Source organism: Amblyomma maculatum, unplaced genomic scaffold (assembly GCF_055883805.1).
Source record: "Amblyomma maculatum isolate TAMU_Amacu unplaced genomic scaffold, ASM5588380v1 scaffold_24, whole genome shotgun sequence".
Lineage (NCBI taxonomy): Eukaryota > Metazoa > Arthropoda > Arachnida > Ixodida > Ixodidae > Amblyomma > Amblyomma maculatum.
The window spans coordinates 1462614-1534702 of record NW_028146749.1 but is presented as its reverse complement, the minus strand read 5'-3'; the positions used below and the strand labels follow the sequence as shown (position 1 = coordinate 1534702).

The following is a 72089-nucleotide window of genomic DNA, read 5'->3' as shown; positions in this document are numbered from 1 at the left end:
CTGTGGGGACTTGCATAATTAAAGGCAAGGACAGTACCACATCAAGGTAAAGCTCACTCATTGAAGAAATCTTTTTTTTTATTTGCAGTGTTGTTTATGTGAATTTCCTATCTCAAATGAAAAAAATTCACACTAAGACTTATGCGAGTTTCTACAAGATCAATATTTTTATTATAGATCGGTAGCCATCTCTTACATCATTTTCTTATTTCAGACTCAAAACAAAATAGTTTTTCTGTGTTTATTTCTTCATGAAATTGGACCAAGCAAACGATTTTTCAAGTAAATAATTTCAATGTAAAACAGTCTCATTGAGATCAAAGCCAGTAATAAACACACTATTATCAGCATACATGATGAGCTGAACACTGTTGTCAATATGAATTATGTCATTTATGTACAAATTCAGCAAAAGTGTGCCTAATACTCTTCATTGAGGTACTAAACAAAATATATAAAGGATGATTTGTTACGGTTCATCTGATTCCTTGAATGTGACTTGATTCAATTATTTCCAATACCTTTGCGAGTGCTGGGCCGGCTTGTACGATAAAGTCCGAGCTAAGTCCAGGCTTAAATGGTGTCTTTAGAAAGACCAAGCTTATTTAAGACGGCTCGTGTTCCAAACGTCGAACGCTTCGGGTTCATGTTCACCAGAGTGGCTTCCCAGAACGGCCTCAGCAACCACTTGGGGCATTTTTCCTCGTAACACAATCTTAAGCCGCAAAAAGCAATGGCACGGATTTTACACAACGCAGAATTGACGGAATGTGTACACCTTGCAGCAGGGACAGTGCCAGCGCATCCCTGTATTTCCCTAATTTCTCTACTTAGACACCGGGCGTCCTTGTGTCTTAACCAAGACAGCACTAGAGTCGTAATCATACAAGCGACTTATTCAAGTCAGGACTGAAGCCCAGTCTTGACTCCAGTCTTAAGCGGCCATGCTAGTGGCCTATTCTTTAGACTCCAGTGAAGTCTGGACTTAGCTAAGACAGTCTTAAGATTGTTTTGTGCAAGCGGGCCCTGGTAATTAAAAAAAATATCTCTACGAACGTGTGCTCCATGCTCTAGCAGATTTCATAGAGTTCCCCGATAGAATATTGAGCTTTTATATTAGCATTGCATGACATGTTAATTGGATGTGAAGCATGTTTGATGTTCACAAATGCATGCCATTTCCATAATTTCGACTCCCTTAACTGTACGAAATGTTGGCACAGAGCTGAAGTGTTGCCATTGAATTGGACTCCAAATTGTTGACTGGGGGCCAATATCCAAGTTGGAAATGGTCATTTCCGATTTTGATTTGGCCTCAACTGTTTTGTTAAACTTCGAACAAAGCCATTCTGCCGCGGTGCAATCCATCGCTACGTACGTGGTTCGGCTAGAGCAGCTCTTTAGACACAGAGAGCAATGACAATTTTTATTTAAGAAACAGCCAACAAAAGTGAACTGAAAACATGGCAACCGCTCACACCATACATGGTTACTATACAAAGGCACACTGCACTTGAACCTTGTCTAGGACGCCTAGCGCGTAGGATGCTTTCGTTAAAAAAAAAAAGAAAAACGGCGTTGTACATTGCATCGAATCCAGGTGCGTACACTTCTGGCTTTTCCCGTGCTCTCGAGTTAAGTGATCCTTGGATGGCGACTATAACCTTCGAAATGTGATGCATTTATAAAAAAAAAAATACACAGCGGCACAAAGCCGCGGTGTATATTGTAGCCTATCGCGAGGCCTATAGTTTGTCGTCACTGCAGCACTGGAGAGAACGACGCTGGCCACGTGCTAGCTGCAGCATCTGTGGAATGCACAAGGTAAGTGAGAATTAAGCAGTGCAGTACTTTATGAAGCAATATTCAAAACGATTATGCAGTTGTTATATAAAATGTCGATACTTCCATTAACATCGCTGAACAAAGCCGCACCACACTGAGAATACTCTAGCTGTTAACCCTGTTGTATGGGCTTAGCGTTCGTCGCGGCAGCAGAGTGACGCTTGCCACGTGTTCTGCAGCTGCTGCACGAAGTCTCGGAAGAATGCGTGAGGGAAGCAGGTAATAAGCACTGTAGCACTTTATTAAAACAAATTTGACACGATTATACATCCGTGTATGTGCGTATAGACAAGCGTCATGTTTGTAAACAAAGGTGGCGCTGCGATCGGCAGCGACATGGGGTGTAGGCAAAAGCGCGGCGTGCCTACACTGCGCAAAGCGACGCTGCCTTCGAAACCAGTTCGCGCGTGCGAATATATTGAAACGTAAGCTTCGCTTATACGTAGAAATAGCTTGGTTTATGCCTGGAGAGTATTTCCGCACATTATCAGCCGATTACAGCTAGAATTACTTGGCGAAGAGCGCTGCATTGGCTTCCTTCTCCGTGGCCTCAACAGCGCGCGGCTGCGGTACGTAGGCGACGGCCGTGAGTGATTAAGTTAAATAAAAACGAGAAAGCGCAATGTATAAGAAAGACTAATAGTCAACCCTGTTCAACTCCCAGGCCTATTCCTAGCGCATGCAAGGAGGACGACAATATGAATGAGTGGAAGTGTGTTTTTCATATGACGAATCTATTGACTGCCTTTCTGTTGCTTCAAGCACTCACTCTAAAGAACAATATTATCGGCAACTATATATACTAAACTAGAAATCACATTTCTAGCTCGCTTTACCGGCAACTTAAGTCATAGAATTTCGTATCTAAAAAGAAGAACTCAATCTTTTAGATCTTTTTAACATGCTGGCAAAGTGCACTGCCAACTTGTTTTCGCCTGCCCGATAAAAAAGACGTTGACGTCTATCTAATCTTACAGATGTAGCAAGGTCATTCACAGATTAATATGTACATGAATGCCAGTACGAAAGCTCTCATTTTGTTCTCTTTGCTCTATAGGAGATACGCATGAGTGCAGATGAAACGTTCTCCACGATCGCTTGCAGCGAAATTTGCGTGATCTGCTGAGCTTTTTTTAATATACATGGAAATTTTTTATTCAAATGCGCATCATCTTATTCTGCTTATTTTGCACCCCTCATAGTCGATTCCTCTTTGGGACATTGAACTCCATGTACCATATATACTTAAATATCCTGCTCGATCAGAGCTAGCTTGTACGTGGATATTTAATTCGTTTGTCAGGATCTTATAATGACCTCCAAAAATAAAATTTAGAAATGAGAAATAATGCTGCGGGACTGCCCGGATCATAACAATGTTTACTATAGAACCGGTGATGAAGAGACTGGTTGAAACTCGTGAAAGTACAAACAGAGAAAAGCTATACTTTACAGGTCCGGGCCTGTTATAGCCAGCAATATCGTACTGAAGTGACCGCGCTCAAAGTAATTACAATTATCTTCACAGCAGCGTTTGTGTCCTTTCTGTGTGAACATATGCACGGGCAGCACTGCAAGTGAATAGAACTCACAGTGCAGCTTCCCTGCGGGATTATACGCACACGGAATATATCGCGTCTGAACTTCTTACAACTTAATAGCATATCAAAATGGGCACGAGCTGCAGGCGTTTGTTCTTGCTCTATTCGTCGTGCCGCCGAAAAGCAATCATGGTAATAAAGGGTTGCAAACGAACTGATCTAGTTTCGGTGAAGAACTCCAACGCATATATATGTTAGCCGCGAAGGCAATCCGTCACCGAGAGTCTACTTGTCGCGCTCAATGCCGCTGCCCTTCGCTCTCATCTTTATTCTACCGCAAGAGACATGTTAAAACAAGTGCCATTTTGCTTTTCGTGCCTCGTGGCGCAATCAACCGCACCACAGCTCGTAGAAATATTGGGAATTATGCCCGAAAACACAGCAATCGTCGCGCATCCAATGCAGACGGCCCGCGCTTTTGCCTACACCACGAAAGTCACTGCTGTCGCCAGCGCCACCGCATCTCCGCTGACGTCACGGGCTGACGCTTGTCTATAGCCTGATAAAGAGGCCTAGCGCGCAAGTTATTTTGGTAGCCGCGGCGATTGATACGAAGCCACGTGCAACGTAGAGAGGGAAGAGGAGTACGGGAGGTGCGGTCTGCCAGGAAACATTGGGGCGGCCCTGAAAAGGGCCGTTTGGATGCGCAGCGACGTGACGGCGTGGCGAACACAACGCCCTGCACTTGTCGGCCCTTTGCCGTGCACCGTAAACAGTGGTGCACTACGTCGTACACAGTGCCTAGTTATATGCTGCCCTGGATGCTGTAGCGATGCTTCTACTGTAGACATTTACGAGGGTTGCGGCGATGATCTTGGAGAGCTGATCGATGCCGCGATCCCTGACATGGGCTGCTGCGTACAAAGAAAATCCTTGGCCTCTTCGCAGCATACAGGAAACGGCGCTGTAAATGAGTAGAAAAAGTTGCATTATGAACATAGCGATTTGATGAATGCGCAACATATTACAAAACCTTCGACAAAGAAATCTGCGTTCTTGTACCTCAATCAGGGTTGAGAATGCGCACGGCAGACGTGCGCCTCCGCATAGCAGTCAGGCAGCGGTTAGTTGCCGACGGCGGATGTTTTCGTGGAGGTCTCCATAGCCGTGGCCGATTTTTTTTCTTTTTTGAACGCGAGGAGCGTCCATGCCACGAGCTGCTGCTGCACGAGGTCCTGGAAGCACGTGGGGAGAGACAAGCGACACAGCACTTATAAATAAGCAAAATGCGAGACAATTTTGCGCAATTTATACTTACCTTGACGGTGTTTGCGATCTCCCGCAGGTCGTCGCCATTATCAACGTCATTCCGCCCAACGTACAGCACGGATCGGCGTGCCGAAAGCGCATTCACGTAAACGTGCAGGCCCGCCATCGTCGAGCACCTCGGTGACCGAACGCGCCGGTGCCATGCAGATGCAGCAGCGAGATCCACAAACCGAATGCCGGAATGCCGAAATCGCGCGCGTTGCCAGAGCGGGGGGCACCTAACGATTCCCTAGAGCGTCTAGGGACGAAAAAAAAAAACAAGCAAACCCAATTTTTGACTACGTCACGTCCGGTTAAGCATCGAGCCCGACGCAAAAAACGTCACGCCAGGCCGCGGCGTGTCCCCCAATCAGCGTTTCCAGCCGAGCTACACCTAAACGCTTCTATGTGAAACGGGGTAATTGGCATCTGGGTTTGCGGCTTATTTCCAGAAAAAAGCAAATACTAAAAGTTATTTGAAGTCACATCCGTCGAGAGAATCATTGCATCCTTTCCACTTTGGTTCTGGGCGCGCATGCGCAGTTCACGGAGCCGGCTCTCTGCAAGTTCAGGCATAGAGTTAATACAAAGACTCGAGACCCGAAATCGAGAAAAAACTGCTCTCTGTGGCGTGCACAATTTTCGCAGAAGAGAGTCGAAAAGCTGGTGATGATGATGAGTCTGAGGTCATTCCCTTCGTATCGGGAGATCAACGGGGTCCCCCGGATCAGACCAAAAAAAAATGTAAAAAAATAATAATAATAAAAACAACAAAACATTCACAACACGCATACACATTGTCGCCACACACACACACACACACACACACACACACACACACACACACACACACACACACACACACACACACACACACACACACACACACACACACACACACACACACACACACACACACACACACACACACACACACACACACACACACACACACACTGTGCTGTGGCAGTCACTGAGTGCGATGTTCAGTCGTTTGGCGGTCATCGCCGAGTTATTTGCCACCACTTTTCTAGCCTAGCCTTCGTCGTGGAAACACTTCGACTTGCGACAGCGTTCGTTTTGTCGCTTTTGTCGCCCGCCTTGAAGCCCAATGCGCACAAAAGGGTGGCGCCATCTGCAGGAGACAACCCGACTCGCAGTGGAGCACCAGGTGTTTTAGGAGCTCCTCATGTCTCCCGCAAGCTCTGCAGGTGGCGGCTTGTGCCTCGGCGGAATCATCGAAGCGCCGGCGGTACACGAGTGTGCGCAGAGCTCCGGCGCGCGCCTCGAAAAGAAGGGCACTACCCCCGCTGTTGTCGTACAGGAGTTCTGGTGCTTGTGCGTGCGGTACATCTGGAGCGTTGATTTGGTCTCCATAGCGGATTGCCAGCGGCCGGTCTCTGCTGCTTGCACCCGGGTCCGCACCGCGCGTCCGCTCTTGCGTTCAGTTAGCTCGTTCTCTTGGGTGGAATTTTCAGAGACTGTACTTGCAGCGCAACCGCTGTACCCGGGAGCACCATCGCGTTCTGGTCCCCTTAAAGTAGAGGTACCGATACACTCGTCGTGCCCATCGTGAGTCGGGTTATATGCGGAGCCGTTCCTAGAATGCAATTTTGCTGCTTGCCTCTCTAGCTTCGAACGACGACCAGCCGAGGCCACCCTGGATTGCCTCAATGGCAACTCGCCCGTGACACCCCAGGGCTACTCGGCCAACTTCGTGTTGTCCGCGCTCCAGCCAAGCAAGCGTAGAGGCCGATATGCACACCACAGCATTCGCGAATGTCAGGGCCGGAACGTGCACAGCCTTCCACAATTCGCGAACTATTACGTATCGGCTGCATCCCCACAGGCACCGTTTGCGCAAAATACAGCACACTCGCTGGGAGGAACGTCGCACGTGTTCTTCGTGTGCTGCATATACGTCTCCTTGGGCACTGATGTTAATGCCGAGGTACCTGTAGGTGGTGGTCTGGGGTATAGGCTCTCCGCCCAAGAGAGTGCTTCTCTGTCAGGGGAGATGTAATAGGCAGTAGCCACTTGCAGTGGCTAGTCTTGGATAGCCTGGGAGGCGCTGCTGTGCGCTCGCGGAAGCTAGCAGGACCTTCGGCACCCCGCCGGGGTGGCGCAGTGGTTACAGCGCTCGACTACTGTTCCCAAGGACGCGGGCTCGAATCCCGGAATCGGCGGCCGCTTTTCGATGGAGGCGAACAGCAAGGCGCCCGTGTGCTGTGCGATGTTAGTTCACGTTAAAGAACCCCAGGTGGTCTAAATTTCCGGAGCCCTCCACTACGGCGTCTCTCATAGCCGGAGTTGCTTGGAACGTTAAACCCCACAAACCAACCAGGAGCTTCGGCACGGCTCGTGCTGCGCCGTTAGGCTTACGCCGGGCTCTAATAAAGACTGTGTTTGTTAGCAGCTCTCGGGCTTCGTCGGCTACCGCTCAACAATCGCGCTATAGCGTGCTCGGATGATCCCCGGGTTCTTTTTGTCTTTCTTTACTCGATAACTTTAAACAGCTGCGTGCTGCGAGTCAGGCAGACAGTCAGATTTTTTTTTTCTTTTTTCGAAACGTTTTTTTGCAAGAACTTATTCCTAATTCATACTTTTATATAATACAGCCTAACTTCGGATCAAGTAAACATTTCTTGTGCCTGCACAAAACCCCGACCAATCCGTTCCTGTGGGTATGTGCTTGAGGAGAGAAGAGGTCAGATTCCAACGTTAGTGCTAATTTACAAACTTCGCTGTCTTTTTTCTTTTCCTTTTATTCAATTCTACGATCTTGAATCTATTTTTTCTTTAGCTGATAATTGATTTGTTACAGTAATCCAGTATATGCAGTGCATTCGGCTCTCCACACACAACCCTAGCTAATCCCCCTCGTGGGTATATGTGCCATTTGCCAAGGAAGAAGAAGTCAAAGAAGAAGAAGAGGAATGCGTCAGCGGCGGTGCATGTTGGTGTTCCTGCGTTTCCGCCTCGTCTGATGAGCGCCAGGGCTACGAAGAAGCTCCGGAACCAGCACATTCAAGCTTTTGTACGGTGGCGGCCCCTGAACACACTGAAGAAGAGCGGCTACACAAGGGCAGTCGAGGTTGTCGCGGACAAGAAAGAGATCCTTGTAAATGACCGCGTCATTCCGGAGCGTTCTCTCTGCAAGTCATCCACTTTTGACAAGATGTTTGGACCCGAAGCAAAGCAGATCGACATGTACCGGGCGGTCATGGGGCCCACCATAGCCCAGGTCATGATGGGCTACAACTGCACTGTGTTCGCGTATGGCCAAATGTGCACTGGCTACACCTTCACAAAGAGTCAACGATCAAATGCTCATCTGGGCTGGGTTAATGACCAGCTAGCCGGGATTATTCCCCGCACTATGCATCAGGTCTTTGAAGAACTCCAAGCACAAGACATCGAGTCCACTATCGAGGTGTCCTTCCTCGAGTTCTACAACGAGGAGGTGTTTGATCTGCTGAGTGCACACGAGGGCACATCGATACACAAGATCTACGAGGACTCTGCTGGAAAGGAATTCGTGATAATCCAGGCCCTCGAAGAAATCATGCGCAACCGTCAAGAGGTCTTCATTCTTGAGAAAGCTGCAGCTAAGCGCCAACCTGCGGCCACTCTGCTCAACGCAACCTCGTCACGCAGTCACGCCGTCTTTGCAGTCACTGTCCGCATCCGTGAATTGACTGATGATGGCGATGAGCTGGCCAAAACTGGACAGCTCGACCTGGTTGACCTTGTGGACATCGAGAACATAGGCTGCTTTGGCGCTATTGGCCGAGGAGCCCGTGAAGCAGGCCACGGCGACCAATCTCTTCTTACTTTGGGCCGTGTCATAACTGCTTTGGTGGACAATGCAGCATGTGTGCCTTACAGAGAAAGCAAAGTGACGCGGCTGCTGCAGAGCTCCTTGGGCAGCCGCTCCATGACTTCCATCGCTGCGACAATCTCACCAGACATGTGGAACCTTGAGGAGACCTCGAGCACCTTGGACTACGCCCACCGGGCCAAGAAAATAACCAAGCAGCCAGAGGTAAACCAAAAATTTACCAAGAAAGATCTTATTAAGGAGTACAGAGAGTATATAAGAGGATGCGGAGGGACGTCGCAGCAACCAGTGACAAGAATGGGATCCTTGTGGACCAGGAGAACTATACAGGAACATAGAATGCAGATCGAACGGCCAGTCACAGAAGATTCTGGAGAAGGAAGCTCAGACTGAGTCTCCGACAGAAAAGCTATCAGCAGTTAATCAGCTGTGTTATTAAAAATAAAAGCAGACAGTTTCAGAAACGACTATACAGCTCCTGCCACAATCCGGGAAATGAAGATGAGCTTGGATGCAACTGAGCAGGTGCTGTCTAAGACGTCGATTGAGAGAGACAGCAGACTGCCCTTGTTTGCGTCCGGAAGCTGCACTCACTGCAGCTGCTGAGGAGCTTGTGTGAGACGATCGACATTGACTTGCTGTATCATAAGCTTCACCGAACATCTGTCATCGGTCAGACCAACAAGGAAAGACAGTCTGGATTCGTGGAGAGCTCAAAGGACCGCTTCAGCCAGGTTGAGACTAACTCACATTTCAGTAATTATTGCACTGTATAATCTTTTTCATCGAATCCACGTATCTGTGCCTGTCCTGCCTATTAAACTGCATTGAAAAAGTCGCCACTCGGCGTCATTCCTTAGAGGCGTTGGAGGATCATTTGCAACACTCTGCAGCCGATTACAGGAACTGCTGTTGTGGCATACACTCCTAAAGCCAGGGAACTTGCTGATGAAGGTACTGCAGCCAACATGTCCACCCATTGCGGTAGTCCACAGTCGAGGCTCCGCAGCCTAGATTGTGGAGAATACCCCAGCATGTTTCGGACGCTATCGTGTGGTCGAATGTTCCCTGGTTTCAAATTTTGCCCAGTTTCGTTTTGGTCTTTTTCTTTCCTTGACAACTTTAAACAGCTGCGTGCTGCGTGCGAGTCAGGCGGCAAGAGTTGTAGGGCAGAGAAGATAGGCCGCTATCTCATTCGTGGAGGAGGAGGAGGAAAAACATTATGTAAACTTCCTTTTCTTCCTGAGTGGAGCCCTCAGTCCAGGGCTCCATGTGCCGCCTCAATCCTGCAGGCCCGCCAGAACAGCTGGCGCTGGTCTTGCGGTTTGGTGCTGATGAAGCGGTCTCAGAAAGAAATAAATACACATCAGTCCATAAGCCCATGGGCCACGGCAATCCTCTCGGCCCGCTCGTGGCCACATACGACTCTAAGGTTTTGTCTTTTTAGTGTCCTTGCCCATGTTACCTAATTCGTCTAGCAAGGTGATTATTTATTGTATAGGTGAATTTAACCCTGTGATTCCCAGCTTTGCATGAAATGTGGATAATATTCGTTTCTGCTCCTATAACTGTCTGCATTCTTCTTCTTCTTCTTCTTCCTTGATATTTGGCACATACCCACGAAGGGGGATTGGCCAGGGTTCAGTGTGGACTGCCAAATGTCCTACACAATTTGAATTAGTATAATGAAATAATTGACAACTAAACAAAAACAAAAGATTTAAGATCACAAAAGTTATTGAATGAAAAAATATGAAGCAAAAATTTGGAGTTTTGTAAATTTGGAATGCAATTAGCAAGGGAATCTGTCCGTGTGATGTAGTTATGTAAGTACTGACAAATTTGAGGCAACGCAAATCCTTTCGCACTCGCACCGAAGGAGAGTAGAAGCGGGACCGATAACGTAAATCCCAAGCGTGCAATTGGAGTTTCTAAATGCACCCTCTTCTGATGTGAAAACCATCGGCAAGCGAGAAGGAAGTGATCAATATTTTCAATTTCACCGCAAGCCTCACAAAGGTTTGTGGGGCTGATCCCGCATCTACATAAATAAAGATTTAAGCGAGGAATCCTGCATCTCAGGAGAGTCATCGTAACCTCACACTGCCGTGATTTACATGCTCGAACTTTCCATGAGTATATGAGGTGCTGGTATTCGGCTGTAGATAGCAAAGATTCATTGCATGTAGCGGCTAGGTATTGATATCGCTGGAAACGGGAGATTTTAAAAATGATGATATTAGGGATGGTACATGGAACAGGTGCCTCAAGAGCTGATTTAGCCAGGAAATCTGCCGCTTCGTTGTGGAAAATACTGCTGTGTCCGAGGACCCAGATGAAGCGTATTTCTTTCACCCACCCCGGTATGAAATACTTTAGTGAGCGGCTCAACAGAGCATCCCGTGCTGACTCCAGCGACAACAAAGCAGAAAGAGAGTCTGATAGAAAAATTATTTTTGATTGACTGCAGGGAACTTTTAGTAGCGCTAGCCCATTGCCATAAACTCTGCTAGAAATATCGGTGTGTAATCCGGGACACGCACCGAAAAACTCCAGGAAAGAGACTCCGAAAAAATTCCAATCGCAGCTTTGTGCGCAATCACAGACGCATCAGTGGCAATTACAGTGTGATCAGGGAACTTTTCAAGGTGTTCACATAGGAGACTGGATATTAGACTTGAGGGCAAGTGCTTCACATTAGATGGAAATATAGAATCATAATTTATATCCACAAAGGACGTTGCGCAACCAATAGGACATATAGAAGCAAGGTCCACACCAATGTTTGTTAAAATGCTGTGCGTATAAACAACTTGGGGCTTGCAGACCCTTGGCCACTGGTGAGTGAGAAAGAGTGCGGGGTTTGACACAAAAATAGGTATAGCCACACCGGGAGTAGTCTCAAATGATCGCAAAAATGATCTGACAGTTAGAAGGTGGAAACGGGAGTTAAGGTCCGGGATGCGGGCCTCCAAGTACAGAACAGTGGTAGAGACTGACTGTGGAAGCCCTAGGCAGAGGCGCAGCGCCCGTCTTTCCCTAAAGAAAGCGGCTTAAGTCTTCAGAATTCGTGGCGGGTTGGACTGCTTCGTTCTTTAAAGTGCACTCTTTTACGTCTCGCACTGAAATAACTACGGTGCAGAATCGACACTGCGCAGCAGATGTCGCCTGGCACTGTGGAGCTTTCTCGGAAGCATGGCGGATCGTCCCTGTTAGTCCTCGCGCAATCGCGTCAACTTCTAATGGCGCGTGGACTTTTGGTTCCTTTCGCGACTCCGATAGAATGTCAGCTCGCATGAGCGCATCGACTGCACGATAGCCCATTTGCATGAATTAGCTCCGATTTTTGGCGGCCGCTCTGAGCGTTCGTTTCGCTGCCCATCCGACGCACGCGCGCACAGTTGCCGGAGGAGGCGGAGGAATGGTGGTTGGGGTGATGTGACGTGCGCCCCTTTTGCGGGCCGCCGTGCACTGCGCGTGGTCGGACTTGGGGACGACGGATGTCACGGCCATATGCGCTGTTCGTTGGGCAGACTTTATATTCCGATCCCCTCGCCCTCCCCACAGTCCTCTGGCAGCGGCGGCACCCCACCCGCCGCGATGCGGATGAATGGGGCGGGCCAGTGGCAACGGCAGCAGCAGCAAAAGCGAGGACGGGGCGCGCACCCCCGCTGCCGCATGCGCGACCTTTGACAAGGCATCGGGGCGAGTCGAGACTTTTTTCTTGCTCCGTTCTAGCTTTGGAAAGCGTCTCGTTTTACTATGGTTAGAACGTAGACAAGTCCGGGGTGCGGTATCGTCGCGAGGAGGTTGGAGGTATCATGCTAACGAGATTAGCCGTCTATTGAATTGGGCAGCGGAGATAGTTAGCGCCGGCGATGTGATCAAACTGTCTCTGGCGAAACAAAGGAAAAAGAAACTGCAGATCCCGGCCGATCTCGAGTATACCTTTCGAATTTCGTTTTATGTTTGTGTCTTTTCTTCGTTTTCTTTTCCTTTTCTACAGGCTGATTTGCTTTATAGCTTTCTTCTTTTTGAGCACCGTGCTCCTCCTTCACATCTGCATTCTGTCGAGAGTGGAATGGTAATGACGAAACGCAGATAACTTGAAACAGTAAATTTCCTCATGTTCTTTTGCGGAACGCGCAGAAGGATGTACTCTAAGAGCTGAGAGCACATAATGTGGCCTTGAAGGAGCATGTAAATAAAAAGTAAATCTACTCTGACACGACGGCAGTTAAGAGAAGGAAGATTCAGTGGGGTACTCTTGGTGGAGCGAGAGGAGGAAATTGAGCAAGGAAAGCGATATCGAAATATCCGTAAATTTTTTTGCCGTACTCTGTCAACCTTGTTCCAGTTCGATTTACAGGTGTCACTCCAAACAACCGACGCGTACTCCAAAAGCGGCAAGCATATGGACAGGTACAGCTTTAGGAATGAAAGTGGAGTACGGAACTCTCTCGAAAGTCTGCAGACGAATCCGTGTGTCTGCATAACCCGCTGACCAATGCGTTTAGTATGAGAGGAGAAGCTGGAGGGTGCGGTCAAAAAGTACACCAAGGCCATTAATTTCATTAACCCTATCCAACAGCACAGAATTCACAGAATAATGGTAGAGAAAGCTGTGCCTTTTACGAGTAAATGAGACAACCCTAGTATTGGAAGAATTGAGGGTAAGTCGATTCTTCGCACACCAATCAGGAAAAGCAGATATGTCTGATTGCAACAACAAGCAATCTTGAAAAGAATGTATCACCTTGAATATTTTTATATCATCAGCATAAAGAAGAAACGGGGAGTTCTTGATGACGGAGGAAACGTCATTAATAGAAACGGAGAAGAGAAGCGGGCCTAATACAGAACCTTGAGGAACTCCGCTGGTTGCAGGATAAACGAAGGAAGTCTGTCCATTGACACTGACAAAGCAGGAGCGATCAACGAGATAGCTACGTATGAGGGCTACGAGTGAGACTTCGACACCAGAGAGTAGAAGCTTTTCAAGTAGTAATGAGTGAGTAACAACGTTGAAAGCTTTGCTCAACTCACAGTACACAGTGTCAACCTGCCCTTTCTGAAGGACTGCTGCAGAGCCATATGTCATAAACGTGACTAGGTTGGTTGAAGTAGAGCGACCCGACATGAAGCCATGTTGATTCGTTATGATGACATGTTTGAGATGGAAGGAAAGCACATTGTGCAAAGCTAATCCGAAAAGCTTAGAGGTTGCACATAGAAGAGAAATCGGACGATAATTAGAAACAGGAGATTTGTTTCCTGACTTGAAGACAGGAAACACGCGTGCTATTTTCCACACGCGAGGAAAGGCAGCATTTTTCAAACGGTTATTAAATATAGCAGTCAGTACTGGTATACAAAGATACAACTGAAGGCTTTTATTATGGAGGCTGGAATGCCATCAGGTCCAGGAGACAAAGATGGTCTCAGACGCTTAAGACTCGCAGTTAATATCTTCCCGTCAAAGAGAAAGGAATTAGATGGTGCACCAGATGGGAGGCATACGGAATCGCAGTGTGGAGGTTTGTATACGTAGGAAAATGTTCGCCAAAAGTGTCGGCAACATCCCGAATTTCCAACCCCTGAGAGTCAACTAAGTTGATGCTGGAATCCGATTTAATAGAACGCTTGCGAGCGTACCGCCAGAACTTACTAGGACGATTTGTGCCACTCCTCTCTAAAGACCCGCTTGCGTTTGGAAAGAGAACGCAAGCGGCGAAACTCATCTGCCCAATTGTCAAACCCGGGGCGTTTTGCTTTACGATGAGCCCGTTCCTTAAGTTTTAACGCCCGTTCTCAGTTCTCTGGAAAACCAGAAAGGAAACTTCCTACGAGTAGGAGTATGCAGAGGTATGTACTGATGCATACCATTAAGAACTATTTCAGTGAAGCGACTGACTTGTCCGTCGGCATCACTAATGTCATTTAAAAGGGACCAGTCGACAAAAGAGAAGAAATTGAAGAGACCGACATAGTCACCACGTGCATACGCGAAACGGGGCGAATTAATTCCCCGTCCGATCTGAATTAGTAGAGGGTGAGGCAGAGACAAAAGTAGTCACAAGAAGTGGAGGGTGAAATTTGTCACAGCGAGTTAGCTGTATGTCGGAACTCTAGACTCGAACACTTTCAAAATTCGATAGACTGATGTCAAGAATTACCACAGCAGTTTTCAAGGAAATTGTGCTGCTGCAAAGAGTTAAAGGCTATAAAATCAAGTAGAGTGTTACACTTGCTTAATATGTAATGATTATTGTGAGAAGAAGTAAATGAGTTCCATTTGATACCTGCAGTATTAAAATTGCCTAAAATGAGAAGTTTGTGTTTGCTATGACGAGTTATAACATGTTCGATTCAGAGCAGAACATCATCATAGGCTGGAGGAGGAAGACTCGGAGGAATGTAGAAAGCTGCAAGTAGAAGATTTTCATGTCGATTTAAAGTGAGCTCAAGCCACACACATTCTTGAAGTTTCCAGATTTGACCGTCGACCACACTGCAAAGAACTGTCAATAGCAATGAGCACTCCCCCTCCTCTTTGTTTTGGTCCTGTTTCAGGGCGGTCGCTTCTAAAAACAGAGTAATTATTAGGAAAGAAATCACTGGAAGGGATATCGCTTGACAGCCAGGTTTAGGTAACTACAACAGCGGTGTAACAACAGGCCAAAACGCTAGAAAAGAATTCAGATTCCTTAGTCCGAATACATCGGGTGTTTTGATAGTTCAGTTCAGTTCAGTCGTGTCCGACTCTTCGTGACCCTATGGACCATATCACGCCACGCTTTCCGGCCTCTCGCTATCTTCCTAACATCACATAACTTCATCTGCAGCGCCTCGAGGATGCTATCTAACCATCGCGCGATTTCAACCCTGCCCATGATGACTTACGGAGTGAAACACAAATGTGGTAAAAGAAAACAATTGCAGTTCCAGTTGGAGCCAGTAGGAATTCATCAGGGAACCAACTGGCATCAATCAACTGAGAATAGTTCCCTTAAATCAATTAGACGAGGTTAATTATCACCTGCGCCGTCGGAGTCGATGATTACTATATGTCTTGCGCATATGTCATACCATTTCAAAGAAAGAACGCGCGAAAATATCGTGTCTGCAGCCCGTGCCATTCGGAGCTAGAAGACGAAGTGCGAGAGGTGTGTTGAAGGCTGCGACGAAGAGAAAGAACAGGAACCAAACACGAGGAACCGTTCATTTTAAAGCGACCTGTACGATGTCGAAGGAGGAGACTTTTGGATTGGACCCTGCAATATGGGTTCAATCAGTCAGCGACGGCAGACGGCTGCCTGCCACAAGCACACTTTTTCTCTACGGTGAGCAACAGGGCGAAGCCAGCGTCGACAGCGGCCTCAACAGTGCGGGCGTCAACTCGGCCCACCCCACTGACGGTGAGCAAGTTCGTGCGTCAAATGACTGAACTCAACTGCTGCAAAGTTGGCGCTGAAGGGTGGTTGGGCTCCCCAGTTCGCCCAAAGCAAAAGGCGGAGGCGACATACAGTGCAAAACGAATAAAAACGAGCGAGGTTGGTAGTGTATGCTCAACCGCGTTCCTTTTCCCCGTGCGCGTTCTAACTGAACCATTTGTGTGTGAGACGCTCGTGCGGACATAAAAGTTTATTTTGCCTGTGCTCCGCGGTCGATCTTTCTTTTGTTTGTTTCTTAAAGAAACATAAACAAAGCCCCGATTACACTGCTTTCGATATGATTTCTCCGCGCATTTAGGACCATCACACAGTACCTTGACTTCAGATGATGCGCAAAAGCCGGCACTAGCTGTGGAATCAGCTGTTTTATAGTGCCTAGAATATACTGGCTAGTGTGACGAGCGCCCGCGCTTCCCTATGGGCGAGGATGGCGCTATTTGCAATGAAAGCCAATCGTTAGCGGCAGAGGGCGCTGCTTGTCAAGAGGGTGCCACCTGAGCAGACGACGCAGTTTTCTCTCTTCAGAATACGGCAATCTGTTGGTGTTGTGCGTGCGTGTTAAACCTGCTTCTGCGCCTCTTTTGCTTTCACGAAGGTGCAGTAGTTTATTTACGGAGTAGGTGTTTGCTCATGCGAGTCGTTCCGCACTTCTACCTGCTCGGCGACGATTGCATCGGTTTTTTTTTTTTCCTCGTTTTGTGCGCGCGTTCTGTGCTCGCCTGTATCCCTTCTTTTTTTACTGTGTCGCCAGTGGTGAAGCGCGGTTCCCGATTGTTGTTTCCCCAGTGCCTCTAACTAAACTGCAGAGAAAAATGCCAAAGAGAAAGCGGTGGTGCACAGAGAAGGTCTTTTTTGGCAAACGGGGCTACCGCTAGAACAAGGAGCGTACGTATTACTGCGCTATCTGATGCTACGTAAGTACGCATTCTGTACAATAGGAACGAAGCATCGATAGAAATGACTGAAGGTAAACGGCAACTGCTTTTGTTGGCGAGAAACATTTTTAGAGCATGCACTTATATTCACAAGGATGCAAACCTGGGCGAGTCGGTAACGGTGCTCCATGGCAGTGTGTAGCGCAAAGAGTGCGCTACAGACAGCACCTGTGTTGTGTACCTTTTCTGTGTCCCTCGATTGTCATTTTGCGCTACACATATGTCATATGGATGCAGTTATATATTAGGCGCATGTTTCACCGTAAGCGCGGCATTACCAACGAGCTTCATCGCGATTAACCGGCCGCGTCTCGTGCATATTGCGTATCTGAGAAAAAAAAAAAAAAAAAACTTCATCAGCTTCTTCATTCAAAAGATGGTGACTTCGGCAAAACCTTGTGCAATCGCAGGCCGCGATGTACCTTAATTAGCCGCTGTAAGTAAAGGTTCCTCGTTTGTGTTCTGCTGTTTTTTTTTTCTTTTTATTCAAATACCTCACGGGCTCCGATTGGAGTAATATGTGAGGGGGGTTACATAACTGGGGTGCGAAACAGAAGCATGTAGAAGATGGTTATTTTAACATCGTTATTTTCAAACCGTTAACATTATACCCTCCACACCTTGTGCCCAAGACGGCACCAAAAGGAAGGAAAGAAACATATGCGAGCAGCAACCACCTCGTAAACGCCATAAGCGGGACGCAGGGACTGGACCCGGCGATTCGGGCTCGGAAATCAACGAGGGCTCCTGTTTTCTCGAAGCTGGCTTTCAAGACTGCAACGACTCCTCCGGCTCCAGTGAAGCGGGCATTGTGGGTGAACAGAGTGGCAGCCAGGCTACACTGCAGACACCTAACCACCACGGAGGCCGTCATTCGTTTGAGGACATTCTCATTCCGGTTACATGGATGCGGATACCTTCCGTGGATAACAGCCGAGCTTATGCTTAAGACCCAATAACTTTGAAAAGATGAAGGTTGACCTTGCATTCCAACTTTTTGGAGATGAGGTTATTAAAGGACTTTTTTTTGCAATGGCGGCATGTGGAGACTATATACACTCGGGTGCAACCAACAGAAGACTTCGTCACGCTAATCAATCGCCTGACACGAGTAATGACCTCCAGGATAACCAAGCGTGCGCTTAAGCCGGGTAGCCCAGACATGCGTTTCTTGGAAGACTTTTTAGGATATTTGGACAAGTGGGAAGAACATGCCAGCATTGCCTTCCACTCGCATTGTCACCTTTGATTAAACATGCTGCCTTCGTTCTATTAAACCGAATCTGTGTTTCGTGACTTGTATTCTTTGAGTTTGAATTCCTCCAAACGCGAAAGCTCTCATGTGCGTTTACCGGGTTAGCGTGTGGCTCACGTACCGATTGAGCTTTCAAGTTCGAGCAATCTGTACAAAGCAATTCGATATTAACATTAGCATGTTAAAACGTTATATCAATCCTAAGCTCCTGAAAGAGCTCTAAAACAAAGTATTAAACGTGAGCCAAAGCAACGCGCAGCTCCCTTTCCAACTCTCAGCAGCGCGGCGCAATGTGCGCGAGAAACCTGCTCGCACCCTCTCGCACCACAGCGCCGCTATGCGGCCGCCGGCGGCTTTCATTGCTCTCCGAGCCATCCCAGCCGGCGCGCTCGACACACTAGCCAGTATATTCTAGGCACTATAGCTGTTTTACTGAAAAGCGCCATTTTTACGGTTTGATGATGATGATGATTTATTGACTCTACCCTTCGTATCGGGCGGGCACCATGTTGGCGCCGCAGTCGTAAAAAAAAATCATAAACAATACAAAGTACCATAGACACAACACCACACACACACACACACACACACACACACACACACACACACACACACACACACACACACACACACACACACACACACACACACACACACACACACACACACACACACACACACACACACACACACACACACACACACACACATTTAAAAAAAAAAAAAATTTACGGCTTGCGTATTGCTGTCCACCACTCCGTGAGTCTCCTTTTGGACGCCTGCACGAAGGGAGTTCTGTTCGCGCCACTCTCGCCACCACCCGGAGGACAGTCCGGCGGGTCAAAATCGAGCGCCTGCGCGAGTGTAGCGCCCTCTGGGAGCAATGTTTTGAGGCATGCGCACCGCAGCACTACGTGCTCCATCGTCTCGGATTCAGCACCGCACAGCCGACACAATGTGCATGTAATAGTCTCATCGTACCGGCTACGGTGGGCAAGCGTTTTAAGGGCTCCTGCTCTTGCTTCAAAGAGCAGAGCACTGCCGACGCTGTTGTCGTATCGATGCTCCTGAGCTATGTTCCGCTTGTGGTTCCGGTAGAGAGTCAGGGTGGTCTTGCCTTCCATGCTGGCGCACCACTGTAGGCGTTCGGCTTCCACCACTCGCTCTCGCACTTCGGCAGCCCACTTTCCAGCCGTTTCTGCCGCTACGGGGTCCTTGAAAAATCCGAACTTTTTTTCGAGCTGGTAGATCCGGGCCGTCCAACTCGTTCTAATGCATGTGGCCGACAAATATTCGAACACTCGGCGTGCCCAGCGCTCCGGTGCCATAACAATGAGGCGACCGCGGTATCCCAGCTTGCTCGTTGCCTCCCGGGCCTCGAAACTGGACCACCCCAGGTCTCCTTGTACTGCCTCGTTCGCAACCCTACAATGGCAGCCCAGTGCTACTCGCCCCACTTCACGCTGCCGCCGCTCCAGCCAGCTGCGCGTTGTCGCCGAAAAGCAGACCACTGCGTTCGCAAATGTGAGCCCGGGGACGTGGACGATCTTCCACAGGTCTCGCACCATGACGAATCTGTTGCAGCCCCATAGGCAACGTCGGCGGAGTATTGCTTGGGCGCGCGTAGCTGCCTTTCGCACCGATTCTTCCTGGGGGCTGCAGATTCTACCACTGGTCGAACAGAGTTTCACCCCGAGGTATTTGTACTCCGTAAGTACTGCCAGCCTCTCTTTACCAAGCATCAGCTCTGCTTCCCCTTTGGCGTGCCCTGCAAAGCGGACGACGGCCGTCTTTTTTGCACTGAATTTAAGTCCCAGGGAGACAATTTCCGAATTGCAAATGTTCAGCATGGCTTGCATTTCCGCTGGCGATTCTGCCATGATGACCAAGTCATCTGCGAAGGCCAGCCCAGGTAGACGGCGATTTTCGTCGATTCTACATGTGGTGAACCGCAATCGGAAGCCAAGGCATGACTCTATTAGTGCCCGCTCCATCCTGGACACATAGAGCAGGTATAGCAGTGGTGACATAGGGCAGCCTTGGCGGAGATAAAGCCCCTCAATAAACTAAAAGTAGCGCCATCTCCTCTCTCCTCCTCCGGCGGCGCCGCTCCTCCTCTCGCATTTCGACCGTGGCTCCACCTACGGGGTGCGCGACTAGCGCGCGCTCTCCGGAGCAGGCGCCCTTCACAGCCGTCTCGATCAGCGCCGCGCGCGCGCCGATCGAGGCGGCCGTGCGCCGGGTCTCACCAGAGCCTTGCATTTTGTCGCAATGTGTTCAGGTTAAAATATTACTCACTGCTGAAACATAATTACCGAATGTTGACAGGGATTTCCCGCCAGAATAGTTTCAGCTGTGAGTGTCATACACCACATATACGCGATTTCGGCATTGGTTCAACTCGCCGTCATCTCCGTGTGTCCGTAGTTCGTCACATTTGGCCACTCAGCGGCATGCTTTATAAAATTTGTAACTAGGCGGCGGACAGGAACAATTTTGGAACAGTCTGTGTATGGTTTCTTCGCAGCGTTGACTGGATTGCGAGCTGCCGGTAAACTTGAGAAGTGTGGCAGCAGCTGTCTTCCATGTATTTTCAACTTCAGCTGCAGATCAAATTAACTATAGGCGGCGGAAGCTGCAGTCTGTGTGGAGTCTTTGCAGCTTTGATTGACTTGTGAGCTACCGGTAAACTTGGGGAGGGGGTAGCAGTTATTTTTTTTTTATATTTGGCGTTGAGACGGTGCCCAGTTCAGCTGCCATGGTGTGTCACCATACGTACACGATTTTGGCGTCGATTTAACTCGCCTTCACCTCCTTGAGTCCGTCAGCCGTTGAAAAAAGTGCGCAACATGCTTGAAAAAAAATTAACTAGGCTGCGGAAGCTGCAGTCTGTATGGTTTCTTTGCAGGTTGGACTGAATTGTAAGCTACCGTGAAACTTGAGAAGCGTGGTAACAGTTTTTTTTTTATATTTTGCGCTGAAACGGTTCCGTTTTCAACTGTCAGTGCGTGACACCATTTGTACGCGATGTCTGCGTTGGTTGAACTCGCCTTCACCACCGTGCTTCTATCAGCCGCCGGCCAAAGAGCGCAACATGCTTGAAAAAAAAAAATTAAATAGCCAGCGGGAACGATTTAGTAGCAGTCCGCGTGGCAGCAAAACACGGCGATATGTGCCGCGCGCGCGCCGCCCGCCCCGCTGGAAAGGAGGAAGCTGCACGCCCAGCAAAAAAAAAAAGCGCGCGCGCGCACGTGACGGCGCTCGGCCAATGAGAGGGTCGAATGACGAAGGAGAGTGCAGGAGAGGAGGCGGGCGGCAAACTTCACATGTTGGCGCTACTTTTAGTTTATTGAGGGGTTTTAGGCGGAGACCCTTGCCAGCGCGCCCTCGCGGCAAAAGAAGGTACCCACGAGAGCGTTTAATTGCAAAACTGTAGCTGCTTCATGATTTCTTTGATGACGTTGACCTTGAAATGCGGCTTCATGAAAAAATAAAGCTTTAGTTAATTTATTCACATGCTATATCTATAAAAAAGATAGCAAACGGCTCCTTGACTTGCGAATAAACCGCACCCTGGCGATCATTGATTGATTCAGATTTTCGTCACGCGTTGACGTCTCGCCGAGGCGTCACGGCGTCGTCAATTGATGTCACGCTCTATAACTTTAGAGCGAGTCCCGTAGTTCGCCCCCCAGGCTTTGCAAATTGACCATGAATACAGAATTTTGGAAATATTTCTTAGTTTTTCTGTTCTGACTAACAGGCTCGCCAAATGCTACTTCGACCTGCATACTTTGTCATTGCGCTTTGTTGTGTTAACTATGAAAGTTTTATTTTGGTAAAAAGAGTTCCTTGACCACTATTCACATACAACTACCAACCACTTAGGTATATCACGATAGCATACTTCCAATAACAATATAAATACCATAATCTGCACAGCAGGTTTTTGGCTACAACCATTTTGACCAGAACTAAAGAATACTGAAAAGTCTTCCATAAGAAATTATGCTTCTTTTATTTTCCCATAACATGGGAACTATTGCGATATCCTGAAATTAGAAAAAAATATATATATATTTTGTTGTCTCTCATAATAAAACTTTCATTTATGACCAATACCTTATACTTGGAATGTGATGCTACTCTGCACAAATGTGCTGCATTCAGATTGAAGACTCGAAGATAAAATGTCAATACTACAATTTAACAAAGCAAGTAAATGGCTGTAGATGCTATATTTAGAGAACATACATGCTAGCCAGTTAGCTACAGCAATTAAACTCGGAAAAAAAATTCACTTTTCTACCAGTAGTTTTACATGGCAGAAAAAAAAAGGGAGAATACAGAAGTAGCATTTTAATGTGGCTATTCGCCAGAGACGAAACTTTTGACTTGCACTTTTGATTTCAAGCAGCTTTCCCACTTCTGGTATAAAAGCGTTGCACTGTTAAATTAAGGCTGCACTCACATGCAATCAAGCGTTCACGCATGGCAGTAGTGACACAATGTGTACCTGCGGCCTCTTTTCACACTGTAAGCATTTATTTGATTAGGTTGCAAAGTTACACATCATCTGCAGTGATGCGAGCAAACTTATCACAGGCAGGACTGCACACGTAGGCAAGCAGTAAGCCTCGCGTTGACTGCCTTTGTAGCTCGAGACCAAACAGGGGCATATGTCTCTTCCCTTGTCAAATTCATACTTCCAGATTTCGAATTCACAAGTTTGCGAACCACTAACAAATGAAGACCTCGAATACAGACTATGGTTAGGGCACGGTTAGGGCAGAGCTTTTCAACATGCAGCAGTTCATTCAAGGCTTGGGCTCTTTCCTCAAGAGCGTCGAAAAATGATACGTTGTAGGCGTCTGCGGACGATACTTACAACAATGGGCGTTTTCTGCGGCATCACTCCATGAGACAACCCGTTGGGTCAGCGCCATGACTTTCTATCTTGGTACTGAACTTCAGCACAACTTTGGACGCTTTGGTGGTTTCCGAACGCACAGTAGTCAAGGGGGTAGTGGCAGCAGTTAAGTCAGTTGCGTAGCACTGCGCTTGCCTAAATGGCAGCAATGGAGATGCCGCATGCGTCACTCAAAAATAAAACACAACCTTACGTTTTGTTTGAGAATAAAGCGAAATACAGAAACTGAAATGAAATAATAATGAAATAATTTTATGGATTAAAATTACTTACTGTAAAGAGCGTGATACGATACCTTGCACCAGTTCGCACCATATGCCTTGAACGATCGTTCGACTACAGATCGCTAGGCCTACGGTCTCATCAGCACTAGGCAGCACGGACCACGGACAAAGTGTTCTAGAAGGCTTCTATTCTAGAAAGTACAGCTGCAACGGAAAAAGAATGACACAACTGACTCCTGACCGGAGCGGAAAATTTGCGAGACGCCGCGCTATTGTAGCCGTATGCGTAGATAGCGAGAGTGCCAGGAATATTCCACTTTCCAAAGTGGGGGTGGCCGACAGAAAGCAGCACATCCCAAAGCTTTCATTTTAAATGATAGCTTGTGCGCTGCTTATCGGTATAATCACGCGCCAACGTTTGTGCGCATGATTCCATTTCTTTATTTTTTCAGCTGACGTTTTGAGCAGCGGCATTTTCTTTAATGACGCTTTCCCTCAAAGCCCGCCGTTTGCTGGACGATATACTGTCAATGGCTCTCAGCGCTAGCGAAGATCAATGGCATCATTCATGAACCTCCGCATCCCAGAGATGAGCTTACTTTTTGGCAACAAACGAATGCAGCAGTTTGAACCCACAATTTTCTCTTTATTGACAAATTTCTTTAAATTTTACCACAGCACGTGAAATAAAGAGAAGTCTAAAATTAGTTGATAACTGGCAACAAATAAGAAGTTTTCCTAAGGCTAGATTAGTGACTGGCGAACGCTCCACCAGCCTCCACGACATTGCGTGTTCGTGCGGGTAGTGAGGCATAGAGGCAGCTGCGAAACCAGGCATGTCTTTTAGTCGCGTCCATTCCTCTTGCACAACCTCCCAAAGCAGATCTGGTGACGCTCCGTGTAGTTGCCGTCTTGCCAGCTGCTGCTTCATGAGGCCCCACACATTTTCAATAATATTAAAGTCCGCTCCTTTTGGAGGCCATGTAAATTCTTGAATGCAGAGCTCCTCAAGCTTCTGTCGCACTATCCTTAAAAAAAAAAGTTTTCAAATCATGAAGCTTGGAATCCTTTTCGGGCAGCGCGAACAAAAGAACGGATGCAATAAATGAAAGCTAATGCAATTATTTGTAAGCATATCGAACGAAAGCAAGGCGTTTGGCAAAAATAACAGCCTCGGGTAATGAAATTTAATAAATGAACAAAAAATGATAATGGCATTTTTTTTAATGATCAGCAACATACAAACGTTGTAAGTGGGTAAAAGTAGAAAACGAAAGTTAAGTGACAACAATCGCAAGTTAAGCCACGTAAAGCATCGGTAGCCCGCCAACAGCATTTAAGCCTCACCGCAGAATACTATTAAAAAAAGACATTTAGTCTTCCATTTCAGTGCACTGAGATAAGTCATCCATTTACAAACTGTCATAAAAAACTTTTAGCTCTTTTGAGCGCATATACGTTGCAAGTAATTATACCTGCTTGTGTGGTCCTGTCATGCTGAAAAATGAAACATCCACGAGGAAACGGGCCATCCCAGATGAAAGGAATTAAGTTTCTTTCAAGTATATCCGCATAGGTTGATGATGTCAGGACTCCGTCTATCCGAACGAGCGGCCCTTGGTGTGTTATAACACCCTACACATTGACAGGCCGCCGGCCGCTAGCGGCATAGAGTTCCTTACACTAACTAGAGGGAAAGCTGAGGGCGCTGCACTTCAGCCACCATGGGCGCGCTAAGAATCATGGGCCGGTGTGCTACTTGTTGCGGGACAGTCGGTTTTTCTCGGGTACGTGGAGTGGTGTTACTGCGATGTTTCTTTTTCGTCATCATCATCATTTGAAGGTGCGTACATAGACCGCGAAAGCCATAGTAGCGAAGGCTCAAAAGCAGACGTCGCCAATAACTGGTTTTTGTTTCCCAAAATGCCACTAAAAACTTTCTTAAGTGATTGCACAACCATAAATATTTTTATAACGTTTTTTTTATTTTAAAGTTTGCCTATTAAGCACGAAATATTGGTATTTGTGCTGCTCAAAACTAAGCCAATAGGAGAAAGAGCCATCGCTTATATTGGATAAATATCACACTGACATGCTGTTTCTCTCTCTCTTTACAATTTATAGTCACAATATTCAATCTTAGGGCATTATTTACGGTAGAACAACGTTTATCTTTGCATTAGTTTTGGCCAAAGGTTGTAGTTCTGCACTCGGTAGCTCACCGGCCCATGATGCTTTGAGCGCCCATGGTGACTGAACTGGCCGTCTGGAAGCTCCATGTAAACGCCCATAGACGGCAGCACAGCTTTCCCTCTAGGTAAGAGTAAGAAACTCTATGGCTAGCGGCGACTTGTTGCGTATACTCAGGCTCAAACCTGTAACAAAATGTGAACGTTTTCCTTGTTACGCCGCAGCTCAACACTTCTTTTTGGACATTCGCGTAGTAGGATTCTAAGGAAAAGTAAACTTCTTAGCTAGAGGTTTTAGAATTTACCAGGCGTATAGAAATGAAATGAAATGAAAAGACCACCGCAGAAGCTGTCATAAACACGCGACGATTATTTTCCGCACATATTCGAAAAGAAACACTTAAAAAAGTGCTGCTTTCCAGCCCTCTTAAAAACAGAAGCACAAGACCTACCGGGTGCAATCTGGCTTTCAAACACGGCGCTTTTGATCCCACTTGCTGCTAAAGCTAGATTCCTCGGTGAATACTACATTAATCCACTCTTCGATCGTCTACGAAAGATGTCTAGTGGCAAACGCCAACCTGAGCGCCTTGTGTTTGTGAGTCAAAAGTGGCCTCTGGCAAGACATCCTACTGCGGAGCCCTACTGAACGAAGACGTTCTCTTATGGTAGTAAGGGATATCTGAAGGCCAAGTTCGTGTCGTATCTCCTCGGCTGTTATAAAAGGGTCACAGCAGGCCACGATCAACCTATCTTCTTCAGTGGTCCGTCTTTGCCGCCCATCTCGAGCAGCCTCTCCAAGCCTTGCCTCTTGCCGAAAAGCCCGAACAATGCGCGTAACTCTGCCAAGCGAGCACCCAAGCTCCGCAGCAACACGCCTTCTTGTCCGACCTGTTTGAACAAGGGTTAATATTTTCCCTCTTGTCGCTTCGTTGATTCGCGGCATCCTTATGTTGTGGCGAATTTTATGGGAACTGCACCTGCTTTTAAACTTTCTCTGTCGTGTGACGTAGGCACTGCCACATGCTACTTTTGACAGTGCATTCCCAGCAAATTTTAAAGGGAAAAGTGATAAGGATACCATTGCTCGCAAAGCCAGCGCAAGAACTTTGAAAATAAAACGAGATTATGAATTTAGCCACCTTGGCGTATGGTTTGGCCGATAAGAAATCAACATGCGTTCGTTTAAGATTTTGCATTTCTGATGGGCCAATGTCAGGATGGGCCATCTTCTGCCGGCCACCCCCGCTTTGAGAAATGGAATGTTCTTGGCACTCTCGCTATCGGCGTACTCGGCAACAGTAGCGCCGCGTGTCGCGATTTGTTCGCTCCGGTCATGATTAACTTGTGTCATTCTTTTTCCGTTGCAGCTGTACAAGAAATTTCAGCAATCCACCATAAACCAGACTTCATTTGGTCTGAACCTGGTCGGAGCGTCACTTCTGGTTTATGACGTCATGTCTGATTATGACGTTGCTTCCGTGCGTTAAATTAGCCAATTACCACTGCCTATGCCACGACCTACTGTTAATCTTGCCAGCAGTAACCTTGTTGTAGTAATTGTTAACTTGTCTTTGAACGTTATTTTTTTACAAAATAATAAAATTGTCTGTGGTGTTACGAGATGGTCAAATATCCTGCAAATATTTAGATTTTCTTACGTTGCCAGGTTTTTGTGAAAATACATTGTGGCCAACATTTAGAAAAAAACTAAAAATATTTTGTGGTTAGGTTAGGTTTTCTATTATTTCAAGGCTTTTGTGTTCAAAAAAGTTACAATTAAATTTATTTTATTGACAAATTGAAGCAGGTTTTTGCATGCTAAAACCCAAAGTTTTTGTGTTGCCAGATGTTTAAATAGTATTTATAAACAATGTTGTCCGATTTTTATGATTTGCATAATATAGCCAATGCGTTGAATGGTTCTTCAAGGCGCTTCACTACAATATTAAATAATCACTAGAAAAAGGTTAATAAAACCTGTATGTGTTTTGGTGGAGTTTATGTTATGAAGATGCTTAGCAATGTGCGTTGTCTGCTTTGCTATACTCCGTTTCATACATCAAGTGCAACACTACCAAAGCTACAGCTCTTGTTTGCGCTCTCCGCATCCGCGATAAAAAATAGTGCCTGCTCTTGACGAGAGAAAATAATAGTTGCTTTATCTGCAAGCTTAATGCATTTTACATTTGCCATCAACTTTATAAAAAGCACCTTTTCTAGGGAAAAAAAGTGGGATTCGGCTAATTTGTATGTTTTTTTATGTCGTTTTTGCTCGTGCCGCGTTTTGCTGCCCCGCAACCTTGCCAGCTGTGCCACCAGATGGCGCTGGCTGTGCCCTCCGCGCTGCGCATCTCTTTTTGAGAAAATGGTTTTTTTGTGCGCATTTTTTCTATAACATCCGCTATGTGAAGATATCTAAGCATGCGAAGCATGTTATTGCAAACGTGTATGCTCGGAATAGAGCCCGTTTCAGCAGGAACCACTCACCTACAGAACGAGCGCGTAGTGATACGCCTCCTGTTTTTTTTCTTGCGGACTACTTGCGTAGCTTCACGTGACGTCATCCGCTAGGGGCGCTAGCGGCCAGCGCAGAATTCGCCATACGTGTGGTCGTGCATGGGTCATGTGTGTGGGCGCCGCACCCAGCCGCAGTATTCAACTCGGTCTGATCCGTGGGGTAAGCCTTTCGCGCCTTTACAGAATTTCTGCGTGCGCCAGCGAAAACCATGCGAGCGAGTGGATACACCCGTGGACTTCGTGGAACAAGAAAAACGACTGTCTGGACAAAATGGTTGACTTCGTGAAAACACCGGCTCGTGCGACCGCGGTAACTTCGTCGAGGTGTGTCGTGTACTACAAGACCACTGCTTCGCGTTGAATTCCCCGACATTGGTGCCTGCCACGTGAATTGCGGTCTGAAGTTTTGCGACAGGTGAAGAAATTAAAACCTACTAAGCCACGAATGTGTTTTAATTTTTGGCAAGAAAGCGAGGCAAGAGCCACACGTGCGTGAGGGTGTCGATGACCGGCGTGTCGTTTTTAGAGGTGAGCACATTGCGACGTGTCTGTTCGCTCAGCTAACGCTGTCACCTCCTCCGACTTGCAAGTAACAAGTTACAACTTTATCAAGCGTTATCGCTGTACCGTCTTTGCCAAAAGTAACCAGGCTGCTGCGAAGGCTGGCGGAGCAAGTGCGCGACCGTGTGGCGGCGTTGCGCTCCCTGTGGCTTATCGGTGCTCGTCAGCTCCGAGGGTACAACAGCTGACGTAACTTCGCACCCTCACTCTCGCTCGTTGGATGATAAAAACTAAGCGCGCATGATGTGTGGTCTACGTTTTCACGTGTGCGAAGCTTGGTTATGCCCAGCGAGGGCGCTCAGTATAGCGACGGGGCTATTCGCTCTTCTCGGCAACTGCCTTGAAATAGATGTCGCGTTTCTCGCTATATAATTATACGTGCTTGTGTTCTGCAATCCGCTACTGAAACACACCAGCAGAATTGCGCTTTCCTGCATGTTTGATGCACCTGTACATAAAGAATGATAACGCACCTTAATTGAAATTTCAACATGCTTTCTCCGAGGTGCCTTGCGTACTGCAATTTTACGGACCGTAACTCCGGTACAAAGTTATGGGAAAGCTTGTGAACCCTTCCAAGCCACCTTATCTCTCTTTTAGGCTTGCAAAATTGTGCTAGTACCTTGGGGAGGCTGTGTATAAATAAGAATAATGTTTGATTCTAACAAATTCTTGCATTTGCTTGTAGGCAAGTTTTGGTAGCAAAAGGGTAACAAACTGGATTCCAAGGGAAGGAAAGCGTAGCAGGGGGCGGCAGAAAGTTAGGTGGGCGGATGTGGTTAAGAAGTTCGCAGGGGTCAAGTGGATGCAGCTAGCACATAACCGGGTTAATTGGAGAAATATAGGAGAGGACTTCGGCCTGCAGTGGGTATAGTCAGGCTGATAATGATGATGAAGTTTTGGTATAGGTAACAAACGATAATGAAAGCTTCCTCACGCTTAGCCATTATATGCACATGACTGCTTTCTCGTTCGCGGAACCCTTATTTCAGAGCAGCATTATCTGGCAAATCTAGCACATATTCGTTCTAGAAACGAACAAGAGCTCACCGTGTCTACTATCACCTGCTTTCTTGTTTTCCGCAGTTGCAGAGAAAATATAACAGCCCCGTCGCTATACTGAGCGCCCTCGCTGGGCACAACCAGGCTTCGCACGCGTGAAACCGCAGCCCACACATCATACGCGCCTAGTTTTTATCATCCAACGGGCGAGAGTGAGGGTGCGAAGTTACGTCAGCTGTTGTACCCTCGGAGCTGACGAGCACCGATAAGCTACAGCGAGCGCAACGCCGCCACACGGCCGCGCGCTTGCTCCGGCAGCCTTCGGAGCAGCCTGGTTACTTTTGGCAAAGACGGTACATCGCGTTGTTGCGAACCTAGGTTCCATGGGTTATGTGCATTTCGAGCAGAGCTACGTAGCCGATACTAAATTTGTAAAACATGCTCTCTGGGTGGGTCGTTTATCCTGCGAGGACATGACAGTACTTTTTTTTCTCAACCTTCTGTCACCCAAATTAAGCAACTGCATTGATTCGCTTTACTGCTGGAACAGCGCCTGTGGAAGCTTCGGCAGTTTGCCGACTACCGCCACTAAAAGTGTGTTTCGCTGCCATGCCAGCTCTGGAATTGGAGAATTTAATGCGCTCGCTGTCTTTTCACGATGTGTTCTGCCTCAGTGGCAGCCAACAACGGGTTTAACGAGCTGCAAGTCGTTTTTCGCTAAATGGGTAACCGGCCACTTTTGCTGTCGAGCTGTTGCACGGGTGATGCCTGGTGCAACACTGAACAGCGTGTTATGTCCCGGAGCATCAAAATATCGCTGCAAACTCCGTGCCCATAAAGGGCTCAACAAAGAAAAGTGTATGTGGACGTATTTACCAGCTTGATAAAACTTTGCGGATCACTTCCAATATACGGCGGGCACCTGACAGCGAACCTGAAACAGCGCGAGCCGACGCGCGTCGATGCCACCGGCGACCTCCGACATGGCGGACGAGGCGGGACGATGCTCGCGCCATCTGGTAGTACGACCTCAGTTAGTTAGGTAGGCGCTTTCTGATGTTAGCGAAAAATTGAGTGAAAAAGCATATCCGTGTGGAAGACCCAGGTGCCTGGACAATTTCTGTTCGTCTGCGTACTTTGCAGATTCACGGGCGATCTTGCGCTTCGGAGGAACCAGCTCGGGGTAACTGTACGCGTTTCTCTCTCTCTACCTCTCTCTCTCTATTTTTTACGGAGTACGCCTTTGTATATAATATAGCCTTTGGGCGAAGCTAGACATCCCAGCAGAGAAAAAAAATAATCAAAAGAAAAACGTTGTCGGGAACTTTTCATTGCGCTGCGATAGAGTAACAGCGGAAACAGCTTTAAGCAACTGTTTTTTGAGGTGGCGGGTCACCACTGCAACATGGATCCTGTTTGTTTGTTTGTTTTTTCATGAGCACAGTTTTGTTTGGAACGGGGGAAGAGCAGCACACGCAGTAAATCATGTGAGTTGGAATCATGGAGTTCATATCTTGACCTTGAAATAAAAGTTTCATTTGCCCTCTCATGCACACTTTTTATTTTTTTTCTAATCATAGTAGTTGTCATCATGCTTGATGCTTCTCTTGGTGCCCATCATGTACTCTGCCACTGCCAAACAGCAGCGTATAAATCAGAACGTATAGAGTATACCCGCAGCTGTGCACAGTAGGCTTTAACTTATTGCAGTACTTGGAATAGTGGTGCAGCGTGGTTGCTGCTGGTAGCGTGTTGATTTTTTCTTGCTCACTCTTCTAGTTTTTGTGGTTTTGTGCACACAAAGTACACTTCAAGGTGGCGAGTCAGAAATCACAAACAAGTGATTTGTGTTATTTCAGCCATGGTAAAGGAAAAGGCTTTACGTTCGTCGAAATTTTGCAATTGGGGTCATGCGCAGTGTGATTATTAGACAGGGACCTCTCGCAAGAGGGGCCATGGGGCAATGTAAGGCCACTTGGCAATTTAGTTTCTCTGGAACAGATGTCTCCAGTAAAACACTGTTAAACACACAGCATGTTTTGCAATTACATCAATATTGTAGAATGCTTCTCTCAGCTGCACTGGAGAACTGTACGTTTGAGCTCAAATTTTGTACAGAAGCGGCATTTGCTTGGCAGTATTGTTTCATACCACATTTGTTTGGGGCAATTGCTTGATTCAGTCTGAATTTGAATATTCGATCACATTGTTTGCGGGGATGGCAAAGCGAAAAAAGTCTCTGCCGGCCTCCCTCCCTTTGTGAAATTTCTATAGCAGAGACAAACAAAATAAGATGGCCTCACCAGTGCCATCACTGGGACAGTGGATTGCTGCGCCGTGATCGAGTCAGGCAAGTAACCCAAACATATGTTGTAGAGGACAGTATATTGCCAATCAAATGACATTTTTGTGCGAAATTTGAGCTCGAACAATGCATCAGTTTTACAAGGAGAAGTATTCTACGGGGCGCATACAATTGTGGAACACACTGTACTTCAAAACATTTATCCACACTTTATTGGATGTTGACTGTGTAGTTAATGAAATCCTCCAGGTTGGATTGGGTCCTGGATGAACAAATAGTTAATTACCATTCACCTAGCTGACTTGGACACACACTAGTCTTGAACCCCTAGAATGTGAATGTTTCTGCGAAAAAGCAAGGAAGAAATGAAGGAGGGAAAATTAATGTCCACAAGTTTTAACAGAGTAATGTTACATACCAGCAACCACTGTCACCTTCTCAGGTGCCAGTTGCTTTGTACACCATCGCTCTGGTACTCCTTGGTGGCTGGCTTCCCGGCGTGAGTGTGTTCAGCCAGTCCCTCCAAACCCCACAGTACTCAATTAAGCCATGTCCTTGGCAATCAGTGCTGGCTGTGTGTTTTTCCATTATCTTCGCTTCCTTTATAATACTGATAGTTCTTTCCCAGTACTGTGCAGTTTGAAGAGCACAAAGCATTAATGTAACTATAATCATGCTATAATCAGCATTTCATGCTTGCTCTGCCAGTATTTTTGAAGAGGGTGCTCCGAGCAGCTCGTGAGTCGGCCACTGAAGTGATATGTCTGATGAGCGTGCTCGGCCAACGAGTTGAAAACATTAAATCTACATAATACTCAATGGCCCAGAATAACTAAACATTTCCCATTGTTTTTAGTTATAACCAGTTGTGTTTGTTTGCATGGTTTGCCTGTGTCTTTCATCATTGTTCCTTTTGTGCTGTTGCTGTGTCTCGGAGGGTCTCTCAGAGAAAAGAAGTTGAGGCTTTTAGCGGAGGGCTTTCAGATCCCAAATCCAAATCTGATGGCTTTGCAGGACTCTCAGAAGGGCTTCTGAACATGTTGCAATATGGCCTTTGCAGGCTTTGCGCAGCTGCATGAAGAATGGGCCGGTACGATGTACAGCCTGAAACAAATGTACCATGTGTTTTGCAAAAGTGTACAACAGTTCACAGTGACAGCATTGAAGTAGTGCTGGAGAGACGAACAGTGTATACACGCTCAAATTCAACTGGCAACTGTGCATTGTACCCCCCTTTCTTCCTTGAATATGCATGAGAACAGGATATATCAAGCGTAAGCTAGAAGACATTTACAGAAAAAAATGATACAAGAATGGATGAATAAGTACACAATGTGTACTTGCAGGTAACTTTAGAATATTGTTAACCCAATCAATCCAGCTAGTAACAGGCACATGACTTTTGCAGATTAATTTTCCCACAGAGCAATGAAAGCATACTTTGCCAAATGCAGAAAGGGTGCTAAAACTGTGCTACCAAATCAAATTAATTATTCCAATGGCCTGTCACAGTGTGTTGAATACCATTTTAGCCAAATTATGAAGTAACAACGAAAAATAAGGCAAAATGACCGTCTCAGAAAGGGAATTTGTCACAAGCACAACTCATAAATAGTCTTTTTTTTTTTTACCTGGCAACAGCTCGGCTTAGTTCATTACATCGTTGAATAAACAATTATAACAATTCATTGCATGCAGAATCAAGGGACTGTGCAAATTCGTGCAATACTAGCCGTTTTTTTTCTCAAGTGACATTGCTTTCGCCACCACAGTTAAGACTCTGCTAGCTTATTATGCTTTTGGGCCAAATACCGAAAAGGCTTGGCTTACTTGGTTAATTTACACTGCAACTAGGGGAGGGCACTGAGAACTGACTGTGGTCACTAATGCTTTTCTTTTCTTTCTATTTGGAATATAGAGCACAAAGTTGCCAAATTGCGTAAAATGATGCCACACTAGTATGAACATGAAAACCGTTCACCAGGCCAGTTCCATGGCTACATCAGTAGCACGGAACTTGAGCTGCAAATGATAAGTTTCTGCACAGTTGACTTTTTACACATTTACCTTTGGATCAAAAGCCCAGGTATGCTAAGGCACAGCCTATGCCTGCAGTGTTTAAGCTGACTCAAAGGAAAGGCCAAACCCATTATCAATAACTATAACTGTCTCGCACCAGTAACTTCCTGTACAGACATATTTAGCGGCATTTGTTGACACATTCACAGTGCTGCGTAGTAAACTCCTTGAGCGTGAGCAGTGAAGGTCATCATGGAAGCACAGACAAATACCAAGAAACAGCAACTTGTCCCAACAAACTGCAACAGCCGTGAGGGATGAGCTACCCAAGACTGACCTATGGGCAGTGTAACCGTGGCATTCGCTAAGTCAGACGATCAAGGGCGACCTTCCTAGCTTCCACCAAAAACCAAGTTCCAATAGTCCACATTCGTCCATCTAGGCAACTCATTCCCGCTGCTGTCAGCACAAGCAGAACAGCCTCTAGGACATGTCGCCATAAAATAAAACATCAAATTTTTTTGACGCTGTGCTCACCACACCACTGAAACGACTTCTTTTTCCTCATTTCTACATTTTCTTGCAGACCAGTGAGAAGGTGCAGCTTTGCAGTATTTTTTGGCGTTGACGTCAATGAACCGCCAAAGAATATGCTACTTGCATTGCCCAAAAGTATGAATGCTCATAAGGTGCAGAGTTTCTAGCAGATGACCTAGAAAACAGTATATTTTAATGTAACTAATTCCGATTTATTTCAATAATCTCCGGTACTATCCCATCTTGGTAGAACACCAAATTTGTGGAATTCTGCGCGACAGCAGTAGTTTTCTGCTGTCCACCACACCACACCACGAACAGCCCACCAATGCACAGTGGTCGGTGCAGCCAAACAGGATCGAGTGTGGGAGCCAACATGCTTGCCAGAGAGAGCAGTGTTTACTCCTTGAAAGCAGCTGGCTACTGAGGCACCCTACCTGTTGCTTCATTTAATGCAGCTTCGAGTCATATTCATATACCAACAATCTCTTAACAGCACTCTTTCACTATAACTTACAGCTGCCTTCCACCATCACATTTAGTTTGTAGTTTCACTATTGTTCACCGTAGTCGCCAATTGAGCACCACACCTTAGTGACTAAATGCGTTTAGACTTGTAAATGATTTATAGTTTTCGTTGACTATGGCACGAAATGTTTTTCTGCTTAAGCAAGATAGGTATGTTTTTATGTTTCCTAAGTGCCTCAAACAGCTAGTACTGACACACGAAGTATCGTAAAATAATTTAGTGAGGTTTTTAGACAACACTACATTTTTCAAAGGGACTCAAAAACTGAGCCCTTCAGCCCAGGGGCAACAGAGGCAATCCTTGCTGCCCTTCCAGTCTGTGCACTGCGAGCAGGCTAGAGAGAAATTGTGAAATTGTAGTTTAATATCATCACTCTCAATGATGCAGTGCCTCTCTAGAGCAGGATACCAGCCTTCACTCTCAGTGTCAGTTGTTGAACACCTGGTAAAAAGGGTGGACAGACAAGCCAGTAAACTGAGAAAAGTGGTCAGAGAAAAAAGAGAGAGAGAAAGTAGCAGTTATCGTGCATCTTCAGGGGCTCTTTCACAGCCTCAAGAAAGTTGGCAGCAGCAGGGGTAGAGTGAAGATCCTTTTTCTGCACCTGATAAGCTTTCCAGAATCTGCAGGAGAGTAGACACTGAGACGGCAGCCATCGCATGCTCAGTGACTCCAACAGTGCTTCATAGCATTGCACACAAGGGGTCATTTATTCCATAACGCTGGCCTCAAGTAAATAGTATCTCACCAAGGCAGGGAGGTACCTTAATAGTGGGCAGCATATTTTTGAACGCATTTGGGAATGGTGCAACTCGAGCCTTGAAGTTAAAAACACCACAGTGTTATGCAAAAGCAGAACATGACTGGACAGGGGAACGAATGAAGCTGTCAGAACTGAAAAAAATTAGGGGACACTTGAGTGTCCTTAACAGTGTTTCTTTAAGAGGTTACAGTGATGTATACTTCACTAGTGTTCCTTGTTGTAGAGTTTAGAGTTTTGTAGTAGGTATTACTGCTGGCACTTGTCTTCACCAGCAACCACACCTTCTCCTGAGGGTCCCCATATTTTTCACCGATGTATGAATTGCATTATAAAATGTGCATATGTCCCGCCCCATTTTACTGCACAAAAGGGCACGGGGTATATGCATACTTTTATAAGCAACGCATACATCTTGCAAAAATATCTTTGCAGGCTAGCTGGTGCATGAGTGCCGCACCTTTAGTGCTGAAACGTGAGGCACAATGTAAATAAAGTAGATGAAATGAGATATCAACTCAGATTTTATTTAAAGGTCACCGTTTATACCACACAGCAACTGTTCTACTTCTCCAGCACTACAGCTTCTGCCGAGGTTCCGTGTTTCTCATCAAACAGCAGTGAATGAAACTTGCGAAGCAGCTTTCTTGTCCTTGCACTTTTCTGCACTATGGTCTCCCCTATTAGTTTGTGTGAATTCTGAGTGCAGACTTGTTGGTTCTTCATCCTGAATGTGGCAGTGCAAACGGATGCTGTAGAAGGGATGGACAAGACATATGCACACTTCAGCACTGAATGATGGATCGAATCTGTGATTGACCTAGGTAACATGTGGCCACTTGGATAACTTTTGGGGCACTGCCTTTTGAGCAGTGGCTGTCCCAAGACTATATTTTTCTTCGAGGGGGGGGGAGGAGTTTCTACCAAAAAGAATAACAATTTCTTTGTTTACTTTTTATTTACACACCGCTTTTTGTGTGCTTTTGTTGTTGAGTAATAGCTAGCAAACAACACAGGTGTTTTATCATAAGTCATGCTTTGATTATTAACGGTTTGGTTACGTTAGCAGTATTCATATATAATCATTTTCTATTTATCTTAAAATATTTTACTTTAATGAGAGTGCCAGTCGTGAAGTGCAAAAGTAAGTACAAGTAAAACACCGATGACATAGGTATCGTTTCTTCTTGCTTTTAATAATGCAACACTGTTGCTCATTTTTCAAAGGAAAATAAGTCCTCCATTGTTTTCTTTTATCAAACACGAGATGTGTCGAAACGAACATCCTTGTAGGCGTTGAGTGAATAGATGATTATTAGTTAATATGTAGTGCAATAAACACTACTGACCCTTTCTTTCTTTTTTGCTAATTTTTTTTCTTTGTGTTTGTGTGTGTGCTGTGGACCAGTACTTTGCAATTAATTTTTTAACATTGTTTCCTTCAAGACAATACTGTTTTGAGCTGCCGAGTGTACATATAAGTTAGCACTGTGCGTCTATCTTGGCCCTCCTGGGTCACCTACACACAGGGGACAACTGGGAAAAGGTCTTCCCTATGGTCCATTGTGCTCTGTGGCCATCCAGAAAATATGACATAACACTAGGCAGGTAATTGACAAAGTTGAATAGGCCACGTCAGACCACCGTATTACAGCCAACATCCAATGTTGACCTCAGGATGCCTAAAATAGGCTTTGGAGCAGCTCCTGGAGCAGTAAAATATGTGTTTTGGAGCAGTAATAGAGCAGGAAATGTATGCTCTGTAGCAGCTACGAAGCAAAAATATAAACAGTTAGTAGCAGTGATAACAGGCTGCATACTGTCGCCCTGCCTATTTAACTTATATGCTGAGTGCATCACGAGGAAGGCCGGTCTGAACGAGTCTTCAGCTGGAGTGAAGATTGCTGGGAAACATAACAACCTTAGATATGCGGATGATACCACTTTAATGGCAGAAAGTGAAGTGGAACTCAAGAGACTTCTGATGCGCGTACAAGAAGAGAGTGAGAGGTTTGGGCTTAAACTGAACATTAAAAAGACAAAGATCATGGCGTCTTGTCCTATCACGTCCTGGAGCATCAAGGGACAAGAAGTGGAAGCTGTGACAGATTTTCTCTTCTTGGGCTCCAAGATGTCCCCGGAAGAAGACTGCAGCCATGAAATTAGGAGACTCCAGCTTCTGGGAAAGAGAGCCATGGCTAGCCTTGACCGCCTAGTAAAGAGCAGAGACATTACACTGCCAACCAAGATCTTTATAACTTGTGCTATGGTCTTTCCAGTTGTGATGTATGGATGCGAGAGTTGGACTGTGAAGAAGGCTGACCGCCTAAGAATTGACACGTTTGATTGTGGTGCTGGCGGAGACACTTGAGAGTTCCTTGGACGGCCAGAGGAGCAAATCAGTCGATATTGTCGACCATAAACCCTGACTGTTCATTGGAGGGGTCAAATTCTAAAGTTAAAGCTCAGCTACTTTGGTCATCTGATGAGAAGAGAGGAGTCGCTGGAGAAAGATTTGATGTTGGGAAAGGTTGAGGGTCACCGGAGAAGGGGTAGGCAGCGATCGCGATGGTTAGATGGCATCCTCGAGGCCCTGCAGATGAAGTCATGTTATGTTGGGAAGATAGTGAGAGACCGGAAAGCGTGGCGTGATATGGTCCATAGGGTCATGAAGAGTCTGACACGACTGAACTGGACTGAACTGGTGCTACTTGTTGCGGGACAGTCTGTTTTTCTCGGATGCATAAATTAGCATTACTATGATGTTTTTTCATCATCAGCAGCATCATTTCGAGGTGAAAGGCCATAGCCATAGAGTTAATACCTCTTTGGCCATAGCACGGTGAGCCACCGTGAGCCATAGTAGCGAAGGCGCAAAAGCAGACGTCGCCATAAAAGGTTTCTGTTTCCCGAAATGCACCTAAAAACTTCCTTACGTAATTGCACAACCATAAATAACCGATATATAATATATATATATATAAGTTCAGTTCAGTTCAGTCGTGTCCGACTCTTCGTGACCCTATGGACCATGTCACGCCACGCTTTCCGGTCTCTCACTATCTGCCTAACATCACATAACTTCATCTGCAGTGCCTCGAGGATGCCATCTAACCATCGTGTTCGCTGCCTACCCCTTCTCCGGCGACCCTCAACCTTTCCCAACATCAAATCTTTCTCCAGCGACTCCTCTCTTCTCATCAGCTGACCAAAGTAGCTGAGCTTTAACTTTAGAATATATATATATATATATATCAGAAGGTGTTTTCTTTTTAAAAAATGGAGTATGTTTCACTGTCATATGGAAGTTATAGCCTCCACAATAAATGCTTTATTTATTTGGGTTATGGCATCATGGTGGCGTCTCGCCAAATGGCGGCCGCTTGCCTCAGCTCCGATTCTTCATTACCGCTGCATGATATTGTGCATTCATGGCAAACAAAAGGCATACGAAGCTTGTGCAATGCCTCAAGATGCCCGCATTACCAAACTTTAACGATAAATGCACCATATTTTCTGTGCCTCGTTTGGTTGCCATGGAGACCAAACGTCAGAAAGCGCGGAAAGTTCAAATGAGGCTTCCCAGCTCAGCCTGGATTGCCTAAGGTGTTGTCTGAAGAAAATGGTTTACACCCTTTGTAGTTTCATACATATAGTCATATAGTTTCATACAATAATAACACAATTTGGTGAATAAAATAGCATTGTTAGCGTTTACATATTTAAGCGCTTTTTCATGGTTTACTACAGGGGTGCTGCAATCGATGCGGCGCCGCTGCGTTGGGGAAACCCCTCGGCGGTCGCCTCGTACTGTGCGCCGGGGTGCGCTATTTTTCTAGGCCCCTCAAGCCTTGGAGGCTCATTGTTATCTTCAAACACGAGTCCTACTTATCAAGACCAGTTCTCTTCACTTCAGTTTGCCAGTGACAAACTAGGCTCCCTGATCGATTTTGGTCTTCTTTTCAGTGCCAAAAGACAGTGAAAGCAGGCAAAAAGGAAATTAGAAATTTCAGCACATGTAAAATAACGAGGACGATAGCAAGGGTCACACATTCCTGCAAGTTCTTTCGCTTTAACCGATTCAGCACAGTCTTACAGTAAATTCAGAGAAAACCTGGGCAATGGCCACCTGCTTTCGAGATAAAACTACACGGCATATGACAGTCTTTCACAGTCCCGTCAAATGCTTGGCTGTGAGCACACTCGAGGATGTCAAAGAACTGTTCAAAGTGCTCTCGTTTTCAGTGACTTATTGCTCACAGTAATACAGTAGCAGTGGTGCAGCTGCGTGTGAAGGAGTCGCAGAGCACTAAAAGCGAACAGCCCTCAACACTTCAGCACACTGGACAAATGGTATGGATGAGAGCAAGGAAAATGCTTTGAGAAGACAAATGCCTCCTAAAAAGGCGGGCGACGCTCCAGGCAACATACAAACGACATGCAGCTGGGCTGGCTGGCTGGCTGGCCGATGCACGGCCGATGCAGGGCAGACTCAAAGCTCGGGAAAGCATAGTGAAATTAGCGGACAAATAATCCCTTGCAGACAGGGCCCTTCAGTCACCGTCATGCCTGCCACTGTGCGTGCATCAGAGATATCCGCAAGCAACACTGCACCATAAAATTCAGTATTGAGGAGGGATATTTGACCGAGTGCTAGCCATGAGGATCAGTACACAGGCTTTTAGTAGACAATGCATCACTGGCAACTTGCACAGCTGCCTTTCCATTAATGAGCGTCAGATTCCATAGACATGTACGGGCACTGGGCACGACAGTGTGAGCGGTACACGTTATCCCGATTTAGAAATTAATGATCCAGTTAGCGAGCTTTTCGGTGTTGCCTTATTTCCTCTCACACTTAACAGAGGCATATAGACTAGAACTATGAAGACATACACAACGCCACACTATACAAGGCACACATCTGCCCAAAGCCTTCAGTCTCCTTGCACACCTCAATAATTTCATCACAAAAAGGAATAAAGACGGCAGATTTAGCCGCTCACCTTTTCCGCCAGCACAGTCTTGAAACCCTGTAGTGCCGACTTGTACAGGCCGCCAATCAAGTCCTCGCAGGATTTTTTTTAAAAGTCCAACATGTGCCCGTCACTATCAGCTTTTTTCTGCAAGTTGAGAAATTACACGTTTTCTTGCACTCTGTGAGGAAGCACAACAGTTTCTACAAAAAAGTAGGCAAAAAAAAAAAAAAAAGACAGTGAGACGAATTATTTTCCACACAGGAGCGAAATTTGGTACCCCGCCACCTCCCCAAACACACACACACACACACACACAGGCATACTGTTGGCCATAGCCCGAGATGGTGTGTGTAAAACAAACCAATGTGCTTGCTTGCTGTGAGGTGGCCTTGGGTTGAGTGGCAGATGGAATTGTCGCTACATCAGAGTCCGAATCCAACACCAGGTCTGGAACCTTGATTCAAACAAGAAAGGTGCAGCCATTTAGAAAACTCTACTTACGTAAACTTTACCCCCCCCCCCCAAATTATAAAAAAATATAAAATAACTTACAGCTGGCTTAGTCTTTGCCTTGTTAGCTGCCGAATGGTTACTGAAAGAAAGCATCATTTTAATTCAGTCTTGAGAGCAGAGGCAATGAAAATCATTATGACCGTGTCATTAAATATTCATAGCCACGGAAAAAAAAATTGGCACAAGGTTTACGGACAACATAACTGTGTCGCTTGAAGCAAGACGTGAATTCAGCTCGTTTTGATGAGGTGACAAAATCCAGCAAGAGAAACACGATGTAAAAGTAACGAAAGCGAGCCACAATTTTGGTTTAACAGCCTAACAAACATTTTCTTTCATAAACTTGAATACCTATACTTCGTTTCATACATCAGGTGCAACGCAGCGAAAGCTACACCAGTAGTCCGCAAGAAAAAAAAAAGGAGGCATATCACTACCGCTCGTTCTGTGGCCGAGTGGTTTCTGTGGGAATGGGCTCTATTCTGAGCATACACGTTAGCAATAACTTGCTTCGCGTGCTTGCACATCGCAGTACGAATCTTACAGAAAAAAATCCACTTCGAAGAGGCAGTCAAGGTCGCTGTTTTGAAGCCATTTAGATGTGCAGTGCGGAGGCCACAGCTGACAGGGTTGCGGAGCAGCGAAAACGCGACACGAATGAAAACGACAAACAAACACACAAATTACCGAATCCGATTTTTTTTCTCCCTAAAAAAAAATGCTTTTTATGAAGTTGACGGCAAATGTAAGATGCATTAGACTTGCAGGCAAAACAACTATTATTTCCTGTCGGCAAGAGCGGGCACTGTTTTTCATCGCGAATGCGAGAAACGCAAACAAGAGCTCTAGCTCCGGCAGGGTTGCACTTGATGTATGAAACGGAATATGCACTACCATTTCTGAGAGAGAGAAAAAAAAACTTTGAAGTCCCATTTGCTCCAAACCGGACATGAAGTACCACGAAAAAAAGTAATAATAATGAGCTGGCCTCCTACGGAGCCAGAAGTGACAATTGGCTTATGACATGACATGCCTGGCTTTTCCAAGTCCACTAGGGAAGTTTTACTACTCTTCAAGAACAATCAAACGCCTCATTCTCAGACATTCTGTCCCACACCAATCATTTCCACATATAATATATGCTGGTGTTCATGATCCCTGGAACGTTTTCTTAATGGAACATTGAATTTTAGGTGGCCAGTTTTTTTCGTTTTTTTTTGCGCAATGAAAACTTGCTGTCTAAAGTAATAGATTGCAGAACAGTTTTGCTAGAAATAGTGTACCAAATTGTAATTATGAAACCTCTTTTCTTCAAAACTACAGTGCTCAGTCTATATACTATAAGGCAAGACTTTTTATTAAAATTCCAAATATGAAAACTTGGGTGCTGGCTGAGTTTCGAACGTTTTGTCCTGCCATGCAAGTGGCGGTGCGACCGTGCGCGCACTCCCCTAGTCTGGCAATGGTGCCTCCAGCAGACTTACGCCTGCATTCACAAACACGCCTCGACTCGACGCTCCACCTCCACTCCGTGTAGAAGAGCGAACAGCCGCTCCTCCACTCCAGGGCCGATTCGGATTCACGAACGCCCCTCGGCGTTTCCTCCTCTGTCTCCTCGAGAATACCCCTTCCACTCGAAGCAGCGCAAATAGCATACAGGGACGAGATTAAGGAGAACTTTTGGCCCGAAAACTGCATGCTGGAGTGTGTAACAAACTCATTTTTTCATGTCGGGTCTTCTAAACAACCTTCACCAGCATTATCGACGTTAACAGCGTAGTAGAACTTGTTTTGTGAGCTGGATGAAAAAGGCGGCTGTGAAAAATGCCCAAAAATGCATTTGCATCTGGCAACAGTCCCTGCTGATGACGAGAGTTTACGCAGACCATGACGTAGGCTTTGAGAAATGGTGTGAATACTTCGGCTTATTTTATGCACCCTTCTTACCATGAAGGAAGGAGGAAAGCTAGGGCAATAGCTCTACACGAAAAATATGCAACAAGCGAAGGAGCCGTCTGTGTTAACGCGGCAGAATACGCAACAAGAGGAGCGTTCGCACTGGCGGTGGTGGACGTGCACGGACGGCTGCAGGCATCAGGGTCTGTAGCGACAAAATCTTCGAAAACCACGGAAGAGGCAGCTGTGGCACTAGCCATAGCTAGCGCCGACGCTGATACAATCTTCTCCGATTCTAACTTTGCTGTCCGTAGCTTTGCAGGGGGCAGAATCTCAACTGCAGCGCAGAAAACACTGAAACTGACCAGGCAACCATACAGAGAAATTGAGGTGATATGGGTGCCAGCTCACTCGGGGAATCTGGGAAATGAGGCGGCCCACAACATGGCTCGAGGTTTCGTCAACCGAGTCGGTGGGTCCTTCGTATCCATGGGTTACTCCAAGGAGGGGCTGGCATCTTTTCACGATATCACAAGTCATTACAGATTGGAACGGCACAAATTTCCACCACCTGACAAAACGTTGGATAAGGCACAGGAGACCGCTTGGAGGAGACTCCAGACAAGATCCTTTCTTAGCCCTTACCTATTAGCAAAAATGTACTCGGATGACTTTAACCCCGCGTGCAGGTCCTGTGGCGAATCAGCCACGTATGATCACATACTATGGCAATGTAAAGAACAACCTCCACTGGAAGATCTAGTACAAATTCCTTCTCTTGAGCGATGGGAGGCCATTCTGGTCAGCTCAAACTCGGGCATTCAAGCCTTGGCCACCGAGTGGGCCACTGAGGTCGCCGCTAGCCATGGACTGGAGGTCATCTAGAGCGGACAGTCTGCATCTGCATTTTGACGAAATAAATGTTTTCCAATCCAAAAATCGGCTTATTTTTTGGTGTGAGATCTATGCTTGCCCTTTGCTGCTTTGCCTTTTTTTTATTGTCAAGCTTTGACAGACTTTTTTTTTTTTATTGCCAGGCTTTGACAGACATCAAAATATATTGAAGAAAAAAAAAAAGTAAAAGCCACCAACTCCTACAAGCATGGCCCTTGCCTTCATAGGGCACAGGAGACGAGCGGTGAAAACATGCGTGCTGCTTTGCAATGCGTTTCATCTCATGCACACTGAATTCAACTCTCCGGAAGCAAATGCAGCACGCAGTTTTCAAACAAGTTGAGAGCCCTAACTGAAAATGTGCTTGAAAAGCCATGCCTTTCGTCAGCCGCGAATATCCCTCTGTAAGACGAGCACACCAACGCACTCCCTTGACAATGTCGAGTGTCCGAAGACGTACTACGTACCCTCGTCAGACAAGCCATTGATGTGCAGGGTGCAGCACAGATGTCCGCACAGTCCCATTGGGCCTCCGGTGCCCCCCAGCTCATTGCACGCAACACGCTGTTCCCTCACAAGTTCGTCCCCGTCTGCGGACCCCAAAGGGCAGGGCGAGCCACGGAAGGAGTGCTCGACTGAGTCTGGCTGCGGGCGAGCTCACCATTAACGGTCAAATCGCGCCTCAACCCTACACTCTGTAGGCTTTGAAAAGTTGTCCACTTTTCTGGCGACGACTTGAAATGTGCCCGCACCACAGAAGCGTAATGCAGTGATCAACTACAGCACTGGTGTTGGCGGCTGATCACGGTTATCCATGCTCGGCGTGAGTGGCAGGAACAGCAGGAAGCTAGCCACAGCCGCACCCGTAAAACGATAACGTGCCAGAAATCCGGGGTAGCTGTCACTCCCAGCCTATGCTTTTAGAGAAAGGTGCGGTACATCCCCGTAGCATCTGCTTTCGTGAGAAGTTTGATATACAAGTAGAACGAAGTACACACAGCGAGAGCCATGTTTACAAGTGGAGTGGCGGTCGAGTAGCAGCCAAGGAACAAAAACAAGCCTCGAGGGCCACTTGGAGTAGAAGTTTAAGTGAAGGCGTGTTCGTGAATATGGCGGTGAGATTCCTTCGCCATCCCCCACCACATCCCCTCTCCCCAATCCACTAATAGTCTCTTTGTACCAGCCAAGGCTGAGCTGGGTACTACTGCTGCAGTCACGTGCGCCCTCAGCACGACCGTGAAACACTTCACACCTTCTATAACTTCAAGTAATAAGGATTTACTGTAAGCACTTTAAAAGTAGTTTTTCCTAGATTTACTTTTTTGGTTTCCATTCTGCATTGTCCTTTTGAGTACACATAAAAAAAAAAAAAAAGTAATAAAGAAAGAGAGTTCGACCGTCACAGGTGTATGATTAATGGCGTTAGCTCGAGTATTACACAATTTATTCCTAGGTCGCAATTCCAGTACCAATGTGCACACCACGTAACTGAAGCTGATTGTTTGGAACCACCCGCACCCCTCTACCGCTACTGGTTCCCCCCCCAACGAAGGTCACACCCCATTATGGTTTCGAGGACCAAAGGTCGTCTGTGCGAATCTCTTACAGGTTAGGATCCAACTTGAAAAACAATTCAGTGCACCACACCGTGCCGATTCGTCTGACACTACTCAGAACATTGGATCTCAACCGAGTGGACTACAATTTTTGCCACCAATGGTGATTGCAAGTGACGACACACACCCTTTCCCAGATGGAGTATATGGCTTTGTCAATAGCCTAGCAGGGGGGGGAGGGGTAGCTGCTCCTGGCCCTACAGGGCTGGGAATGGTAGGCTCCGCTGCTAGCCTGTCATAGGCCGTAACTGCACCAACCACCGTAGCCACCGCTGGCGGACGGACGGCTTTTGCAACATGTCTTTCTCTCTCCCTTTTCTTCCTTTCTCTTTTCTTTCCTCTGTCTGCATGAGGCAGCCGTCATTGCACTAGCCACCAAAGCCACCGCTTCAGTGGCGGACGACGGCTGATGCGACACAGACACGTATCTTTCTCTCCCCTTTTCATTCTTTCTCTATTTTTCCCTCTGTCATCACGAGGCAGCGGAGGTGGCTCAGTTACAGAGCCAGTCGCAGGACCGTGCCTTTTTTTTTTCTTCTTCTAATTGTCGCAACAACACTCAGCACAATAGGTAATGCAGTGGTGGCAGAGGGCCTTCGGGTCACGTGGCTTTGGGGAATCATGACATACATGGTGGACCAGGTGGTGGATTCCATTGCATGGGTGGTCTCGTGGTAGCTAAGAAATTATTTGCAATACTGTAGCTATGATCACGTGACTTGGCCGCTATCTTGAATCTTTCTTAAAACTACATACGACAAAAAGTAGATAAAACGAAAAATCATGGACTTTTCACAACTTCGTTAAAGCTAAATTTAAATGTACCTTTGTTCTACTTATGCAAATAGTCCAAGTGAAGCACACACCAGACACACAGTGTAAAATGCACAATACTGAAATTGAATAAAGTAAGGATGTGCGTACATCGAAATTTTCGAATACGAATTGAACACGAATATGGAAAAAAAAAATGCCTTCAAATATTGAATCGAATATCTGATCAGTGAACAAAATGGAAAATTAACATCTTGTTAATTTCAGAATTCATGTCCCCGCTGACATATTCCCTGTTAATACTATTTCCCGTTTTATATGGTCCAAGTAGATATGTTCCCGGATAAGACTACCGTATTTAAGGTTCGTTCGATTCAGAACTGGTTCTCGGCACCAATTCTGAAAAAGTTCCGCCGGTGCCAGTCGGGTGCCGGTGAGGTGCAGTTCCAGTTTTGTGGTTCAGGTGCAGGTGCAGCTTGCAGCGCGTCAGCAGCGCCACTTCAGACGAGCTAGTCGTCTGCTCGCGAGTTCCCGTGCGCCGCGAGCTTTAGGCCCCAATATAGTCTGACGTTTTCGACGCGACTCGTTGAGTCGGCGACGTCGGCCACGGCACGTCGACTACGACGGGTGCGTCAAAAAACTGCCGCTTCTACAGTCTGGCGCGGCTGGCGTGCCCGGTGCCGCGTCGCGCATGCGCACAAGACGCCCTCTAGGGCTGGTACGTTTTCGGTGTGCATTTTCGAGCAGACGACAGGTCACCTACAGGGACGAACTGGCTGCCTATCGAGGCACTAATTATTGTTGTGATCAAGGCAATGATGCGGTGTGTTTACTGCGAATGTTCACACGGCACAAAGCATGTACAGTCAGCCGTGGAGACGCCCAGCCCAGCAACGGTCTGAGCCCGCGTCGACGACGGCTACAGACGGAACGATGATTGTGTACGTGCGTGTTTTACTGAAACCTAATCATAATTTAAGTATCTGTACGAATACAGAAGAGTTAAAGATTACACAGTAATGAGGATCACTTTTTCGGCCGGCCGCAGTTTCTGTAGAATTCCATAAATTTCGCAAATTCCTTGGTTGTTGAGCCGCTGACGTTCCATGTGGCCAAATCGAGTACGGCCTTCGATTCCGGCGTGTACAGGTCACAACTCTATGCGAAGCCGCTTCCACAGATTTTGCTATTTTTCCACTGAATGTACTGCATATAAGTGAAACAACACCATCGTTACACCTCCTAGAGCAATGCATTAAAACGTGTATGGCACATGCACCGCAGCGAAGAACTCACAGCTGTGCCCGGCCGCTCTACTGACAGTTTGCATCCCAGGCATTTTTCTTTCCTCTGAACGTCTCTGTAGTCAATCCGCTTGGTATCATAGACGCAGGGCTGCCCTCGAATGCCTTCTAGCAGCTTTTCCGCAACAGTGTCTGAAATGCGCGCGCGGTCGCTGTCTACATGCAAGCCGCCATCTTCACTGCGCGTGAGGAATGCTGGGATGCGTGGCCGACGCGTCTGACGTGGTCGACGAGAAATAGGCGAGATTCTATTTGCGCGTCGGCGACGTTGGGCCGCGTCGGCTCGCGCTCGCTACGTCCATCACGCCGTGACGTTGGACTATAGACCTCGGTTTTTCGCCGACGTGCGCGCGCGCATGCGTTACGTCAGACTATATTGGGGCCTAAGTTTTCGCGGTCCGTCACGACGTCGTGGACGACAACATCGTCGAAGTCAATTTTAAGGAATTTCTGGAGTCCTTCGACAGTGAGGATGAGAAGCCCTACGCCGTGCTTTCCTTCGAGGCAACATCGTTGTTCAGACCGAGACTGACTGGTTCGGACAGACCGCAATAACCGAGTTCCCGTACAACTGAAGCACCGTTGCCAGATATTTCAGCTTTGAACTCGAGAGGGTATTAAGGTTGTCACGAGAGACCTTAGAGGAACTTGCCATTTCACAGAGAATGACGCCGGATCCGTCGACGACGGGAAAAAATGTCCCTAAGTCGATAATCGATGTTTTTAAGCATCTCATTGGCAGCGCGCGTCGTCTGCTAGCGCCGTCAACACGTGCACCACTTTTCTGCACCTCCTCCTCGGAGGGTGCCGTGGTTCTTTGCACCACAGCGGCACCACGACTGCACCTAAAATCAATCGCGGACAGTGGTGCAGGGAATGCTGTGAATCGAGCGCTTTGGTGCAGCGCACCGTGAACCGGTTCCGGCGGTGCAGAGAACCACGGCTGAATCGAATGCAGCTTTACTTGCATAATGCTCGCACTTTTATTCGCGGAAAATTGATGCCAAGTTGGGGAGGTGTGATAACTATGCGGGGAAAATTTTCGAGCAAATATTTTGGAGCGCTGAAAGATTATTTAAATAGGTGCGAATCTGGATTCTTAGGTCAGCTATTGTAATTATAACCATATTATTTTCAAGCAGCAGTACAAGGTCACCAAAAGCACTTTATTTACCGCACGCAGCCTCATCATTACTCCCCGCATTCCGTGGTATAATGCTCACAGCAGACTATACAGTTCTACTCTCGATCAGAGACTTGATCCGAGTCCGTATCGGCACAGCAATCGCTGTCTCCAGTAGCGCACTACGCAGAACTGGTTGACGTCGAAATGCATGCTGGCAGCACGGTTCCTATGCTGTAGCCCGTACTCGAAAGCTTTCAGCTTAAAAGCAGCTGTATAACTTGCGCACCGCCCCACCGCGATGTGGCACCAAGAACACGGTAGACGGTGGAACAAAGCAAGCAACACGGACGGAACGAAAGAACAATGACAATGAGACGCGGAGAAACCACGCAAAACGGCGACGACTACGAGCATCATGGAGGGGAAAAAAAAAAGGCTAGCATAACCGGCGATGATGATCTACACCAGCACGCTATCGCCGTCTGGTAGCGCGTGCACACGAGGCCAGCTAGGTTCAGTAGCACTCCAAAGACGGCGCTTGTTACTACTAGCAGACGACTCTCGCGATGGTAATATTGGTGGTGCGATGATTATGCAGGGAAAACAATTCAGATTTTTGATGCCCAATGTTAGTGGTGCGAGCATTATGCGAGTAAATACGGTACTTCCTGGTTTATATGTTCAAAATTCCAACAAACTGTGGTCGTATAACACGCTTTGCAATCAACCGGACATATGCTAATGAGCCCTCGCTACACGAAAAACTGATCAGCGGTGTTCAGCCGCCCCAGTTGCTTTCCTACACTGCCAAGGTTCAAAGGGACAGCATCAAAGAAAACAAACGAGCCAACATACGAGGTGCCCGTTCCCGTGAAAATTTCATGAAAAGCAACGCAGTGACTTCTTTGCGGTGCCTAGGGGCATAGGAGTGAACCACTTGATAACGACAACCATTCACCTGCTTACGAGCGGGCTGAATCTGGGGGACGCGACATGAGCAAAAACACAACTGTAAGCCATCGTGATGGCTTCTCCACATGTAACTGATGTAAGGGAGCGAAGGATCCAGAAACAACCAAGGAAATGATCCTGGCTCGCCATTACCTTCTACGAACCGGATTTGCGCTTAGGACAATGCAAATAGGGACTCAATTCTGCGAAGCTAAAAAAGGAGCTGTGCATACTGGATGTCTATAAATGCTAATCTACACTCTTATGCCGTGAAAGTAAATTCCAAATATTTGTACCTCCTTTGCAATATCAGGCTATTCGGATGACACATTCTCCCGGAAAATGTGATTTTTTCCCCACATTTTTCTTTCAGCTAATCAACGAGGTTTTACTGTACTTGCAAATAAATTTACACTAGAATTGCCCGGAAGTGTGTACTCGATTGAGAAATCCAGTATAAATTTATACAGAATTCTGTAAGCTGGTTTTCTGTACAAGAACCTGCATGAAACCGGGTGGAGATGCTATATCCCTGCCGAAAAAAGTAAAATCTAGTTAAATCGGGCTGAAAATACTGCTGAAAAACATTTATGTGACAGTAACTTTAGCTGAACACCTGCACGGTAGTTGTGTGCATTTGAGATGAATCAAAGTCAGAATGATGTTTTTTTTTCCCCACAAGAAGGTCCTCATCACGAAAGGGGAACGCCCCTCTTCACTAAACAACCACATCACGTTTCGTGAGGCGGGACCTTCCCTTTTGTAAATATAAGGCCTTGCCGGCACTACAAGTCCACACGGTCAAGCACCGCAGTGAAGCGTACAGTGGGGTGAAATTGCAGATAATTCGACAATTTTTTGGTGCATTCGAGTATTCAAAATTCTGAATGTTAGAATATTATAAATAATAATTAATATTAATTAATAGAATATAAATATATTATATAGAAAAATATAACATATACAAAATAATATATATAATAAATACATAAATAAATACAAAATAAAATTAATTATTAAAATGTTATTATTAGAAATATTAGAATAGAAGTTAGAAAAATTAGAAATAAATAGTATATTAAAATTAGAAATTAGAATTGGAAATTTTCTCAATGAATGATTGTTAGAATATTCGCACACCTCTAGAAGAAAGCTGAAATTTACAAGGAACTTACTTCTTCGCGTCTCTCTTTCCATTCTTGCTTTTTTCTCCTGGACATAAACAACAAACATTCACTTACACTCAGCTGAGTTGATACGTTTCTTACAAAGTTTATGACGGTTAGATGTGGCAGAGCTTTCCTGTTTATTGTTCGCCTGTTCATAACTGCAACGCAACGAGTGCAACTTTTTCCAACTACAACTATTGTTACTTCAGTACACGCATTCAGGCTGTCAACCCTCCATTAGGCCAAGATAGAAAATTGAACAGAGAAATTAATACTTACTAGGCATGCATACCAGTCAACAACATGAAGATTATACTTTGCAACATGCTATGCATGGCTTCCAACATAACCTAGCATGTGTGATACATCCCCATAGGTATTGCTTTTGTCGCTACCTTTTCCCCTAAATTATTAAAACACAAACTCGTTAGACCATCAGATGCATTTGCCTTTGTTTTGTTCCAAACACATTTGTGTTGTTGCCAAGCTAAATGAAGAAATAGATCGGATCACAGGACGGAGGAAAAAAAGCCTGCGTTGGTGACAAGACAAGCTGAAACAAAAGATCTTCCCGGAATATGATTCAACAGATGTCGAGGACACAATCAAGCTGACTCAATGCCACATTCTAATTGCAAGGAGGCTACTTTCACCGAAAGGAAACTTTACAAGCCATAAAAGCTATATATATATATATATATAAAAAATGTATTAGCTACAGGTACCACCTCTCTACGCTGCCTGCAAGAGCGAAATCTGAAGATGCACCCACAATCATCCTCCTCCAACCAGCAGTAACCAAAATTTGTAAGTTTTAACCCAGTGAAGATAAACAAATATGCTGCTTAAAAATCCACATCTCTCGGCGAAAAACACCATTTTTTGCTCCCAAACAAACAACAGGGCCCCAAAAAGATTAGGATTTCATGAACAGAACTTTCACGAAATTCAGCTCTGTGACAATTTTAACTAAGCCGCCATACAAGAAGCCTGTAACTGTGCATGATTAACTAGACATCACATCCTCACTCCAACAAAAAAAAAGAATTGAGCAGAAAAAAAGCAAAAACAACTTTTCGTAATACTAATAAGCGACTGGCACTTGCCTGCCTCAGCAAGCCTCTTGTGGAGGTCCAACACCACACGACTGATGTTAATGGCCAAGAAAGTGCATCGCTTGATATAGTACTCGACCACATTCATTGCACGACTGCTCTGCTTCTGGTTTTCGTAGACTTGAGCCATTTTGAAGTAGCCCTGTGTTAAAACACACATTTTCGGTGCATTTCAATAAGACCGCCGCAAGTACATGCTACTGCAGAGTGTAACACTGAGAAATCTTCAGTAGCCTTTCACGCTTCTAAGAATCAATCTCAGTTATTTTGTAGACAACCTAAGACGTAGCATGCTTAGTGCAGGACCAGCTGCAGTTGAACCTCGTTACAGCAAAGTCTGATTGGGCTGCAAAATTTATTCGTTACATCCGGTATTCATCTTAAAAGCACACACAAAAATTCACGCGTACAAATGAACTATAATAAACCCAAGAAAAGCGTACTGTAATATGGACTACACAAAGCTGCGAAATGGTATAAAAATGAAATTTCGCCTTTCATTCATGTCGGCAAGCAAAAATTCAACACAAAAAAAGACATTGCCCCCTGCATCGAACAGTTTTACAGTCAAATCCGGTTATAACGGACTGCGTAATTTAACGCGATTTGTTCGCTATATAAAGTATTTCGCTATAACCGAACCCGTTTATAACGAACTTCAGTACCAAATTCGTTATACACAATGTCCAGAACAGCGCAGCGAAAACGCACTAACTAAAGAAAAACCGTGCCGCTCACCATGAATCTACAAAAGAAATTTATTGCAGATAAATGCTCACTTATTTACAAGTAGGCAGTGATCTTCGCCTGAACACTGCGTTTAACTCCATCAGCGAGAATCACACTTTCCACACGCGACATCATTTCCACAAACTCCAGTCCGCTTCCCTGTATTCCGGAGCAGTATCGGCGCAGCAGATCGGTAGCAACGAGGGCTTCGTGCAATGTCGGGCGAGGGCGATCGTCTTCCGGCAGCGGCTCCTCGGTCTCCTAGTTCGCACCAGATGCCAGCATGTCGGCAACAATTTCCGAGTCCAACGGGCTCGCTGTCACGGCTACATTGTCGTCAACAGTGAGAAAATCCTATAGGGCAACTTCTTCGGGCACAGCGTCCGGAACATCAGCGAGTTCTCCCCACAGCGTGGCAACATCGCTGTTATCTTGCAGTGCGCGCTTCACTACCAGCTTCTGCATCCTCTTGACATAGTCCAGCATGGTGGAAGCAGTTGCGGATTGTGGATTGCTTCACGTCTTGCCAGGCACGGTTAATCATTTCTATTGCGGCCAGCAAATTAATCTTGAGCTCGTCGTTAACCCACAATTTCGCCAACAGCCGCTCATAACGCGTTTCCTGTAGCCCAGCTAGAAAGCGCAGATGATCCCCTGATCGAGGGGCTGCAAAACCGCTGTTGCATTCGGTGGCAGGAAACAAAGCTCGATGTTCTTCAGCGTGACGCCGCAGTGGTGCGCAGAAGTTATCGAGGAGGAGGCAAATCTTGCGCCCGCTCATTGCAAGTTCCTCGTCCCAGCCACGCAGCCACGCTTCGAACAACGTTCTGGTCATCCAGGCCTTAGAATTTGAGTTGTATGTGACTGGGAGTGAAGTGCATCCTCGCAGGCACATAGGCGACTTGAACTTGCCTATGACAAGCGGCCGCAGCTTTTGTCGTAAGAAGAACGGTGACTCGGGCCTTATTCAATTTACCGCCATGGCACTTCTCATTTTTTACCGCCAAGGTTCTGCTCGGCAGCAGTTAATTGCCAAAACAAGGCAGTCTCGTCGGTGTTAAAAATATTACACGGTTCGTATCTCTCCGTGACAGCACGCCACACGTCTTGCACCCACTTCTCAGCACTCTCAGCATCCACTGCTTGGCTTTCACCTGCAACCACCTTTCCAGTGATGGAGTAGCGGTCTTTAAATCGTTGGAGCCAACAACTGCCCGCCGTAAACCCCTCGACGTCCAGGACGAAGGCAAAATTTTTTGCCTTCTGTTGCCGCATGGGGCCAGAGACAGGCAGATTTCGCGCGCGAACGTCCAAGAACCATTGGTACAGCGCTTTCTCTACTTGGTCGTAAGCCAGCTTGCGGTGGCGAAAGCCATCACCATTTGGTCATTCCTGTGCATTGCCTCTGATGGCCGACTGGTTTTTCAAAATGGTGCTCCGCGGAATTTTGAAATGCGCGGCAACGTTGGTCAGACTCTTTTCCGCCGCGGCCAACGCAGCGAATTATCTCGACGTATGCGCTGTGTGAGACCTTGGGGAACGGAGCCGTCGCCAATCCCCCCTCCCATCTGACATCGGCATGTGGTAGAAGTATTACGGCCCGGCGGCATGGGCTGCCCGGAGAGTACTCGGAGCCGGCACAAAGGCCCGCCCATTGGCGGGCGTTTGGCGATCGATCGCGCGCGCTGAGTTCGCTATATGCGATGCGTAGTTCGTTATGAAAAATACATTTTATATGCATAATGCTAGCGGAAATTCGAGTGTTCAATATAAAACATAATTCGCTCTATCCAAGTTCTTTATATTCGGGTTTGACTGTATTTTTAAAAACTGGAGGGGTTATCTGGAACGCATTATAGTGTGAAATCTACGGAAGCTGCAGTTACAGCTAAACGTAAGGTGCCCTCTGGGAGCTGCAGTGTCAAATGGCGAAAGTTTAACCGTGGCCTCCGAAATCAGCTCCGGTGCAACGGCGCTCTTGATCGTGGAGGCCACGAGTCTGCTGCATCATCTGGGACCCATCGCATCAAATGACTTATGTTTTATCCTACGTAGAACTGGTTATAACGAGCAAAAGCACCCGCCACAGTCGTTTAATGGTTCAGATGCTCCACCTCTGAAAAACCTGTACCTGAATTCAAACCAGACTAGTTCTAATCCGCTTTATAGTGTGAAAGCACAAGAGGTAAAGGTCAATCCACTCTCTCTTATCTGGCAAGCTTGACAGACCTGTAGTAAAGACTTACACATTAACAAAGCTATGCCAGACTTGGTTTGAACTGCCTGTGTGAGGTCATGTGGTTGTGACCTCACAAAAATAGCTTAGTCAATTAGAGTGACGGCACAAACAAGATCAGCAGACAAGATTCTTAGTTGGTAGTGATGAGTGTACAAGTGCTTTTGGCCAGAAACAGCACAGCCTTGGCCAATTGACGGCCTCTAAGCTGTTAACAGCTTGATCTCTTTCCGGTTTCTCGTGAAAAGCACAACTTGCATCGGTTTCGGAAATCAGCTAATCAACGATTTATGGTCGGCCACTTCGAGAACCATAGCGCCCCAACAAAACTCATCAACAGTGTTAATGAAATCTTCAGATGTAACATTCGGAGGAAGCATCAGTTAAGGCGGTGACAAGGCCAATGTACTTCTGATCATTCTTCACGGTGCTTTTAGAGTGGATGTCTTCCAATCTTTTTGACACAATGCTGAGCGAAGCACTAAAAGTCTGCTTTCATGTCCTTTTCCTGTGCCCACTCTCAGCCGTACTGTCTCTATGGTCGCCTTGAGCAAAACTGCCTTGCGCACGGCTCAGTACAGGCTTGGCAAGGCAACTATCTGATCACGTGGTGGCCACATGCATATCAGCTGTTGATGCTAGTTTTCTGTCGCTGCGTCTAGATGGCACGGCATGCAATTTAAACACGGTTTGGCGGTGGGCAATTCAAATGACCGTAATATTGACTTTTTGAACATTTTTTCCGGCTCTTTTAGATATTTTTTGCCCTCTGATTGCAAAAGACTGCTTCTGTATAACTGATAAAGTGTAAAATTATATTTTTTTTTTTCTGCTATACACATAGAACTCTTGCAGAAATAAAGCATGCAGCGACCAAACTTTGCCTTTTATCCGATAATTCACTATATATCCGTGTTCACTATAACAAGGTTAGCTTGCACATGCTTATCTTCATCTCCAGGTCTGTGTGCATTTCCACGATAGCACTCACAACATGCATTCTACAGATAACCAACATTATTGCCAAAACAAACATACTCCCTCTTGCTCTGTATCCCCGATCCCCAAGTAGTTATCAGTAGTTACCATTAAGTATATGTGGAGGATAGTACAGTAAGAAGCATGGTTGCTACCATTTAGGATGACACAAATTTGTGAAATTTCTTGGCCAGAAAAATGCTGCCGCGATTTTGACGATGTTGCAGGGTATACACCCCGAGTAGCAAGTGGTGGCAGGCATCGATGTGCTTCTGCATTACAATTCCATTTGTTTTGGATGATACATATTATCTTTTGCAATCCTGCCAGATCTGTGCCACTAAGGTTCCACTGTACGCATTATCCCTCTTTTGCAGTTTGCCCTTCAATTTCAATCCATGTAGCAAAATGCCTTTTTTTTTTTTTAAGGCTTGTGCAATAATTCGAAAGTTTCAAATATTGAAGCGAACACAGTATTTGATTCTGGCTTCAAACTAAGTGGCAATTATTGGAAACCTCAAAGATTTTTAAAGTATTTCAATGTTCTAGAATTGAGCAAAATAAATATAAAAGCCGATCATCATACGTTTGCTCAGACACCGCCGTAAAATTGCACCACTCAAGATATCAGCACACATCACATATGCACACGGCATGGCAGCCATGTTTTAAAACTAAGCCTTCGACAACCGATGAGGCACAAAGCCAAGATGCGAAAGTGCACGCTATGGCAGAAACCGCACTACATTGGCCTCACAGAAGGCGCAAGAGACGAAGGTGATGAAGACAAGAATGCAGAGCTATATGACTATGATATAGTCATATGGTACAATAAGGTAGAACTGTGCCTCAAGGAATTATGCAAACATCTTTTGGCAAAACTGCCTCTGTCTTTTGCTACTTCGTTTCCAGTGATGAACTACTTATAAGCATTGATTTAAAAATATCTGCTTTGCTTCAATACTATCTGAACTAAACAGCTATTCACTTCGTGCTCGCTCCAAACTGATCATTCATTATTTACATGTTTACTTTTTTTCCAATAAGAAGAGAAGCACACCTTCATGCAGCACATATCCACACAGTCACACATCGCTCCCAGCTGAGTGAGATAACACAAAGTAAGCTTAGCATTAAAGCAGAAATCAGACCTTCTTAACACTTTCCATTTGAACCAGGCATTTCTTACACTTTTTTCATCAACAAAACGGGGTTCAGGCTATTTTCGTCAAGTTAAATATTACTTGGAGAGTGAGCGTCCCTCCCAGCCCCTTCACAAATATTACCTTTTCACTACAATGTGTGTGAGATAATAAAATAAAGAAATGTCCACCTTTTTAAAGTTAGGGTTAAGGATGATAACTCGGCGTGCATCCAGTTCCACCTCTCGATACTTCTGCAGTTGAAAAGCGCTCAGTGCCCGGTTGCTGTACAACAAATGGTTGTAACGCCTGCCGGCAGAAAGAAAGAATAAGCTGCAAGTCACCAAAACAGGCTACAACAGATAAAAGGCAAAAACATCACAGCACCTCAACAAGATGACACATGAAACTGCGATTAAACTGCCACCCAGCAAGGGTGTCATGACTATGCGTGACTGAAGTTGCATGTGCATGTGCAATGTGAAGCATGTACACTTAAGGAATAAATATAGGGTTGCCCAGCCCATACTGCCAAAAGCACAATGGGCTTATGTGTGACTGTCACCACTATGTCGTGACAGTCTAATCTCAGGCCAGATGCGAAAAAAGCCAACAGTAACTGAAATAAAGGAACGTTAAGGGAGTCAACAGCCACTGATGCAAAGGAAAGCGTGTATGTACATTGCCAAATGTGTGAAGTAATGTGTAATTATGAAAATGATTAAAAAGAAAAAAAAAACACCTCTCCGGTCAGATCCAAAGCTATCACCTCTGAATTTCGCGTCTGGTGTCCTACCACTGAGCTACGGCGACGTCTGTTAGTCTTTCATTTTGTAAGGTATTCATGCAGCACGTAACTTATTCTTGAGAGTATTCGCCAGCGTCGCCTTCCTCCATGGTGTAAGAGGGTTGTTACAGCCTGCCGCCCTTCCCCTTAGATCACCTTCTATGTGGAACTCACAGGAACGTCACTATGCAGGGGGGTGGCAGTGGTAAACACTCTCAAGAATAGATTACAAGCAACATAAACACCAAAGAAAGTAAGATTCAAAAGCTGTCGCCGCAGCTCAGTAGTAGAGCACCAGATGTATTAGTGGTTGTTGGCTCCTTTCTTATGTACCTCGTAATGAAGCCCCTCATTGTCCCTGAATTTGTTTGTGAACAACAAAAAAAAAAGCATCTTCATAATAGCCATGAATCACACATCACACCGTAAAACTCGTTTGCAGTCTTTTCATGTGATACCCTATTTCAGCACAAGTACTCAGTTCTTGATCCGGCGATCCCTGTGAATTTGCTGCCCCATGTTGGTGCAACTTGCTGTAGGTTTAGTGACAAGCATCTGCTAAATTTTGGTAGGGCTGCCTCCATCTAGTGGTCACAACTCATGACACAGGCCTGGAGCTCAGCAAAGCAGGCAAAAGCCACACACGCACATGTAGTTCAGGAAGATGCAAAATCATGCCAGCCTCATCATAAAGCGACATAATGCACAGATTTTTTAATATGACAGACTGATATTTAAGTGCGAGCATTGGTAATACATATATTATGATGAGGCTACCCAAAAGTTATAGATATTGCCTCTGCCCGTGCCAGCATTGGTAATATAGTGTAAACCATTCATTTTCAGCTAAATTCCCTTTCACAAACATCTTATTTATAAGTGAATGAAAAACAGGCTACTAAGTCCGCTGCACGCTTAGATTAGCATACCGTGCAGATGCCCACCGCGAAAATTAGAGTGACCGCTGCCGCGGAACTGCGCATACACTTATGATGCTCGTTAAGGTAGTCGCGCTAACCTCCACAATTACGCTACACGCGGTATGCAGAATTTCACTTGACTCTTCTTCTTTCCCACAGAGAATGCGAGGTGTCTTGGAACGAGACCTTTTGGTTGGTAAACAAGTCTCGCGGTGAAGCTGACAGTATTTAGTGCACTGTTGAGGCAGCCCACAACATTGTGTAGCTCCGTTTTGCTAGGGTGGGAGCGCTTTGTCACCACGAAATATCTCCTCTCACAAATCGTTCAGCGCACGTCCCAAAAAGCCAGCAGAGTGTCTGTTCAAGCGGCACGCTGGCGTTTCAGTTAGCCGCCGTGAGAGAAATGCAGTGCTGCTGTCATGCGACCAAACTTGAACGAAGACACTATCACAATGAGCAAGAACCCCTCACTCTTTTACGAAAAGAGCGATATGTGAGTGAAAGAAAGCATTTAAGATGCCATGGCAAGAAAACGTGATGCAACCCAGATGCATGGAAAGGAGAAAAGCAAAAGAAGGAAAAAAGTGGCTGCTGCGTAATCTTGTGCAAGATGGGAGCAATGCGTGGAGACTGAAGAAACGAGCAGAAAGCACGCCTGGAGCGTACACTTGTGTTGCGCCCTAAACACATGGTGCGATGTACTCTGCTGTGCAGGGAAGTGCACTCGCTGTTCCGCGCTGTCGCCAAGCAGACTTGAAAACTGCGCATTACAGACATTTCGCTTCACATGACCATATAAACCAGTATGACTTTACATCAAGTCCCATAGGGGGCAGACCACTGGCCAGCAAAAACTGCAAGATAACAGGCTCCTCACTATAATCTGTTACGTTGTAAGTGGTCTCCACTGTATCTTAGTAATACCAAGAAATCATAGTGGTGGTATCCTGCGAAAGCAGTGAATAAAAGTAATGCGTAAGCCGCCGTGCAGACAGCACAAAGAGTGCTTGGCGTGGGCCTTTTAAACATTTCAAGACACCTTTAAATTTTTCATACGCCTAATAAAGCATCCATTTCTGTGTTATTTTCCAAAACGAGCAAGCCCAATTCTTTTCACCTTTAAATTCTTTGCCCTTCTCAGGAAGCTCCTTTTTTGTGTTATTTTCCAAAAAAGAGCTAGCCCAAGTCTTTATACTTAGCTGAATTCACCAACTAACTGAGCTTTATACCAGAACAATGCAGGCACCAAGAAGACTGATCCCCTAGCACTCCACTACAATCTATGGCCCAAGTTAAAGGTACTGATACACAAAACACAGCATATCCATATGCAAGAAAATCTGCTCCAGTGAGCATGCAATGGCTGCAGTAGTAACACAGATGAGGTGCAGAAACCTGTGGACAAACAAGCCACCTATAACCGTACATTTAAGATGACTCAGTTGTCTAGTCTGCCAAGATTGATCAAAAAATAAAAGCAATGCTCATCAACCTTGAATTTTCAATATGGTAAACGTGGCACCTTCTCGTGAGCCACGTGTCTTAAGCAGTCCCAGACCAGACTGCAAGAACAGCACTCAGAGATGCCACAGACAGTTTGAAATGAATAGAGATGTGTTCATAAGCCACTTATGATGCTTAATTTGCCACTGCCATGTGTAATTGAGCAAACCAAGCGTGCTAGCCAACCCCCGTTAAAAATATCACACATGCATGACATAGAAGCAAAATTAACGACAAAATCAATTATCTGAAAACGCAGCTCCTGAACTTGGCCCATTTTCTTTAGATTTGCAAGCTGCTACTCAAACTAGTGAATGGGAGTTACAGTGTTATGTTTCTGTTAAACAGGACCATACTGCTAAGCTTTATTTTTAACCTATCACCGTGAAAAATGTAGGCATATCTGCAATCCTTGTACAGTGCATGCAAAAATTTACCAGCCTTATACGTTTTTTGTCCTTACTGCCTGCAATAGCATACACTTTTTTCAGGAACTGCCCTTGAATAGCAGTTCCAGAAATGTGCCATGAAGGCCTTCATCAGTGTGCTTTAAGGAAACCATCTTATGGCGTAGCAATGCTGTAAATCTACTACACCTGTACTGTTAACTGAAGAATGTAATTCCAAATTTTCTCCTCCAACTACACCTGAAGGCTAAATAATAGGTGCAATTAAGCCTAGATTTGCTATTTTAAGTCAAACTAACATTTACAACACAGAAAACTACTATAGAGAAAGGTTCTAGCACGCCATCTTGCACTCAGGAAGAGGAAACAAAAAAAAATAAAATAAAGCTCGACAAATTCATCTGCAGGCCTACACTTTCCATCAATAACAAAATACACCACGAAGAGCTTAATAAGTTTAAACACTTACATTTCTGCGATTGCCTTGGTGTAGTACTCACATGCCGCTTCGAACGATTTTTCCTTATACTTTTGATTTCCAAACTTTTTAAGCTCATCTCCTCGGCTTCCCTACAACAACAGTAAATGAGGTATTCATAGTGTGAATCCTTCACAAGTCGCCTTTAAGGCAACTAGAGAATTTGAATACATTGCAATAATTGTGTATTACCTCTCCATTTTTTTCGCAGTCTCGCTTTATGTATGCCAGTATCGTGTCGAGGGCACCGTGGCAATGGGCGATCGCTGTTGGAGAGAAGTAGGTAGTCTTAAATAAATTGCGAATTGTGGTTTCCAACGTCCAAAAGCAACACACATATTAGGCTGTGAGGGATGGAGTACTAGAGCGCCCTCGATTACCGTACTTACCCGATTCTAATGTGCACCTTTTCTCCGAAAAATAAACCATCAAGTAGCATGCGCATTAGAATTGGGTACGAAATCGAAAGTGCACGAATTTTGTCGTGCCCTTCATCATTGTGATTTTAACATGGCGACAAAGCTGTTCGCATGCGTCAGCATCAACGCTGTTTGTTTTGTGGTATGAAAATCATTGAGCTTATGAATAGGACAGAGGCAACCGCAAATGTCCGCCACTTCCACTACAAGGCCAGTTTCTAAAAGGAGTCCTGAACGTTTGGGTTTTGCCAATAAGTGGGAAGGCAAGGATTTCAAGGGAAGGTAAGCTTAGCAGGGGGCAGCAGAAAATTAGGTGGGTGGATGAGATTAAGACGTTCACAGGGGTCAAGTGGATGCAGCTGGCACAGGACCGAGTAAACTGGAAGAAAATGGGAGAGGCCCTGCAGTGGGCATACAGTCAGGCTGATGATGGCAAGACAAAACATTTTTAAGCAAGCAAGTTCATTAATGAAGTAACAATTATGAAACATTCAGAGAACAGCTAATTCCAAATATGCCATTTACTGAAGTAAAACAAGTCTGTGTGCAGCTATGCATCACATTATGTTCGGTATGTCTTTCAGAACTTGCAGTATTTTCACACACACATTTCACACAAGCTACAAAGTAGGACTGGATTGGATTCTGTATGGGGCTGGTGAATGTTGCTAGGGCACGGCGCATGATAAAGGTGGGGAGCAGGGAGGGCACTTTGCTGCAGCAGCACGGAAATGCGAAATTAGCAGTGAAGTTACAGGAAGGGCTCATGCATAGTTTGGGGCACTTGCCCGGACTTCTAAGGTGTCCATTATGGAATGCATTAGCCTACTCTATTTGCCCTAGCTCCTCGTTTTCCTTGTGTATGGTGCGAAAGAAAAATTATCAATTGTGGCAACCGCAAGGAGAATGACTAGGGCTACCAACGTATATGCCTGCATCAGTCAGAGGTCACTACAGGGCCATCACTTTCCCTCAGTGCTGAGACACTGCAAATGTGCAAAGAGGCCTTGAGCTAGATGTGTCTCCAGCGGCTACCAGTATCTTAAAAACCTTCTTTCCTAATAAACACCATGGATAACTTAACCAACCTTGAGATTCAACTCTGCAATTACTTACACACTTTCAGAGCAATCATGAAACAGCCAATTATTTGTTCTTCTCTCAGGAATGAAATGGTCAGCTTTTTCCTAAAATGCAGAAAAGAAAGGCAGGGAAACATAGTGTTGCTATTCACATAATAAAAACAAATGAAGATTAAAAAAAAATAATAATAAAAAGGCATTGTAAACCGTGAACAAGACAGAAGTCTGCTTTCATTATCTGTCGTACACCACAAGAGGATCAAAATTCATCAGAGCAGAATGGGATACAAGAAATTATTTGGCATTCTTAAGCAGAAGCTTCATTCAACCCAAACAATGTGCAGGTTCAGACTCACCGGAATAGTCTAAAAAAGTCTGATGTCTCAACGAGTGACCTCACATTTTCGTAATACGTTTCTTTGTCAAATTCGTCGAGAAACACTTTGTACTTGTCAGCCATGCGAATAGAAGGATACGGTGAGCCATTCTCCTGTGCCTTGCACTGGTGAAATCATAGCAAAGCAGAGGCTTTAGAGGCAAGCACAAAATGAGAATTTGTGTCAAGCCGCATTCATAAAACGAAGGCTACTTACAACCACCAGTACAAATGAAACATGATACGCTAGTGTGTCAAGAACAAGAATCGCTTCCCGAAATTCGGCATTGACGGTATCGTCGGCAAGCCTGGAAAAAAAAAAAAAAAAAGTGTGAATCCTGTGACAAAAAAAAATAATAATAAAAGCAACAACAAGGTACTGCAAAAATAGTGGCAACACTAACTTGGATGGATGATAGTAAATGCCAGAACTTCTTGCCCATATTTCACAATCTTTGCTGAAGAACGATACACCGAAAAGGTAAGGACCGAGACAAGCAACTCTGACGAGATGATCGTTCCAGTCTTCTGGATTCCCTGTGTAAAGACAAGAGCCTCTCCAAAACATGGCCCTTTACAGAAAGAAGGAATCGACCTAGTGCAACTGTAACTTACCTAAAGTGTATAGCAATGATTTAGCCTCCTGTAAGCACACACAAGAAGAAAACATTGATTTCAGATGGTTAAGAAACAGTGCAATGAGGCACAGCACATAAAAGAAATCCACTCTCTCATAGCACCGAAAGCTAGCAAGACATGTTGCCATGACCGGTGATTCTGTCTGACATTTAAGAGGCATATTCAACACAGCACCAGCCCAAAATGCTCAAAGTACATACAATTGCTTCCTCCCTGATAATAAACTGAACTTAGTGCACTTACAAAGCAAAGGCCTGGCATGTAAACAATATTTCACAGCAATTTGCAAACAAACTGGCATCAAAACCGGTAAAATGTGACTGGCCACAGAGTACCTTGCTTTTAATGTGAATCATCCTAAGTCACTACATAACAGTTAGCCAGGAAGTTTATTCAAGTGTAGCCGACCAGTGAAGTACAAGTTCCACAGTGTTTTGACTAAAAATAATTTTAAAAAATAAGAAGGTTACGCCTGTGCACCTCAAGGGCAGAAGAACTCTGGGTGTTGGAGCCAAGGAAGCGCATACTTTCCTGCGGAAGCTGGCTCCAGTCCCCGCACCACATGCCTGGGATGTTGTCTTCAGTATTGGAGCAAGAAAAAAGAAATGCAAACAGATGTTAGGCACAAAGAATGCTTCATTGCACAAGGCCTCAACTACTCAAGCTGGCTTATGAGAATGCACTTTCCACAGCCAAATAAGCATTTTTCACAGACAAGAGCACACGGACACATGCACAAAGCTGCTGGTGAGTAGAAATAAGGCTAAGCAGTGCAACATATGCAGTAATTTATGATGCATATTCAAGAATCAAAATAGAAAATCTTTCCGTCACTGCAAAGGTTCCAGTTGCAGTGGGAATGGTTTTCGGCAATATTGATAAAGAATGTGCATAATCAGGCACTGAGCGAGTGCTTTCATTTATGTGTTTTATGGACATTACATAGGGAAGCTGAGGGAGCACATTTGGTTATGCACAAGAAATCAGCCACTTGTCAAAGCAAGTGGAATGTATTAGCAAGCTTACCTGCGGTGGAAAGACTGCTCTCTTTGCACAGTGTTCGAACTCAAAAATGCAAGCTCAGAACGGAATAGGTTTACAGTGGGCATACGATGCATCACCATTCGACAAACCACGCGCCTTTTGTAACAGCCATTCGCAATTGATAAGCAGTACCCACGCTAAGCTCAAAAAAAAAAAAAAAAAGTATAAATACTGGCTAGAAATGGTGCATCTTTGGAATGTTCTCAGTTTAAAAACTAACCGCCTGCTTTCAACGCAATAATTCATCTTGACCAAAGGGGCCATCACATCATACTGCGACGATCACCTATGTTAAATCATGCTCTTTAAAATGCATGCACACCAGAATTTATGGCTCAGAAGATGGCATACGATAATAGAGCCAACTATTCCACGACTATTATCTAATGCTTATGCTGCATGCCGTGGACGCGGGATACGGCTTTGCGCAAGTGTGGCACCGTCAATCAAAGTAACAGTGCTATTGACAACGTATTTACGTAATTGAACCCTAATCATTATAAACTGTAAAAGAAGAGACATCTGGGCGAGTTGGTATGGTGACATGATAGAAAAACAGCGCAAAAGACGTGCACGGAGGAGAAGAACGGACAGGACAAGCGCTGTCATTATAAACACGTCATCGTAGCAAACCATGTGAAAAATACACTGAAAACAACTACCGCGAAGTCTTGATTTAATTTTTTCTGGTCCTGGAAGATTGGGATCACTCACGGGGAGAACAGGCCACAATTTTTTTGTATATTCTGTTCAGTTACAAGACGTTCTCACCACTGTCAACACAACACGCACAATGAGTGGGATTGGAAACGTCAGCTTTAAACGCGGGAAAACGCCTTTCCAGCTCACTACAGACGAGGCTCTCGCTAAAATGCTCAACTGCGTAACTCAATAATACCTGCTGAAGTGACCCGTAAAAGTGTTAAAAACGTGCAAGAAAGAAATATACATAAATAAAATTACTTTTTTCTGCCTTCACACTAGCAAAAATAACAGAGAACGGTTTACAATGTACTGAAATTTGCTGTCAACGGCACAAAACGCGCCTATCAAATCTAATAAACATGCTTCCGCACTCCACACGCTGTCGAACGCTACTGTAGCTAAAACGAAAGTGCACATGCAGCAGCTAATAAAAACAGACAAATGCCAATTACTCTTGTCGCTGACAATCCCGCTTCTGAGAACACCTTTCATACGTGTTATTCTGGACACGTTTTCGGTTTCGTTCTTTTGTCTCTCGCTGTTGGGGTGTACTTCTTTAAATTAAAAGTATGTACACAATCGATCATTACAGAAATAATTCCACAGTGTAAAATAAAACGTATCGAGGCTCTTAAGTTACTGCATTCTTATACATCTCTGTCAAATTTCAAATTGGCGGTGTGTTTGAACCATTGAACTCCGTAGCGGAGAGCGAGCATCTGAGGTTTTCTGAGTCGCAGTACTTTTCGTTTGCTTATAAATTTATCTCCCTTCTTTCTTTCTTAACAAAGTGCTCCTTCGCCTTAGCGCTTCACTAAAATAAATTTATCAGGCAGGGAAATTCGCTTTTTCAGGGTCACGATCCCAAAATTTGTCTAGTATGTACTCGGAAGACGGCACCACGGCAATCAGCACTGTGTGGTCGCGAACGCATAGCCAAAAAGATATCCAGCAACTAGAGGCCCTTCCGATCTGCATACAGGATTACAGTTTGAGTCAAGGGTAGACTGCTTGCACACACAGCGGGTACTCACGCTGGTAGGTAGCTTTCAGTATACGAGCCGCACCTCTGGCGAGACGTATCCGGGCGAGTGGTTCCAGAGAACAGAGGCCACATCGACAATAATCTTTCTCGTCTTTCAGCACGCGCCTCGAGCTAACCACTGCGCGACACGTGGTTCCACACACAATCCTTTCAGAACGCGTACGTGTTGTCGGGGTCAAATTGTTTTTTTATGAGGAAAGAGTCGACGACAGCGTGATATTTGTAGAAGCAGAAAAAAAAAAAAAATTAGAGGGTCTCTTAGATGTCTCTTGCGGAAGCCTACCCTTCCTAACCTATAATTTGCCTCCCATCGTTAGCCTCTTGTCGGCATTCGTTGCAGTGCTACATATATATAATTATAACTGGTTTACAGGAAAGGAAAGGCACAGTATCTATCACACTTTCTCCGAGAAGTGTGTGTTTGGTCGGTACAATATCGCTCCTGTCGCGGCGTTCCCTACCGCGCGTTCAAGTGTGATTATAGGGACGCATCTCAGCCAATCAGAACGCCGCAGTAGCGGGACACACTTTGTCCACGGCAGCATGAGCCATTAAAGGCCTGCCTTGAAAAGCATTTACGAGGTTCATGTGGGACGCAGCCTAGCAAGGCCCTCTCACTGCCCTTGTGGTATGGGGCAGATCTCTGAAGACGAAGAAGGAAAAGAAAATGCACGGGCCTGCTACTGGCTCTGTAGCTGAGTCAACTCTGCTGCCTCATGCGGACAGAAGAGAAAATAGAGATTGGAGCGGATGCAAAACATTTATTTCGTCGCTCAAGCAGGTCTAAGGAGAGGCGTATTAGATGGCCGCTAGTCCATGGCTGGCGGCGACCTCATTAGCCCGCTCGACGGCCCGTAGTTGAATCTTCGGGTCCGAGCTGACCAGCACGGCATCCCACTGCTCAGGAGAAGGGGGCTGTATTAATCCACCGCAGGTGGATCATTTGAGCAGTTCGAGAATGTGATCGTATGTCGCTCTTTCACCGCATTTACTGCAGTTTGGGTTGTGCTGGCCTGGGGACATCAGGGTAGTGGTGGTGGTGGTTAAAACATTTATTGAATGTTTGATCAAATTTGACCAAAATTGGTGTCCAACCTAATTTGCGTATGGCGAATTCAGTGGTTACCTCCAAACTTAGGTGGGCCATTCCAAAATGTTAGCCCTCTCGACCCCCGAAGTTTAACCTCGTCCGAATTTGACCAAAATTGGTTTGATTTGTGGGGTTTAACTTCCAAAGCGACTCCGGCTATGAGAGATGCCGTAGTGGAGGACTCCGGAAATTTTAACCACCTCGGGTTCTTCAACCTGCACTCACATCGCAACGCACATGGGCGCCTTGCATTTCGCCTCCACCGAAATGCGGCCGCCGAGGCCGGGATTCGATCCCTCAACCTTGGGAACAGTAGTCGAGCGCCGTAACCACTGCTCCACTCCACCGGGATTGACCAAATTTGGTGTCCAGCCTAAATTGCGCATGACAAATTCAGTGGTGACCTCCAAACCTAGCTGGGTCATTCCTAAAATTTAGTCCTCTGGGCACCCTTAGTTTGACCTCGTCCGAATTTGACCAAAGTTGGTGCACGACCTTTTTGAGTATGAGAAATTCAGTTGTGACCTCCAAATTTAAGAGGGCCACCCCTGAAATTCGGCCCTCTGAATCCCAAAAATTTGACCTGGTCCGAATCTGACCGAAATTAGTGTTTATAACTTAATTTGAGTATGGCCAACTCTCTGGTGACTTCCATTTTAGGTGGGCCGCCTCCTTAAACATTTGGCGAGTTAACGGGCATCATGTCCATTTTCATTCCAGAGAGACAAAGGTTTGGGTACAGGCCACCTAAATTTGGAGGTCACCATTGAACTGGCCATACTCAAATTAGGCTACTAATTGGTCGAATTCGGACGAGGTCAAATTTACGTTTTTATTGTGCAGTTTGGATAAAAAAAGGCCTACGTGGTCCTTCCTTCGTGGCTTGTTGATAAAAAGTACTGCCATGCTACTCTATGCCGAGGAATGATTTTGGGAGAAACAGTGCCAGTAAAGACCAGTGTCTTAAGTGCAAAACACTGTATCTACAAAAATATGTTCTGTCCCAAATGCACGTTCCCTATGAAGCTTTTTGGCGTGAGGCAGCTAACCATAATTATTTTCATACCTGGCAGTGATATAGCTTAAATCCAGGTGAGGCTGCTGGCAGTGTGGTTCAGGTGTGAGGTGTTGCCTGCATAATAATATCGACTCAGATTGGCACGTGCCGTCATGTTCCCTATGGTTTGTTTCGAACATTTCTCACGTCTTCGTACTGACGTTTAACCATCTGGCCAAATTGCTTGCTATTTCCCTATGTAGACCATCACGCAATGCTTCCGCATGAACCTTGGCATTAATATGGAACCGAGCGCTCCTTAACTAGGTGTAATATCAACATACCATTGTTTTTTTAGGGAAGCAAGCACAAATCTAAACAGCGCGTTGGCACGCGACATTGAGAAAAATGTTCAAAGAAATAGATGCAATGTCCTAGAAAAGTTCTTCAACATGCGCATTAAAAGTCGATCACCACGAAGTTCCTTTCGTATAAATGTACGACCCGCTCGTGCACATCGCATGTGCAACTGAATGAATCTAGCACGAAGTAGCAAACGGAAAGATTTTACCTAATTACTCTTAATAGTCAATAACAAATCCAGATTCGCTTCATCAGAAAGTTTATGAGAGTTTCCAGCCATACAATTGCATGCCTCATCGACTTTCATGCGCTCGTCCTGGCAAGTTCAGAGTGCTCCCGGGGACTTCATGGCCTCTTATATACGTTTACTTTTTCTCTGCGTAGCGTGATTTTAATTCGTACAGCTTTCCGCGGCAGCGCGCGCTCAGCTTTTTCCTTTTTCTCTTTTTTTTTTCATGCGCGCCAGTCTGAAACAGCGCCCTCATTACTCCTCTATGATTGAATTACGTCGACCTGTCCGAAATCTAGCTGTCCCATTTCCGGATAGCTTCGTTGCTTCCTCGTAGAAGCCCATTTGCTCACTTTCATAGTTGCTCGTTTTTCATTCTTTTTATTCTGCTAGATCTGTGGTAATCGCAATCACTGTTTACCGAGCCGCTCAGGCATGGCGCACGCGACCTTTCGATGACGAGACTGCAGCGATCTCCCCCCCTGCGACTGGCCCTCCTCGTCTCGCTGAACGTCTCACCAAACTTGATGCAGGCAAAATAAAGAGTACATCCGCTAAGTGAGGACGCTCCAGGTGTTCTGGACGCTTACAAACACGTCCACTTCTTGTGGAGCTCGTGTCCTGCAACGGTTGCAGGTGTCTTGCTTCTCCTCTGTCGGTTTGTACAACGTACCTTGGTTCTGATGTTGGCTGTGCTACCACGCCATGTGATGCAGCTCCAGCGAGGATGAGCTCCGCTGTGCCTGGTGGTAAGCGCTCTCGGCTCCGTACCTTGTGCCGGGTGTCATACGATCGTTTTGCACAAGCTCTGTAGGCTTCATTATTTTGTCTGAATTCGCTGTCGTCCCACTTCGGGGCTAGCAGCTTCGAGGTGGTTGGTACTGTGGTGTTTAGACGACGACCCATTAAAAGTTCTCCTGGTGAAAACCCTTCCACGCTGGGTGTGGCCCTGTAGGCAAGCAGCACTTCGTGTATGCATTGGAAGACTTCCTCAAAAGCTGCTTTGCTGTCTGCACAGCCCTCTCAGCCATACCGTTTCTCTGCGGGTAGTAAGAGCTTGAGGTTGTGTGTGAGGCTCCCCAGTAATGCACTAGTTCTTTGAACTCTATGGGAACTGCGGCCCGTTGTCTGTGCGTATTGTCCGTGGAACACCGTACCGTGCAAACATTGGCTCCAAGACTAGGACTATGTTTTTTGTAGCTGTCCTCGGCAGCTGTTCTAGCTCGAAAAATCGGGAGTAGTAGTCTACTACTACAACATACTCTTTCCCCTCCAGCGTGAAGAGATCCATGCCGACTGTGTCCCAAGGGTGTGCTGGCAATGGTGTTAGAAGCAGGGGTTCTGTTTCTGGCTTTCTGTGCTCTCTGCAAGTTGGACACTTTTCCACGTAGTCTTCAATGTGCTTGCCTATGCCTGGCCTTCATATGCATTCTCTTGCCCTCGCTCGGCACCTCGTTGTGCCAAAGTGGCCTACATGGAGTTTTTCCAGAACCTCTACTCTGATGTCTGGCGGGATGATTATTCTGTCGCCTTTGAATAGCAGACCATCAACGAGCGAAATCTCACTATAGCCACCTCGACATACATTTTCAGGTAGGAAATGCTTTTCAAAAGCAGAGCACGTCCTCCCCTTTTTCGCCTATGGCGTAGAGCAATGTGTTGATTTGCGTCGTCTTGTCCTGTCCTGTCCTGTCAGACCGGAGATGAGTCGGTAGCGTTCCCACCTGCGGTGCCATCGTGTCCAATTTTCGGGCTTGCTGAAATCGAGCTTTGTCGGTAGTTCCACGGCGAGCGGGTTGAACGTCATTCTCGGAGTGCGAGCCGTTCGCGCCGCGAGTGTCTGGCATGACGCTGCGGCCGCTTACGTTGGGCTCGCTGTCCTTCTGGGTGTTATGCTGCGTTGGTTATCCCGCCGCTGGCACCATATGGTAGACGTAGCTGGTATAACAAGAAAAACTGTTTATTTATACATCAGTATGGCCATGTATGGCGCTCCAAGCAGAGGCAAAACACCTGAACTTGCAGAGAGCCAGATGCTCCGCCGCCCAAAGTACAGTGGTACAGCCAGTACAGCACTGTACCCAAAGTATGGCCCAAAGAAGGAAGGCTGGCGCGCTTTTCAGACAACGAGCATTTGCGCTTTGCGAGCCCTAGGCACCCTAGGCTGTCTTTCATGCGTCGGTCTGCTGCATATGCGGGCCATCATCCCGGCAAATGCAAACTCGGTGATATGCGGATTCAGTTCGTGGATTATAGCCTTAAATTCAAGGGCGCAGCCCTCGGTGCAGTCCTACTGACTGCGGTGAGTCGTACATACATGCCCGCGAACTCTAAGTAAAGCATTTGTCGTCTTTCTGCCATCGCCTTCCTTGCAGCTTCTTTAACGAGTTTTTGCATGGCAGCGCAAGCATGCGTTAGCCTCAATTATTGACGCGGCGTAATCACGCGACAGTCTCCGGGCGAAGGCGTGAGAAGACGAGGAGACTGCGTAATGGCGTCCACGATCTCGTTTCATTGCGCTTGGAACAACTCCATACCAGGTCATCCTCCAGTATCTCTCGATCGGCCCTTCGTCCAATTTCGCTGACGCCAACAATCTGCAAGTTTTACGAAAACATTCTCGCCACTCGCTTATCGTGGTGGTTGGAATCCTATGATTGTTATCCAGGATCCCAAATTGGCTTCCGCCCGCAAATAGGAACGGAGGACGGTCTTGCTACTTTGGCTGCTGACATGCTTCACCACTCTCCGCACAGTCATCTTGTTAGAACTGTGATCGCTACAGATATAACAAAGGCATATGATAACATCCTTCACTCAGCCATTCTTGC

At 46.0% G+C, this 72089-nt stretch overlaps 1 protein-coding gene and 1 pseudogene across 1 annotated transcript; one reads left to right on the top strand and one right to left on the bottom strand.

The window, feature by feature from the left end:
- The first annotated feature begins 7628 nt into the window (after positions 1 to 7628).
- On the top strand, positions 7629 to 15982 carry LOC146170973 (kinesin-like protein KLP2 pseudogene; annotated as a pseudogene).
- A 20293-nt stretch (positions 15983 to 36275) lies between these two features.
- On the bottom strand, positions 36276 to 70994 carry LOC146170972 (uncharacterized). Its single transcript, XM_084586618.1, has 17 exons — positions 70983 to 70994; positions 64812 to 64832; positions 64313 to 64363; positions 63762 to 63789; positions 63551 to 63683; positions 63364 to 63454; positions 63127 to 63272; positions 62805 to 62875; positions 61462 to 61535; positions 61261 to 61361; positions 57366 to 57483; positions 52081 to 52231; positions 50981 to 51017; positions 41284 to 41323; positions 41093 to 41185; positions 40759 to 40875; positions 36276 to 36504 (listed from the first exon to the last, which is right to left on the bottom strand). Exons 1-16 carry the CDS (start codon positions 70992 to 70994, stop codon positions 40837 to 40839), a joined length of 1206 nt encoding a protein of 401 aa, XP_084442744.1. The 3' UTR covers positions 36276 to 36504; positions 40759 to 40836.
- Positions 70995 to 72089: the final 1095 nt, after the last annotated feature.

Excerpts from the sequence above, each read along its gene's own strand:
- LOC146170972 (XM_084586618.1), bottom strand. Across the intron at positions 63,455-63,550 it reads ATTTACTATCATCCATCCAA|GCTTGCCGACGATACCGTCA; the intron begins GTTAGTGTTGCC and ends TTTTTTTTCCAG. Across the intron at positions 61,362-61,461 it reads ACTGCGAAAAAAATGGAGAG|GGAAGCCGAGGAGATGAGCT; the intron begins GTAATACACAAT and ends CTGTTGTTGTAG.